Below are 72089 nucleotides of genomic sequence, written 5' to 3' on the forward strand. Positions count from 1 at the left end.
GCACGTCTGACACAGTGTAGTGTATTGAAAAGGGGGAATCATACCAGAACTGTGACCACATAAGGTCGCCTGGTACTAAAAAGGCGCATTTGTGCATTATAAAAATGCGTTCCCCCGTTACTGCGACTAAGGGAAACGGGGGTTGCAGGGGTCTCTCCCGCTCTTCTTAGTCGCGGCAATGGGCGTCAGGGGTTGGAGCGGTGTCCCCTGCTTCCTAAAAATAGGGACACGAAAGTGTAAAGAAAAGGGGGTGGGAACTGACGCCATTAAGGGAAGTAGGCGGCACACTTCCGTGTGTGCCGCCGTTATGGTAAGTGGCCGGGGGGCGGTGAGTGGGGTAGGGGGATGCAGGCCACAGTGGTCTATCTGATCACTGCACTGTGCCATAATGGTCGTCGACATTTTCATCGGCAGAATTACGGGTGGCGCAGTGATCACATAGATTCAATATCATATCTCAATAGTTATAATAACTTTGTATCACAAATGGTATATATTGAGTATGATTAGTTTTGGGCAGCTGTTCAAGGGGCTGAGTCAATTGTCATGTTTGGAGCAGTCTATCATGTGTGGAATAAGACAAATGCTCTCTTTTATTTACAGGAGGCTACATGGGGAGCTCATTGTTACTATTCATCTGTCTAAATCATTTGTATTAAAGTAATAGAGCTGCTGTGATGAGTTTGACACATTTCTTTTTGTAAAGATGTGAATTGAAATTTCTATTGCTGTTTAAAGTAAACAAATGAAATGTATTGAATTTTATGTAGTACTAATTGTTTTAAATGTAAAAATTGTACTTTGATATTGTATGAAATAATATATTTTTAGAAATGATTGTGTAAAGGTTTTTATGAACCGAAAACACAAATACATACATTTAAAAACATCAAGTTAAAATGAAGCAGATCTTTTACATTTTAACTCGAGGAGAGCAAGGTTGCAGCCTCTCAAAGTTGCATAAAAAGAAAAATAGCCGTCTATTCAGCATAGTTTTGACAGAGGATCACAATTACTTCCACCCCTGTCGCAATATTTTCATTCTTACTATCCAAGCCCTATGGATGAAACTGGCTACTCGGAATACAACCTGATGAGCAGTCGAACGTTACTGCTTCACTGGTAGAACGTACCCCAGACTCCCGAAGTGATGGTCTTAGACAATGACTTCTCAGAGCTCTCAAAAAAAACATGAAATGCACAACAGTTTTCATAGTTGAATTATATAGGCGGCACATACCTGATCACCCCTCTGATCCCAGTATTTAGTAACACTGGACAGAGGTAATGTTCTCATTCTAAATCAGACATACAGAGAACGTTCAGATACCAGGCACATGTAATCAAGATCTCAGACATAATCTGTTTTTACGCTCCTAATAATCTAAGCCCGATTTAAGATGTTTGGCAACCTCTTGTCATCCTTTCTCGTTTCCCTACGGCTACTGATTTCTTAATCCTCAGTATAACAGATTTATCAATATTTTCAGGGGTTTCCCATAGTGCACACTCATTTAATCCTGTTAGTAGTGCTTTAACATGTGGAACCCAGGGAATACTTTTCCTCCCTGCCAGACTTAATAAATGTTTGAATGCATGACAGTACTTCCCTAGGCCTTCTGTGCGCCACTCTGAGCGGGTGAAGAACTGGCGTCAGCGCCACCAATCCCCTACTGAGCCAATGCCATGTTCCAAATGCAGCGATGCTGCAGGTGAGCTCTGTGGCAGCTGCAGCAGGTTTTCAGAAACTTGTTTTCAACTCTATTCAGACACTGATGGGTGGCATATACACAGATTTCGGCTCCAGAAACAGAAGATGGGATTGCCTGTCTTTGTTATAATTCGAGTGCTGGGGAAATTGCACAGCTCCCATGTTTTAAAAAAAAGATATTCTTAGCCCCACTGCACTTTCACAAATTACAGCAGGTTTTTGCAGTTTGTGAGGACCATCCACAATTCTCGTGGAATCTAATTCCTAAGTAGTCATAAAACAGTCAGTGTCCGGCTTAATTTTATCTACATAAATATCCAGTTGCCTATACTTTGAGAACTGTGGCCTGGAAATGTTCGTTTTTGTTTTTCCAGTGTTTAATTGCAGTTCCAGCTCCTCACATGTCTCTAAAGATTTGACATTCATTGCAGTAAGTATTAAAGTGTGTGCCATTACTTCATCCTATATATACTCGTACCGACTGACAAAGGAAGTAAGAACCATGTTAAGTGCAGACACAGTTGGGGAAGTGAGGTAAATACACTTGCCCGCCTCCCGCAAGGTATGGTGAACCATTCAACAACAATTACCCCCTCAGCCCCTTCTCAGTCCCAGCCCAGTCTCTGCTTCCGTGGGCCAGCATTCTCTCTCGCGTCCCACCTCCCCCGGTGGATTGCCAGGTCGGTTGCCCTCTCACAGGGCGACCCTCACAGGTTACCGTGCACCTGGCCTACCCTTTGTCTTCCCGGCTAAGGTGCCTGCTCACCCTGCCGCCCCCTGCTCTGGGGTCTGTATCTGTACCCATACAGTCCCCCAACCACCGTTTTCTTCCTGCACTTATCAGGCATACCCTGTCTGTTGCCTTCACTCAGCACTTGCACTCGCAGGCTGCACTACCATGATTTGTTGTCTTGGTTATTTATTTATTATCATTGATATGGTTTTCTCCTTTGCTCCGCACTTTCCACTTCTACCCCCTCCCATGCACTTTCCTGTTTCTTTCTCCCATGCACTTGCACCTTCTCAATGTCACTGGGCCTAGAAAGATTGTTGTTTTAGTTCTCCCTTGTTCCACTCCCTTGCTTGTTCGCACTCTGGAACACTTGTGTATGAGCGCGATAAAAATAAAATATCAATACTCCCCACAATGTTCCAGAATCTTCTCATTCAAGTGTTGCCGTTCCTCACAGAGGGAGATTGTTGGTGGAAGTCCGTAAATCATGTAGACGGGTGTTCCAGGCCAGTCCTTTACCCTCAGATCACTCCCTCCTTCCCAGTGCCTGTACGTCCAGTCTTACCTTTAATGTAAAGTTGCTGTGCAATTCAACCAGAATTCAAGCATTGGTGACAGCATATCGAGAGCCCCCGAGGTTTCCCACAGTTTTATATTTAGAAAGAGTACAAGCAATGTGGCTGCATTGATAACGCTCTCTAGGTGAAGAGCCAGGTTTTCAAAAGTTGGCTGAAAGGTCAATAGGACTGCTCAGATCCTTCAAGCAGGCGGTAGTGCATTCCAAAGTTTTGCTGCGATGTAGAGGAAGCTGGAGCCGCCGGCTCTGGCCCGTCTAAATCTTGAAATGATGAGACGCTGAGCGTATGCAGATCTGGTCTGTCGCGTTGACTGGGCTTTTGGACATTTTTGTGCAAGGTAAATGGGGTGAAATCTGAGAGGCACTTGTGGGTGGGTGATAGTGGTTTTTAAAAACATTTTTTATTGTTACAGCTACTTTTGCCATGATACAAGGAACACGTAATTTGTGAAAATGGCAGTGTGAATTATAGCACAGTTTCAGTGAGTTGACCACGCACGCACCTATTTGAAATAAAAAAGGAGCATGTGTTTTGAGACAAAGCAAAGTGCTATTACAGGTATGAGTTTGTAATAGCTGTGGCACAGTGTAATATTTACTGAATTTGCATTAAGGGTAAACATAAGCAACTGTCTGTTTATACATTTTAGAACCCGCCCTGAGGATGGACAGTATGTCCGAAATGCATTGGCTGGGGTCTCTGCTATAATGAGAACATTTTCTAAATAAAATGATCACCACTACAACCCTCTGATCCGTCTAAAAAAATCAAACAGCTGGAGTATTTGATTCGGAAACAAATTCATAGGAAATTACAGGCTGTGACACTGACTAAATACCATACGGCACACCGCATACCGAGGGGCTTACGCATGCCGTTACGACCGACGCTTTGTAAGGACAACAAAGATTTCGTAAAGAAGTGGGAGAGCATACTGAAAAAATGTTCTTTAGACCTCATCCTATTAACTATACAGGAATTATCAAAGGATTTGATTGTGATCAACACCGACTTAGAGGAGATCCAGGTGGCACTTGTGGATACTTTCAGTAAGGAGGAAATCGCAAAAAGTTTGGAAGACATTCATTCAAAATTGGAAACCTACAAAACTGAATTAGAAACCAAGAAAATAAGGAAATTTAAGCGTGATACATATGATTATTATAATGATGAGGTGTGTTCAACTGACCGTACAAGTTCTGATTCAGATACCCAAGCAAGGCAGCCCACAGAAGACAGACCTGAACAACAACCAGAGACCTCAGCAAGACAACCGGCCACGCAGATGTCACCTCCAGTTACTGGACGCCTTCCTTTTTTAGAAAAAGCCAGAGAAAGATAAAAAGAACCAGGAGGGGGAAACGAAAGAGCGGAAGCAGCCGGCCCACAGAGCAGATACCCGAGCCGCAGAACTTAGTGATTAACTTATCCCAACATATGCTATTTTGTTCCTACTCATTCGTCAACTCTATTTGTTATCAAAATCGAGCTGTTCAGGTTAATACACAAACTGAAATTGAAAGCACATTTTGCAGGAATTGACATGGAACAAGAGCAGGCAGCCTCCAATTATTTGGAACTACGCCCTAAAAGCAGCTACATTCCTCCAACACCCCATGGGGCAATTGACATCTTCCATGAAGCGATTCTTAATGATCTTAAGAAAGTTCAATTTCAACAAACAAAATACAGCAATATGAGTAGGAAAGAACTCGTATTAATAAGAAATCTGTATGAAGACAATCAAATAACGATACACTCTGCAGACAAGGGAGGTGCTTTTGTACTAATGAATACATAAGATTACAAAATGGAATGTCTTCGCCAACTCAATGACACAGCAACATATCACAAATTGCTGAGCGATCCCACACAAGCCATTAAAAAGAGGATTGATGCCTTCTTGATGGAAGCTGAAGAGAACAAATGGATATCTGACAAAACTAACAGGGTAATTCATAGAATTTCGCACAAAAGTGGCGCATGCGGCTGGCGCACAGTGTCCCTGTGCGATACACTGCGCCAGCCATGTGCGATAAAATCCATTTAATCGCACAGCGTATTCATGGATTTTAGCCCCCAAAACCAGCCGTGGCGCAGAGTGGTGCAGCGACCCTGCAGCAGCGCCAGTTACGCCCCCAAGAACGCCCTTGCGCAAGGAAAATCCATCAAAATCCCCAATTCATCGCAATTGTCTGCTCTAACCCTGGACAAGTTTACAGGGCTGCCAAACAGCAAACGCCAAGCGGGGTCCGTGTATTACTGGGCTGCGCAGGAAGTTTCACACGCGATTGGCCCAGGGCAAGCGGGGTATGTGTATAACTGGGGAGCGCGGGAAGTTTCACACGCGATTTCAGCAGCGTACGTGTATTACTGTGGTGCGCGGGAAGTTTTACACGTGATTGGCCCTGTGCGAGCGGGGTACGTGTATTACTGGGGTGCGCGGGAAGTTTCACACGCGATTGGCCCTTGTGCGAGCGGGGTACGTGTATTACTGGGGTGCGCGGGAAGTTTCACACGCGATTGGCCCTGTGCGAGCGGGGCACATGTATTACTGGGGTGCGCGGGAAGTCTCACATGCGATTGGCCCTGTGCGAGCGGGGTACGTGTATTACTGGGGTGCGCGGGAAGTTTCACACACGATTTCAGCTGGGTACGTGTATTACTGGGGTGCGCGGGAAGTTTCACACGCGATTGTCCTGGGTACGTGTATTCCAGGGGTGCGCGGGAAGTATCAACATGCAAATTCAGCAGGGTATGTGTATTTCAGGGGTGCGCGGGAAGTTTCACACGCGATTCCATCAGGGCACGTGTATTTCAGGGGTGCGCGTGAAGTTTCACGTGCAAATTCAGCAGGGTACGTGTCTTTCAGGGGTGCGCAAGAAGTTCCACCCGCACCCCTGCTCATGACCCGCAGGCAGCCCATCCACCATGGGCATGCCCCCCAGCCAAGCCACATGTCACCTTGCACTACTGATCAACAACGCATGTCTCCCAGCACCCCCACCCCCAGCACTGTGGAGCACCTGCCAGCAGGCCCCCACTCATGTCCAACTCCCAGCACCCCCACTCCCCAGCAGTCAGGGCACCCTCTACCAGGCCCCCATGCATGTCTCCCAGCGCCACCAGCAGTGCAAGGCACCCTCCATCATGCCCCCACACATGTCTCCCAGCACCCCCAACCCCCAACATCCAGGGGCACCCTCCACCAGGCCCCCACTCATGTTCAACGCATGTCCCCCTGCACCCCCACCACCCAGCATCCAGGGGCACCCTCCACCAGGCCCCCACTCATGTCCAACTCATGTCCCCCTGCACCCCCACACCCCAGTAGTCAGGGGCACCCTCCACCAGGCCCCCACTCATGTCTCCCAGCACCCCACCCCCAGCAGTGCAGGTCACCCTCTACCCTGCCCCCACACATGTTCCCCAGAACCCCCACCCCCCAGCATCCAGGGGCACACTCCACCAGGCCCCGACACTTCTTTCCCAGCACCCCCACCCCCAGCATCCAGGGGCACCCTCCACCAGGCCCCCACACATGTCTCCCAGCACCCCCAGCAGGGCTCCCTCCACCATGCCCCCACACAAGTCTCCCAGCACCCCACCCCCCAGCACTGTGGGGCACCTGCCAGCAGGCCCCCACTCATGTCCAACTCATGTCCCCCTGCACCCCCACCCCCCAGCATTCAGGGGCACCCTCCACCAGGCACCCACACATGTCTCCCTGCACCCCCACCCCCCAGCATCCAGGGTCACCCTCCACCAGGCCCCCACTCATGTCCAACTCATGTCCCCCTGCACCCCCACCCCCCAGCACTGTGGGGCACCCTCCACCAGGCCCCCACTCATGTCTCCCAGCACCCCACCCCCCAGCAGTGCAGGGCACCCTCCACCAGGCCCCCACTCATGTCCAACTCATGTCCCCCTGCACCCCCACCCCCCAGCATACAGGGGCACCCTCCACCAGGCCCCCACACATGTCTCCCAGCACCCCCACCCTCCAGCAGTGCAGGGCACCCTCCACCAGGCCCCCACTCATGTCCAACTCATGTCCCCCTGCACCCCCACCCACCAGCAGTCAGGGGCACCCTCCACCAGGCCCCCACGCATGTCTCCCAGCACCCCCACCCCCCGGCAGTGCTGGGCACCCTCCACCATGCCCCCACACATGTCTCCCAGCACCCCCACCCCCCAGCATCTAGGGGCACCCTCCACCAGGCCCCCACACATGTCTCCCAGCACCCCCACCCCCAGCAGTGCAGGGCACCCTCCACCATGCCCCCACACATGTCTCCCAGCACCCCCACCCCCTAGCACTGTGGGGCACCTGCCAGCAAGCCCCCACTCATGTCCAACTCATGTCCCCCTGCACCCCCACCCCCCAGCATTCAGGGGCACCCTCCACCAGGCCCCCACACATGTCTCCCTGCACCCCCACCCCCCAGCACTGTGGGGCACCCTCCACCAGGCCCCCACTCATGTCCAACTCATGTCTCCCAGCACCCCCACCCCCCAGCAGTGCAGGGCACCCTCCACCAGGCCCCCACACATGTCTCCCAGCACCCCCACCCCCCAGCATCCAGGGGCACCGTCCACCAGGCCCCCACTCATGTCCCCCTGCACCCCCTCCCCCCAGCAGTCAGGGGCACCGTCCACCAGGCCCCCACTCATGTCTCCCAGCACCCCCACCCCCCAGCAGTGCAAGGCACCCTCCACCATGCCCCCACACATGTCTCCCAGCACCCCCACCCCCCAGCCTCCAGGGGCACCCTCCACCAGGCCCCGACTCATGTGCCCCAGCCAACACGTCATCACAATCTAGATCCCTGGCCCTTATGAGCTGCCTCCACATGCCAAACACCCACCCAAGTATTGCATCCACCCACTTAGAAATGGCAATTACATGATACAACCCCAATGGCAAGTATGTAAATGAACACATGTCTCTCACACACGCACAATGGGTGTCAGTGAATGTCAAAACCCATATCATGATATGCATGAAACCAATGAGATGATACTACACATTGAAGTTTGATGAAGAAAATGTATTAAAAGCAACATAAATGGAATCAAAAATAAATAAACGACAATGGAAATTAAAAACCAAAGCAGCATGTCCGTAAAATAAAGTAAAACCACAAATCATAATCCAAAGGAAAGGTGTCCAAAGTCACAGTTCAAAAAATTAAATCCAATGTAAAATCCAAACCGAAAACCATTGCTCCATGGGTAAATTCCAAATGAAAAAATAAAATCCAACACTCAACTATATACAGATAAACAATCCAGGGTCCATGATCCCAACAGAAGAAATGAAAACTATCTAATAATACTACCTAATAAACAAACTATATACAAAAATGTGGTCCATTGTCCAAAAGGTCCCAAAAAAATTAAAAAGCAATGGAAACCTAACACTAACTACATAACTATTTACAAGGGCAGCGGGCTAGTCCGACGGCTCACTGCTTGTTGTCATGGGCCAGGGCATCATCGAACTCCTGTTCAATGGTTTGGAGGCGGGCATGTTCCCTGGCCCCGAGGTCTCGCAGGGATAATGCAGTGTCCAGCTCCAACTCCCTGCGAATACCCTCGAGGCACTCAGCCTGCCTCAGCGTGCTCTGCATGGAGTTCTCCGCCCTGACCATTGGGAGCCGTTCCTCCTCTGCCCGCTGCCGCTCCGCACCTATCTGCTGGCCCAACCGCTCCCACACAGAAGACACTCCCATTCCAGGGTTCTCCTGCCCTCCGGCCGATGCCTGCACCCCTGATGTTGATGGCCCCGAGCCATGATGCCTCCAACGTCGAGCCTGCCGCTGCCTCCGACGCAACTGCCTGTGCCAGCACGACGGCATCCAGGCTGATGGAATCCACCGACGCTGTCGTGCACGTGCCCTGCCCGATGATGCCGTCACATCCTCCATCTGCTGGGGTCCAGTTGCTGGTGTGTCCACCCCTGCTGGACCTCCGACTGTGGCAGGGATGGGATCCCCACCGAGTTGGCTGCGTTGGTCGGGGCAGGTCCACAGGGGGCCCTGGTGGCATCTGGGCCGGAAGACGGCATGGAGAACGACTGGCGCATAGCCTCCACAGAGGAGGAGAGGCCATGTTGGCACAGTGTTCTTCGTGATGACGTGCGAGCTCCCCCTGGGAAGCACGCACTTCATCACGAATGACACCCGTGCGCAACGCGACACCAATCAGGACCTTCTCCATACGGCCAGGGGTCCCCTCATCCGCAGGTGGAGGGGAGTCAGATGACATGGACATCCCCCCTACCTGCGGAAGGGCCTGGGATGGGGCATCACAGTGTCAGGGACAGTGACATGCAGAGGCACCTCCACGGCGACCTGTGCTGCCTCCTGCCCCTGGCCCTGGACTGCACCACTTGCACCAACAGGGATGCCCCCACCAGGCCCCATGTGCGGCTCAGTAGCGGCCTCCTCCTCCTCTGTGGAAACCACCAACCTGGATGGCTCCACCCCGTCTTCCGCCATTGCAAGCCCCTGTGGGGGCTCACTCACCCTTTCCGCTGCAGCCGTGGGGGCATCCCCGCCGCTTTGCTCCATAGGGCCGTCTCCGCCCTCTTCTTCACTTTGTGCTGTGTAGAGGGAGACATAGAACACAAGCATCAGGGTACTGTACAATGGTCCCCTAGACAGGAAGCAATAGCAGATGAGTGGCACTGTCAAAGATCCCTTCCATCATGTCCCTCCACAACACATGGGTCAGTGTAGGCAAAACACATGCAGTAACAGGCATGGCGCATGCTATGGACATTAGCAAACATGTCCAAGGGACTCTTGAAACATACAATGTTGTTTTTGAACTCACATGCATCATGGGTCATGCCTATCACATGCACACACTTCACCGTACTTTCAGCCATCTGGACTCATACACCCCAGGCACAGTGGATGCAAGGATAACTAGGCTGCATCAGTGATTCTGAACATTGTCACAGACATGTGTCATGCATCCATGGCATTCACAAGTCACAGACACGCAGGTCAGACACACAGGTGCGGTGCGTGTGTTATGCAGGCGTTGGGGTTCATACGCCATTACTTCACAGCGGGTGGGTGTTGGCTACGCGCTCTTCTACACGCAAGGCAGACGGTGAGTGGCACCCTGCTCCCCCAGGCCCGATCGCGTGTTAAACAACCTGCGAGCCCCTGAAATACACGTACCACGCTCCCCCATGCCCGATCGCGTGTTAAAGTTCCCGCACACCCACGAAATACACGCACACACTATTATTCACACAGCAGGTGTCCGTGTTTGTCGCGTACCCCTTTGCACGTCAGTGTTTGTCGCGTACCCCTTTGCACGTCATTTAGGGGTGCGTGGGAAGTTTCACACGGGAATTCAGAAGGGTACGTGTATTTCAGGGGTTCCGGGGAGTACTACACATGAATTGGCCGTGTGGGTCCTCCCAGGTGTTCCCTCTACACCCTCCACGGCCACTGCAGGCAGCCCACACCACAGGGGACTACCCTGCACCCCTGCTCATGTCCCGCAGGCAGACTATCCACCATGGGCATGCCCCCCAGCCAAGCCACATGTCACCCTGCACTACTGATCAACAACGCATGTCTCCCAGCACCCCCACACCCCAGCACTGTGGGACACCTGCCAGCAGGCCCCCACTGATGTCCCCCTGCACCACCACCACCCTCCAGTATCCAGGGGCACCCTCCACCAGGCCCCCACTCATGTCTCCCAGCACCCCCACCCCCCAGCAGTGCTGGGCACCTGCCAGCAGGTCCCCACTCATGTCCCCCTGCACCCCCACCCTCCAGCACTGTGGGACACCTGCCAGCAGGCCCCCGCTCATGTCCCCCTGCACCCCCACCCCCCAGCAGGGCAGGGCACCTGCCAGCAGGCACCCACTCATGTCCCCCTGCACCACCACCACCCCCCAGCACTGTGGGGCACCCTTCACCAGGCCTCCACTCATGTCTCCCAGCACCCCCACCCCCCAGCAGTGCAGGGCACCTGCCAGCAGGCCCCCACTCATGTCCCCCTGCACCCCCACCCCCCAGCACTGTGGGGCACCCTCCACCAGGCCCCCACTCATGTCTCCCAGCACCCCCACCCCCCAGCAGTGCAGGGCACCTGCCAGCAGGTGCCCACACATGTCCCCCTGCACCCCTACCCCCCAGCACTGTGGAACACTGCCTACGCCACCCCAGTCCGAACACACCACCAGGTATGACATCCACCCGACAAAGAAATCACCAGCACATGATGCATCCCAAATGGCTAGTCTGCACATCAACACATATCCGTCAAACCCACACAATGACAGCATGTGAATGATAGAACACACATTGTGACATGCATGAAACCAAAGAGAGAATACCACACATTGAAGTACAAAATTATAATGTATTAAACAGAAAAGCAAGGCAATTAAATGGAACAGAAGAAAATGGAAATAATAAATGAAATCCAGCATGTCCAATAAATGAAAAGGATGCATGAAATCCAAATGAAAGGCAATCCAAAAGCAAGTCTCCAAAGTGTCAGTCTGAGAAAATAAATCCAATGTTCCAAAATAAGAAAAAACCATTGATCCATGTGAAAAAAAAATCAAAAATCCAAATCATTGTCAAACTATGTACAAGGTGAACATCCAGGGTCCATGTGCCCAATCCTTTAAATGAAACCTATAAAATAAAATACTACCTAATGAAGAACTATATACAAGAAGTTGGGGCATTGTCCAAGCGCCCCAAAACAAAACAAAACCGAAAGGAAACTTAACACTAAAGAACTATTTACAAGGGCAGCGGGCTAGTCCGACGGCTCACTTCTGGATGTTCCGGGCCAGGGCATCATCGAACTCCTGCTCAATGTCCCGGAGGCGGTCCTCCTCCATGGCCCTGAGGGTCCGCAGGGCCGATGACATGTTCTCCTCCAACTCCCTGCGGATTGCCTCGAGGCACTCGGCCCGCCTCAGGGCCCTCCGCATGGAGTTCTCCGCCCTAACCATCGTGAGCCGTGCCTCTTCCGCCCGCTGCCGCTCCGCATCTATGGCATGGCCCAACCGCTGCCACACGGAAGACACTTCCCGTCCTGGGTCCTCCTGCCCTCCGGCCGATGCCTGCCCCTCCGATGTCGAAGGCCCCGAGCCATCATGGCTCCCACCTCGTTGCTGCTGCTGCTGTGCCTGTGCCCGTGCCCTGGCTCCTGCTGCCTGCACATCCTCCACCGGCCGGGGTGCAGTCGTTGATGTGGCCCCCCCTCCTGGACGTCCGACTCCCGACTGTGGCAGGGATGTGTCCCCCACCAGCCTGGCCACACCGTCAGAGGCAGCTCCACAGGGCACCCAGATGACAAATGGGTGGAAAGATGGCACGGAGGACGACTGGCGCATAGGGTGTTCAGTTGAGGAGGGGGTCGGAACAAGCTCCAGCAAACGGAGGAATCCGGCCTGGGTGACCTGTCCCAGTAGGCCGACGCGGTCAACGAGCCATTCAAGATGACGTGCAGTCTCCTCATGAAAAGACTGCAGGTCACCTTGCAGGGCCCGTTGACGCAACACCACACCAGTCAGGACAGGCTCAACCCGTACCTGTATAGCCACGTCCGCAGGCAGAGGAAGGCCAGTTGTTGTAAGCTCATCCCCTGCCTGAAAACGGGTCTGGACGTAGGCATCCCTGCTGGTGCAAGATGATGCAGTGACAGGGTCAGGGACAGGATTGCACACAGGCACCTCTGCGGCGGACTGTGCTGCCTCCTGTCCCTGGTCCTGCACTGCACCACTAGCACCAGTGGAATCCCCACCTCCAGACCCCGTCTCTGTCGCTTGCACGGCCTCCTCCTCCACCAAACACCCCACCAACCTGGATGACTCCGTGCCATATTCCCCCGTTGGGCCCTGTGGGGTCCCAGCTGCCCCTTCTGCTGCCGAGGAGTCCAACTCCGACCTCTGCCTCTTGGACCTCACCCCGGCAGCTGTGGCCTGGGACGCGGCACCGGACTCCTCACTCCCCGACGAGATGACAACCTGGGAGGGGAGCCGGGCCTTGCGTCTCCGGCTGGCGGTGCAATCCCTGCCGCTGTGCTCCACAGCACCTTCTCCGCCCTCTTCATCAGTTGATGCTGCAGACAGGGAGAAATAAAACACAGGCATCAGGGCACTGTACAATGGACACATACACACATGACAGTTGTACATGAGTGGCATTTGGAAACCTCAGACATGGCATTACATTCGCCAACACACATGTCATTTCAACTCGCACACATGAGCCATACACAGCCATATTGCAACAGCCAGCACCATCCATACACATACAACAGCAGGAGCAGGCAAAGGTGAGCCAGACATCACATGCAACACAGGGAGTGCACTACACATGCACACACACCACCACACTTGCATGCATGTGTACACCTGTGCCAACTGTCGCAGTGTTCAGATTGGCATCCATGTCACATCTGCCAATCAGGCTTCCACATCCCGCTGTCACATGCATCCATGTTGCATCACTGTTGCACCCTTGTCAAATACACACACATGCACATGTACACAGTGCTGATACATGCAGCTGAAACCAACATCCATGTGTGACATCACGAACATGCCTACTTACATACACATTCATCCAAACATGTGTGCCCACACATCTGCATTTGGCATGCAAGCCTACACACACAAGCACCATCCATGTCTCACACATGAGAGCCCTTGCATGTGTTAGCCTCACGGCCCTGTACACACCCCCCCATACTTGGCCCCATAAAAACACATGTGCAACCTGCACACTACTGGCACACCACCACACGCACAGCTTACAATCATGATGCATGTACACTTACCGCTCGACTCCAGACGGGTCTGCCTCTCAAGGACCTGGACGTGGAGCGCTGGGGATATGTGTTCCAGGACCCTCATCTGATCGTCCGACAAGTGGCCCCGGCGCCCCTTAGCATCCCCTGCCTTCAAGAGGCGCCGGGCCTTGTTGAGGGTCCTGGACCTGAAGTCCTCCCAGCGCTTCTTGACATGATGGAATAGTCGGACTGCCACCCCCTCCGCGTTGATGGCAGTCACGATGTCCGTCCAGATCCGAGTCCGTCCTTCCTTGTCGGCGCGCAAACTTCCGAAGATTGCATCATATTGCCCCAGGACTTGCTCCACCAGGACACCAACTTCGGTGGCAGTGAAGCTGGTGCCCCTCTGGCTCTCTGGCCGGGGGTTGGCAGTGGTGCCAGATGTTGTAGTGCCCGACATGACAACCCCAGAGGCAGGAGTGGGTGGGCAACTGGGTTCTGGGGCTGGTCTGTGGAGCGATAGAATCCCAGTCCGGAGTCTTCGGTTCCAGCAGGGGTGGTCACAGCAACAGCACCCCTGGCTGATGTGCAGGCAGCAAATGGCAGGGCACGTGGGCAGTAGGCAATCAGGCAGCAGCAGATGGCAGGTGGGAGCGTGCTCGGGGCTCTGCGGGGCAGTAATTCGGCCTTCTGGGCAGGAGCGTGGTCTTCCGTGTGCTTACGTGTTGCCAGCTTGATACAAAGTGATTTGGCACGTGAAAATCAAGCACGTCTGAGTGTAATTTGAGGAAAGGGCCTTAGCGCGTAAGCGCGTCAGCACATGTACGCAAATTCATTGGCCCAAAGGCCCCCAGCGTGTAGGCGCGTCTATGACGTTACACGCACGTGCGTTTTCCATGGCGCATAGAAAAAATAAGCAGGTCGGAGTGTCATAGCGTGCAATTGGTGGAAAGGGCATCAGCGCGTATTGCCGTCTGTGACGTGCGTGCGCGGGCGTTTCCCTATGACTGCACGTCAAGAGTGTCAGCTCGTGTAATTGGAGGATAGGGCCTTAGCGCATACACGCGGAAGTGACGCTGGACGTGTGGGCATGTTTAAAAGGTACGTGTAGAACGCCATTTCCTTGTATGTGCTTTTCGTGGAGAGCGAGTGGGTGAAATCTGTACTTCTTGTCGGTTCACACGCGATTTACTTCACAGCGTTCCAAGTTCGTACTCCCTGTTACCTCTGACAGCTTTTTCTCTTTTTGTCTTTTTCCTGGGCCTGTTTCCTCAAACAGCGTTCACTTCTTCTGTTGTCCTGTCTCCTCAGACAGCGTACAATTCTTCTTTTGGCAGGGGTGTTGCCAACGCGCACATGTGCATATTTTTCATGCGATTTTTCCTGGCAGACGGTGAGTCGCGCACGCATTTAACATCTGTGCTTGCCCCGTGTGTTGCGTACCCCTTCAGAGGTCAGTCTAGGCTGCGTGTGACACGCATACGTTCATTTTTGTGTTTCTGGGTGCCACAGCGTAGTGCAGGTTTATTTTTCCACGCACATGGTCTAGGAGGGGTTGCGTGCACCTTAGTTCGCTTTTTGGGGTGCCTGTGCGTTGCGTGACCCGTCATCTTCCCCCAGGGGTCACATACAGCCTTGCTAGAGCACTAGGGTACGAATTCCATCAAGTACCCTACCCCTTTGACCCCCAATTGCCCAGGACAATAGTTTACTGCAACTCCCATACGCACAACAACATCAGTGCCATGGTTGGGAGGCGAGCACGCGGTAAGGGTGGCAAAGGTGGCCGAGCCACAAGAGGTGGCCGTGGTGGATACGGTAGGGGACGTGGCCGGGACTTGCAGGGTGCCCCAAGCCCCCCCATGTGTGGGTGACCAGTCAGGGACACCCATGCCCCCCCCGGTTGAGGGTAACGAGGCTGAGACCATCCCTGCTCAGCCCTTGTTGGACCAGCCCATTGTGGCACCAGACCTGGCACAGGGTGACTCCATGGCTGACTTCCAGGTCAGCAAGTCTAGGCCACGTGTGGCGGTGCACGTTGGTGTCACCAGGCCATGTGGATCAGGGGCAGCTATGTCATCTGCTGCCCCAAGTAGGCAGGGTGGGGTGGCTGCAGGGGCAGCTGCGGCTCCATCCACCCCAGCTCTGAGTCTCCCAGCCAGTACAGTGTCGGTTCCAGCCCATCCTGCTGACGTTCCCCCTGACTACATCACACTTCAGCTAATGCCTGCACCAAGTCCCATGGTGATTGTTCATTCCCACACTCCTAGTCCACAGTCCACCGGGGCTCCTGCCCCTAGTGTCCAGAGCGGCGTAGGACACTCAGGATCCCCACCACCTTCCAAGCGGAAGAGGAAGAGTGCTCGTCCAGTACAGGCTGATGCCCCAGACACGGCTACACAGTCCGGCCCACCAACGAAGCCCAGCTTCAATCAGGCCGAACTTGTGGAGTATGTGTCCGCACATGACAGCGAAATGGTGATTACTGCAGGATGCAAGACCACACCTGCACAACGTCAGGCACACTGGCAGACCATCGCGGACATCATAAGTGCCCTTGAATTAGTGAGGCGCACAGCTAATGATTGCTACAAGCGCTGGAATGACCTGAAGCGCAGGGCAAAGAAAAAGCTGGCCTCAAGTCATGCCGTAACTCTAGTGACTGGAGGTGGGTCTCCAGCAGAGGACATAAAACTCACTCCACATGAGTATGTTGCTGGGACCTACGTCACAGAGGAACAGATCCAAGGCGTGAGAGACCTGCCAGATTACGAGGCATTGTCCGGTGAGTGCACATGCATGTGTGTGTCATCCATGTGCATGGTGTGTGTGTGAGGGCTTCTGATTGAGTGCCAGGTGAGGGTGTGTGTGCCTGAGTGGTTTGGGTCACCCATGTGCTTCATCCAATACATTCTGCGCACCAGGATTTGGGTATTGCAGTATCCCTTCTGGCAACAGTAGACATTCAGCCCAACCTCACGCCAGTTGCCCTTGAAGTTTCATCTTGCCACAACATAGTTGCGTATTATTCTGTGTTCATTCAGGCTGATTGTTTGCATTCCACCACTTTCACTAGGCATTTCTCAGTCCTATTGTCACATGTGTGACATGGCTATGGTACATGCCATCTGTGTGATGGCATGTGTCATGTATGTGTATTGGACATGCCAATCACAGGCCAATGTGTGATGGCACTGCTAGCCAGCATGCAGCAAATGTGTTGGTCTTCCATCTTGGTGTCATCAATGTGTGCCATTTGCCTCCCCTTCATACGCAGTGACGGTGCATGAATGGGAGGGTTATAGTCATGTGGGACATGTGTCAATGAAGTACTGTTTCTGTTGCTTCTCAGCCCTAATTGTGTGCCATGGTGCTAATGCCTGTTCCCATTTCTTTTCTTTCATGTCTTTGCAGGGGATGACGCACTTGATACTGCTGGGGTTGTGGAGATGGTGCAGACCCAGGAGGGGTCTCAGGCCCGACCGGCACCAGTGAGGGATGTGGTGTGGTGGTGGGTGAGAACCCACACTTGCTGCAGACCATCATCTCAAGGGGTGTCTCTGGGTGCACCTCCCCCGAGCTCTATTCAGGTGTCGGGATGATGAGACCTATGTGCGGTCGCAGGTAAGTGTTTCTGGGAGGGATTCTGTACTGTCCAACCCACCTGCACCAGGGGTAGAACCCTCAATGGGGATGTCAGTGTTGGTAGGTCCGCCTTTGGTGGTTACGGATGCAGGGTCACACTCTGCAACATCTGATCCTGATCCTGGGCCAGCAGATCAGAGGAGGAATGCAGTCCTGCAGCCTCAGGCAGTGCTGGCACAGCAAGGCGCAGTTCGCCTTGCCCCAGACAGGTGTGGTGCCCGCTGACGCGGTGGCCGTACGCCACCTGGCAATACTGCATGGGAGCAATCCATATACGGTGTGGCAAACCAACAGGCAGCATCATCTGAGATGATGGCTCAGGCCATGGATAGGGTGCCCACTTCCATTGTCCCCCAAGAAAGGCTGATGGAACAACTACAGCAGGCAACAGACTCCATTTGCCAGTCACACAGGGAGGACATGTTGGTGCCCAACAGGGACAGGTGGGCGGCACTGGAGACTCTGCGGGAAGCCATTTCTATTGAGTCCCAGGGCCACAGGGAAGCCTTGAGGGTGGAACTCCGTCAGCTCAGGGTGACTCTTGTTGAGCTTGAGGCTTCAACTAACACGAGGACAGAACAGCAGCTGGAGCGGCTCACACATACGCTCTCAGCTGAGATTCAGGCAACTAGGGAGGAGGTCCGGGCATCCCGTGAGTTGTTGCATGGGGACCTCTGTACGATTATTCTCCAGAACCAGACCTTCCACACCCTCATGCTTGCTGCCATGGAGGACCAGACTAGGGCTTTGCGTGGGCTGCCTCCCATAGTGCCACCACCTCCTGATGCAGCTGCAGAGGGTGAGGAGAGCGACAGCAGCGAATCTCTCACAATAGGGTAGCCGTGCACGCCATGAGCCCATGGAGGTGTTTTTTTTTTGCAAGATCCACACAGGTGGGTTTTGGTGTGCACCCTGTCCTCGGACCTCCTGGGTGGCCTCTCCCACCCCCCCTGTCCCATTCATGGCCATTTTTGATTTTTGATTTTTTTGACAGTGTGTTGACTTGTGTGGCTCCCGTGGGCATACGCTGTATTGTGGCTGGGCACATGAAGGCTTGTCCTGAATTTGGGTTAGATGCTTGGGTTTGTGTGACACACACCCCTCCTGCTTCCCGTTTCCATGGGCTTGCAAAGGGTGTGCCCAAGTGACATTGACTTACGCAGTGACGTTGGACTCCCATTTGATATGTGGGCAGTCTGTAGTCAATACTGTGTATACATTCCTAGTGCATATTGTTGTTGTATTGTACACTGCATGGTGTATTGATATGTGCCTCTGCATCCATCTCATCCTCCTAATTTGCAGGTCCATTCCTCATGTCTTCACAAGGCGGTCTACTTTGGAAATGGAGTCCATGTTGTAAGCAGTGCACCTACACTTTTGCGTGGCTCTAACACTGTACAGTTGGAAGTGTTCAAAGTGCTGGCATTATCAGGTAGTGAGACTACCAATTTTTTAAATCCGTACTGTCATGTTTATGGTAGGTTGGAGGTTGTGTAGGTCATTAGTATTATTGGTAAATATTTGGTAATGTGTGTTGTTGGTCCTGCATTACTGTGAGGATTTCATGTGTGGCCAGTTTCCATTAGGGACACTGTAGTTTGTGACACTTGTGTCATGTTGTGGGGATTAATTTGTTTGCTCTCACATAGCATGACATGCCATGGTGTGTTGTGTGGCGGTGGCGGGGAGGGGTTGGGTGACATGGCACTGTTCTCATGTTGTATTTAGCAAGTGGGTATTCATTTTTGCTGCATAGAAGTGTGTCTTTTGATGACACTGCATTGGTGGTGTTTGTGTAGGTAGGGATGCACACATTGTGACACTTACAGGTAAAAAATCTCAGGCTGCTATGGTTCTGACAGTTGACTGTCCCTTAATTCATCAGAATTGTCAGATTGAGTCATCATTGATTGTCAGATGGTATGTGCCAGGGCTGTGTGCACTCCACAGGGTTGTGATTTATATGTGAAGTAATTAGCCACCAGCTGCGTACGGGTTGCCTCACCCCATGCCCTTTCCCCTCCCATGCGCAGCGGGTGTGCATGTGGTTGGGGATGTGGGGGGCACCACCATGTCCACAGCCAGGCCCCGGCGTGTTGCAACATTGTGCAGGACACATGCTGCCACTATGATCCTGCACGCTACTGGGGGAGGGATAACAGCTGCCCGCCAGAACGGTCAAGGGAGCGAAAGCGTGACTTGAGCACTCTGAATGTGCGCTCCACTATGCCCCGGGTTGCAATATGGGCTGTGTTGTATCTTACCTCGGGAGGCGTGATGGGGTTCCGAATTGGCGTCATCATGTGGGTGCTCAGAGGGTAGGCACTGTCCCTTGGGGAGGTGGTGATGGGGATCATTAGTGGGGTAGTGACATTACTCTGTATCTGTCATGCATGCGTGTGCTGTGGCATTTATACTCACCAAGCAGCCATGCATCGCCATGTCGCCCAGCTTCCATGTCCCGGTTTAGGGTTGACATCCTGTAAATGAAGCTGTTGTGGGTGGACCCTGGTTAGTTGGCATATACTGAGGTGATGATTCCCTTGGCATCACATACTACCTGGACGTTGATGGAATGCCAGTGCTTGCGGTTTCGATAGATGTGTTCAGATGCCCTGGCGGGACGTAGAGCCACATGGGTGCAATCAATGGCACCTAGCACTTTGGGGAATTGGGCCACCCTGTAGAAATCCTGGCTGACAGCCTGCCTTTCTGCAGGTGTTCTGGGCAGGTATATGTGCCTGCGGACTGATGGGCGTGCAGTGATGATGGCCAACACCTGGTGTAGGCACCGTGACTGCGTGGCCTGTGACACCCCCCCCCCCCACTATGGCACATGCCCGCTGAAATGATCCGGTAGCCAAGAAGTGCAGTACATTGAGGACCTTCTTCAGGGGGCTCAGTGCTTGGGAGCACAGGGTGGGTGATGTGAGGTCATCCTCCCACTCACTGACCAGGTCGAGTATTATGTGAGGTGGAAACCTGTACCTCCCATACACCTGATCATCAGGCGTACCAAAAATGCTGGTTCTGGGTGTGAAGATTCTGGCCCTGACTATCCTCCTCCTCCTCCTGCGGTATCCCACGGCCACTGCTGCTAGGAACGGTATATTCATCCTGGCGTCTGAGCATGTTTGTTGTTTGCGCACACTTTTATGCTGCGCGGGACGTGCGCCTGCTTCATGCTGGCGTGCGTGTTTCTGGATTGGACCTTTTTTTTTGGCGCGTTGTAGGTGACCGTGTAAATCTTCCCGCCCACGCCAGGAATACACGTAACACGCTCTCCCAGGCCTAGTTGCGAGTGAATATTCCCGCCCACCCCAGGAATACACGTAACATGCTCTCCCAGGCCCAGTCGCGTGTGGAAGTTCACGCGAACCCGTATTACACGTACCCTGCTGATATCGCGTGTGGAAATTAACACAAACCCTGCTGATATCGCGTGTGGAAGTTCACGCGAACCCCGTAATACACGTACCCTGCTGATATTGCGTGTGGAAGTTCACGCGGACCCATAATATACGTACCCTGATGAAATCGCATGTAAGACTACCCGCGCACCCCTGAAATACACATACCCAGGCAAATCGCACTGCTGGGGGGTGGGGGTGCAGGGGGACATGAGTTGGACATGAGTGGGGGCCTGGTGGAGGGTGCCCCTGACTGCTGGGGGGTGGGGGTGCAGGGGAACATGAGTTGGACATGAGTGGGGGCCTGGTGGGGGGTGCCCCTGGATGCTGAGGGGTGGGGGTGCTGGTAGACATGAGTGGGGGCCTGGTGGAGGGTGCCCCTGGATGCTGGGAGGTGGGGGTCCAGGGGGGCCTGGTGGAGGGTACCCCTGGATGCTGGGGGGTGGGGGTGCTGAGAGACATGAGTGGGGGCCTGTTGGAGGGTGCCCTTGACTGCTTGGGTGTGGGGGTCCAGGGGGACATGAGTTGGACATGAGTGGGGCCTGGTGGAGGATGCCCGTGACTGCTGGGGGGTGGGGGTGCAGGGGGACATGAGTTGAACATGAGTGGGGGCCTGGTGGAGGGTGCCCCTGGATGCCGGGGTGGGGGTGCTGGGAGACATGAGTGGGAGCCTGGTGGAGGGTGCCCCTGGATGCTGGGGGGTGGGGGTGCAGGGGGACATGAGTTGGACATGAGTGGGGGCCTGGTGGAGGGTGCCCCTGACTGCTGGGGGGTGGGGGTAGAGGGGGACATGAGTTGGACATGAGTGGGGCCTGGTGGAGGGTGATCCTGGATGCTGGGGGGTGGGGGTGCAGGGAGACATGAGTGGGGGCATGGTGGAGGGTGCCCCTGGATGCTGGGGGTGGGGGTGCTGGGAGACATGAGTGGGGGCCTGGTGGAGGGTTCCCCTGGATGCTGGGGGTGGGGGTGCTGGGAGACATGAGTGGGGGTCTGATGGAGGGTGCCCCTGACTGCTGGGGGGTGGGAGACATGATTGGGGGCCTGGTGGAGGGTGCCCCTGACTGCTGGGGGGTGGGGGTGCAGGGGGACATGAGTTGGACATGAGTGGGGTCTGGTGGAGGGTGCCCCTGGAAGCTGGGGGGGTGAGGGTGCAGGGGGACATGAATTGGACATGAGTGGGGCCTGGTGGAGGGTGACCCTGGATGCTGGGTGGTGGGGGTGCAGGGAGACATGAGTGAGGGCCTGGTGGAGGGTGCCCCTGGATGCTGGGGGGTGGGGGTGCTGGGAGACATGAGTGGGGGCCTGGTGGAGGGTGCCCCTGGATGCTGGGGGGTGGGGGTGCTGGGAGACATGAGTGGGGGCCTGGTGGAGGGTGCCCCTGACTGCTGAGGGGTGGGAGACATGAGTGGGGGCCTGGTGGAGGGTGCCCCTGGATGCTGGGGGGTGGGGGTGCAGGAGGACATGAGTTGGACATCAGTGGGGCCTGGTGGAGGGTGCCCCTGACTGCTGGGGGGTGGGGGTGTAGGGGGACATGAGTTGGACATGAGTGGGGGCCTGGTGGAGGGTGCCCCTGGATGCTGGGGGGTGGGGGTGCTGGGAGACATGAGTGGGGGCCTGGTGGAGGGTGCCCCTGACTGCTGGGGGGTGGGAGACATGAGTGGGGGCCTGGTCGAGGGTGCCCCTGGATGCTGGGGGTTGGGGGTGCTGGGAGACATGAGTGGGGCCTGGTGGAGGGTGCCCCTGACTGCTGGGGGGTGGGGGTGCTGGGAGACATGAGTGGGGGCCTGGTGGAGGGTGCCCCTGGATGCTGGGGGGTGGGGGTGCTGGGAGACATGCGTTGGTGGGCAGTAGTGCAAGGTGACATGTGGGTTGGCTGGGGGGCATGGCCAAGGTTGATGGGCTGCCTGCGGGACATGTGCAGGGGTGCAGGGTAGTCCCCTGTGGTGTGGGCCGTCTGCAGGGGCCGTGGAGGGTGTAGAGGGAACAGCTGGGAAGACCCACATGGCCAATTCACGTGTAGGACTCCTCGGCACCCCCGAAATACACGTAGGCTGCTGGATTCGCATGTAGAATTCGCCACGCACCCGGAGTACACGTACCCTGCTGGAATCGCGTGTGGAACTTCACGCGCACACCGAAATACACGTACCCTGCAAATTTGCGTGTGAAACTTCCCACGCACCTTGGAATACACGTACCCTGCTGAAATAGTGTGTGAAACTTCACGCGCACCCCGAAATAAACGTACCACGGACAATCGCGTGTGGAACTTCCTGCGCACCCCGAAATACACGCACACGTTATTTTTCACACAGCGGGTGTCCGTGTTTGTCGGTACACCTTTGCACCTCATTTGTCCTAGCGGGTCACAGTATGGATCATTCATCATAGCTGTATATAGGTGCTTTTTGTAAGCGCACATTTTGGCACACATTTATTTCAGGCACAGGGACGCTACCGCCTGCTTTCTTGTGGCGGACTTGTTTGGCCCTGTGCTCGTCTTTGACCGTGCGCTGATTTGCCCTATTCGATTCCATGAACACGAGTTGTAGGCGAGTGTGTGGGCATTCTGCGCACTTGCCTCCTGTACTTCCCCCGTGACGCCCATATTTTCACGCGTTGTTCCCCATTCCGTGTGTTACGCCCCGTGTTCCGCCTACTTTTGTTATGTGCGCCGCGCTATGTGCGATTTCGCTGTGGCCATGGCGCACGCCGTTGGATGACCTATGCGCCGGCGTGCACCGCGCACTTTTTCAGCGCACATCCAATATTATTCTCGCGCACGGACTTCCATGAATCGATGTGCGCTGGTTTCCCTGCGATTTTCGCACTTGCACTGCGATTCGCACGTTTTGGCACCTTTGCGCCGGCGCACATTAATTCCATGAATCGGCCTGTCAGACTTTTCTTACAGAACAGTACCCAAATGTTCCTCATTTCTATCTACTTCCTAAGATCCATAAAACATTACATAACCCTCCTGGCAGACCCATAGTGGCAGCAACAAATGGATTATTACAACCACTGGGAACTTACATTGACAACATTTTACAGCCAATCATACAAAAATGTCCCACATACATCAAGGATACTACCGATCTTTCTGAACAGAATACATCAAATTACGATTGAACCACAAGATATCTTAGTTACCATCGACGTGTGTAGCTTATACACGTCTATACCACATGATCTGGGACGCCAAGCAGTGGAATGGATACTGTTAAGAGAAGAGAACATTGGAGCATCAGCTGAATTTGTAGTAATGTCATTGCAAATGATTGCGGAAAACTCTTACTTTAAACATGGGAAGACATTCTACTCTCAGATAAGTGGAACTGCCATGGGGGCGACCATGGCGCCAGCATAAGCCAACGTCTTCATGCTGAAATTTGAAGAAGACCACCTTTGTAAACACCCGGTATGGCACAGATACATTAAGCATTGGGGCAGGTACATCGACAATATTTGTATGATCTGGAGTGGGACACGAGAGAATTTGACCTTCTTTTTTGGCATATCTCAACTGCATTGACTCAAGAATTCAGTTAACTTTTGAAATTGGTAACCCAGGTCTACATTTCTTGGATGTACAAGTAACACCAACAGCTTCAAATCTTGTCACTAATGTTTATCATAAACCCACTGACAGAAACAATCTCCTACACAGGTTGAGCTTTCATCCTCCCTCAACTATAAAGAGCTTACCATACAGTCAACTTTTACATGTCAAATGGATCATTAACACAACCAGTAATTGGGAGATTGAAGTTCAAATTCAGAGGTTACCATGATGACGAATTACACAAAGCAAAATTTAATACAAGGAACACGTAATTTGTGAAAATGGCAGTGTGAATTATAGCGCAGTTTCAGTGAGTTGACCACGCACGCACCTATTTGAAATAAAAAAGGAGTATGTTTTTTGAGACATAGCAAAGTGCTAATACAGGTATGAGTTTGTAATAGCTGTGGCACAGTGTAATATTTACCGAATTTGCATTAAGGGTTAACATAACCAACTGTCTGTTTATACATTTTAGAACCCGCTCTGAGGATGGACAGTATGGCCGAAATGCATTGGCTGGGGTCTCTGCTATAATGAGAACATTTTCAAAATAAAATAATCAACCAAAGAAGATATATGAAGAGTTGAAGAGTATTATTTGGACACAACTTCACAGGTTGAATAAACAATTAACAAAAGAAACAAGTGGTTGAAGTTTCACGAAGTAGTATTTACTACGCATAAGGCGTCTCCAAAAAGCCCAGTGAGAGATTCGCTGAGCATTTTTGCCCTAGTGTTTTAAAAGTGGTACGTTCTCAAGTGAGTGCCTCTTCTAGCAGCAGAGATGTGATCTTGTCTGGAAATGTTGAGGGCGGCACTGACTGCATTCTTTTGAATGACTTGAAGTTTGTGGATATTCCAGATAGAGATGCCTGCAGATATTGCATTGCAGTAGTCTAGTCTGCAGCCAATGATGGCTCGGGCGATGGTGGGGCAACTGTGAGCAGATAGGAAATGCCTGCATGCATTGATGAGTTTGGTGTGGGCAGCGGAAGATGCAATTGCATTGACCTGACTAGTTAGAGCGAGGGAGGCATCAAGGTAAACTCCCAGTGTCTTCACTGTCGGGGATGCAGGGATTGTGATGCTGTCAATGGTGAAGGAGTAATATAGTTGGCTACGTTTTTTTAGCACCGCTGGAGCTCCTAAGTAACCAAGGAGACCATCCATGCCTTGATTGTGTGATAGACAGCGAGTAAGGTAGAGCAGTCATCTGCATAGTCGCCTGCGAGGGGGGGGAGGATTTGAGTGTTGTCAGTGTAGTTTGTGTTGGAGATTCCGTGAGAGTTTAGATGTTGATGCTGTAGAGGGCAGGGGAGACGCAAGAGCCTTGTGGGATGCTCCAGGAGATAGGTAAGGGTGGGGTGCTTGCATTTTTGGCAAAAACTCTGATGGTACTGTGAGCCAGGAAGGATGTGATCCAGCTGGTTGCTTTAGGTGAGAAATTAGCCGCTGAGGTGAGGTACTGGCAGAGGATCTTGTGATCTACCAGATCAAAAGCTGCTGACAGGTCTAGGAGTAGTAAGAGTGCAGGCTTTCCTGCATCTTTGACCTCATCTTGCTGGTTCTTTGTTTCCAGCAGAGCCGATTCCATACCATGGCCAGGACAGAACCTTGTTTGGCGGGTACCTAGGATGCAGTTGGTCTCCAAGTATTGATGGATTTGGAGATAAGCTGCTCGATCCAGAATCTTTGAGGAAGGGGACAGTAGTGTGATGAGCCAGTAGTTAGGTACAGTGGGGGTCCAAAGACGTTTCTTTGAGTAGCGGTAGAACCAAAGCTTCCTTGAGGCTAAAGGGAACTTGGCATTAGGAAAAAGGTGGCATTGATGAATGTTGTGATAGATGGTGTCAGGGCTTCCAAGCAGTCCTTGATGATAGTAGCTGGGCAAGCATCACCTTTGCCTCTTGAATATTTCAGGCCTTTCAAGATGGCAGTGACTTTGGATTCGGAGATAGGGTTGAAGTGAAATGGCACTAGGTCTTGCAGGGTGGTATGCAGCGATTTAATGAAGGGGGTGCAGGGTGGTATGCCGCAATTTAATGAAGGGGGTTATGTGTTAGTGCTGTTGGTGACCTGCTTTAGTTGGGTTTATTTTATGAAGAGTAGAGATTTTGTCTACGAGGGCGTTCTGGTTGGTAGTAGACCATGCCTCATCTTCATTGAGGTTAAGTGGAGGGGGGGGGGCTTCCAGTTCTTTAAGGATAGTAAAGAGATCCCGAGTGTTCGACTTGCCATTAGCGATTCTAGTGTTATAAGTCGTGGTTTTAGCAAGTAGGATAGCCTGTTTGTATTCTTTGTCAGCGGCGGAGAAGTGGGATTTAAGGGTGTCTGATGGCATTCTCCTCCATTTAGTCTCAGCTTCTCATTTTTTAGAACGGAGCACTTGGAAGTCTTGGGTCAACCACAAATTCCGGTGGGTGGTGGATTTAGTTGTGCGTGATGGAAGGGGGGGGCATAGTGTCAAGTGTTAGTCATTGTTTCCAAGTATCAGTCAGCTAGAGTGACAGGATTGATGCTAGGTAGTCATTAATTTCGGATCACTCATTATTTTTATTATGAAGATGTTTCTGGAGCATGAGAAACAGCAGCTGCTCAGCAGACCACAGAAGGAGCAAGCAGAGAAAATGGAGCAGTCTTGGGAGTGGCTTACCCAATTAGTGGAGCAGCAATGCACCACCAGGGACCTGATGGCAGAGCTGGAGAGGAAGTGCCAGCAGGAGGATGCACTTTACTCATCACGGATGCCTTCCTTGTTCTCTGCTGGAGCACTGATGTCAGGTGAGTGTCATCAGTAATCATTAGCTGATTTTTTCGGGGACACCCCGGCTCTCTTTTGGCTGATCCAAAACATCTGTTTCAAGTACCTCTTAGCTAGGGTACCTCGGCTCTCTTTTGGCTGATCCAAAACATCTATTTCAAGTACCTCTTAGCTAGGGTACCTCGGCTCTCTTTTGGCTGACTCTAAAACATCTGTTTCAAGTACCTCTTTTTAGGGTACCTCGGCTCTCTTTTGGCTGACTCTAAAATATCTGTTTCAGGTACCTCTATTCTGGGGCGCTTTGTCTTTCTTTTGGCTGACTCCAAAACATCTGATGTTTCCGGCACCTCTATTCTGGGGTGCCCCGGCATAACAGCACTTTGGAAGACACAAACAAAACATTTCACCAATAGAAGTAGGACACCTGGAATGGACAACCTTGCCATATTGCACAAATAGCCAACCTTTGTGCTCACAAGATGTTTCAGAATAATGGGATGGAGTTAGTCAATCTGGAAAATAAACCAATTAGTGAGTGAAACCAGATACATCAGCATCTTAAAAAAGCAGTTTCCAAAACCTTTCACGAATAGAAGTACTATCCAGTGCTATTCGATTCAAGGGACTGCACGCTCTGATTTGAACATATTTGACAATTGTCACATAAGAAGCCAACTGTGCTCACATGATGTTTCAACTCTGAATGCTAGAATCGAGGAAATCAAGCTGGAGAATTAAATACCAATGATAATAACGATTCCTTGCAGACAGATTGAGAGACAACTGGCTTATGTCCTGTACTTCAGATTGTATTCTCTTGTAGCCTTTTTGGCTATCGCAATCAAATCATTGCTTGGCTTCAATCTGTGGCAAGGGTGTGAGGTTTCATTGGTATGTAATGTTACTCGTATAATGGACAATAGTGTTCTACCCAGATCTAAGCTGCTTCTAAGATCAGTTTTGTTCTTTCGTATCATGGAGAACACCCCGTCTTCCTAAGCATTTGAATGAGGCAAAACTAAAATCAGGTGTGCACCTTGAGGGGCATTTTCCCTTCCGGATGTCTATTCCTTACCAACACAGTGTCTCCTACAACAATTTCCTTTTCCTGGAGATTCCTTCTCTCGCTTTCCTTCTCGTTCTTGGCTCTTTGCTCCTGTCGGACACGTTAGTCGTCAATTATTCCCGGTGCCCTTCCTTCCACCTCTGGTATTAGCCCTCTGGGGCAGCGGTTAAACAAAGCTTCAGCCAGTGCGACCCTTGTGGATTGGTGTGGGGTCGTCCGATATTCTCTCAGGAACTCGAAGAGGTTCTGGCATAGCTGCCCTCCCCCATTTATTGAAATTCGGAATATTTTGTTGAGTGTTCGCATGAACCTTTCGGCTTCCCCGTTTGCTCTCGGCCAGAGCGCGGTCACCCTACGATGTATGATGCCTCTTTCTTCCAGGTATTTGGCAAATTGTTGTCCTTTAAACGGCGGGCCATTGTCTGAGCACAGTTCCAGAGGGAATCTGTGAGTGGCAAAGATCTTCTCTAGTACCAGAATTGTGTGATCACTCGCCATTGACTCCACCAGCTCAACTTCTGGGTATCTGGACCACTGATCCACCACGGCCAAGAAGTACATCCCCCTTCCCGTGGACCCAAAGTCGGCATGTACGGTTCCCCATGGCTGCTCACTTCTGTCCATTGATCGTATTGGGGGACCTCTTTCTGCTGTGCTGGCTGCTTGGCAGGGCACACAAGTGCGAACAAACACATCTACTCGCCTCTCCAGGTCAGGGAACCACACCTTTGGTCTCAGGCGTGCTTTGGGTTTCACTGTCCCTTGGTGTCCTTTGTGCGCTCGCTCCAACACCCTGGCTACTAGGGACCGCGGGATGACAATCTGCATACCCCATAGCAATAGTCCATCTTCCGCCACAGAGAGCTCATTGCGTGCCTTCCACATTGCCTGCAGATCTTTCTGGGCACCCGCATCCCGTCTAGCGTTGTTGGCTGGCATGTCCTTCCAATCGCTGCTGCTCATTGCTGCTCGAATGACCTGAAACATCTCATCGCTGTCCGACGCTTCCACAATTTCTTGATGGGACGGCGCCTCGGCATGGCGGTCTCCACAATGTTGCGGACCATTTTGATGCAATCCATCACCTCTATGTCTTCTCGATCACGGCTAGCCGCGGGATGGCGGGATAGATAATCTGCCGGATTGTGTGTACCAGGCCGGTATTGTAGTTTTACTCTGTATTCGATCAGCGACAACATTCACCGTTCGATTCGGGGGGAGTTTTCGACGATGCCCCGGCCAATATGGGAATGAGTGGCTTGTGGTCTGTGATGACCACCACGGGTTTACCAAGGATGTACAGCTGGACGTGTTTGCACCACTATAGTATGGCCAGTGCCTCCCTTTCAATTTGTGAGTACCTCCTCTCCATCTCTGAGAGAACCTTGCTTGCGTACGCTATGGGGCCATATATATTTGTGTCTCTGTTTGTAGCAGTACCGCGCCCAGTCCCACCAGACTGGCGTCCACTACAATCTCCAACTCTCTTTCTGGGTTGAAGTTAGCCATGGTTTCTTGGCCAGACAGCGCTGTCTTGATGTCTGTAAATGCTTTCTGTTCCCTGGCAGTCCATGTCATGCCACATCATTCTTCGTCAGCGCCCTCAGTGGCTCCGATAGTGACGCCAAATCACGAATGAACCTGCCACAATAGTTCACCATGCCCAAAAAACTTCTAATTTCGGATGGTGACTCTGGGGGCGCCACTTCACGAATGTCCTCAATGCACCTTTTCCGGTTCCGGGGATATGCCCCCTGTGTGTAAGACAAAACCGAAGAACTCAATACGATCTTTGAAGAATTCACACTTCTTCTTGTGCAGTGTGAGGCCCAGGCTTTTTAGTCTGTCCAGAGCTCATTTTAGTCTTTTCAAGTGTTCGGCTTCAGAGGATGCAAAGACCAGGATATTGTCAGAGCAACTGAATACTTGAGATGGAGCGAGTTGTCTCGTAGTGTAGACGAAGAAGTCTTCCAAATAATGTACCTGTCTGATTGTTAGAATTCACAACCAGAATGGTCTATTAATGGAAAGACAGGAGACCGATGACACTGGCGTCGTAGAACTGGACACAAGGTAGGCAGGAGTACACACCACTGGCGTCGTAGAACTGGACACAAGGTAGGCTGAAGTACACACCCCCAGCTGAAGACAAGGCAATAGTCAATATTGTGTAACCAGGAAAACACAACACAATGTACCCAATAAAATGATAAGCAGCCAAGGGAATTCACAGAGAGGGGAACCAGGAATTAGGAATTGGCTAAGGCGGATGCATGAAAGAGTCAAATTAGCAGAATAACTGTCTTACCATACTGGACTCCTGTCCGATGGAAAAAAGTTCCAGAGCAACTGACATGCGTGGCAAGTTCCTTTGATGGCAAAACGTACACCCAGAAGTCTCTAGTCCGTGTACTTAGTCCCCAAATACAAAGTTATTTCCAGGCACTGTGCAAAGTTCCGTGAAGCAAGGTGAGCAAGGTAAGGAAGACGAAATCCAAAGACAATCCTATGAGCTTTCCAGGTCAGGCAACGTGCAGGCGGCAAGGTACTCAAACGTGTCCAAAGATAAACCCAAAGTTGGTCCGTGATCAGGCAGGAGGCAGGTAACGAAGAGTTGAGTCGAAATCCAAAGGCAAACAGCAGCGGTCCGTGGTCAGGCAGGGTGCAGGCGACAAAAGCAGAATCAGAATCCAGATATGCAAAACTATTAGCGGTCCGTGGTCATATCGAGGAAGGCAAGAAGGAAGGTTTACAAAAACACAAACAGCAAGGTTCGTAACGCCACCGAAGGTTGTTCAGAAGCGCCGGCAACTTCAGTGGGAAGGGCTTAAGAAAGATGAATCATGGGACTGCATTGCGTGCTGCAGTCAGCGCAGGGCGGGCCAACCTGCGGTGTAGAGGACGCCAGCGTTGCCAAGCGACCTTCCAGGCGCCAGGCTGCGTTCCAGGTAAGCAGAAAGTTTTATTCATGCGGCCCGCATCCTTGTGAAAAACCATGCGATTACGGGCGTGCCTACACTTGTATTTCGTTACTATCCACACTTTCCATGCTACCGTACCAGGACGGCAGGGAAACCTGACAGATATCATCGCTCATGTTAATGAACCCTTTTAGTCCTGCCAGGGCTCCCCGAATGACATTTTAGACTCCAAAGCTCAGCCTTTTGAATTGGTATAATCCTTCATGTGTGGTGAAAGTGGTAATGTAGCGAGATTCCTGATGTAGTTCCAGTTGATGATATCCTGACCTCAGATCTAACTTGGAAAATATATTAGCCCCTTGCAGCTCACCAATGATGTAGTCCAGAGTCGGCGTGAGGTGCCTTTCTCTTTTAATGGCAGCATTTGCAGACGCATATCAATGCAAATGCGTACTGCACCGGGTTGCTTAGGCTTGGGCGCCACTACAATCGGGGACACCCATGGAGTCGGGCCTTCTACCCGTTCTATGATGTCCATATCAATCAACGACTGCAGTTCTTTCTCTACTTGCTCCCTCAGATGAAATGGTATCCTCCTGTGCTTCAGGGCTGTAGGCCTTACCGACCCATCGATATGCAGTCTGATCGGGTCTCGCTTCAGTTTACCTACTCCATGGAATAGGCTTTCGTAACGTTTCAGGAGGCGGTCGATATCAGATTGGTACACCGACATGGTGAAGTGGACAATGTCCAATGCCTCTGAGGCAGCACAGCTCAGGAGGGAATGGGAGCGTACATCGGTGACAAAGAATCTGACCTTGATTGTGTTTGGTCCATGGTGACAGGTACCACGAAGATGCCCTGAATTGGCAGAGGTGTATTCCCCCCAAAAGTGTAGATCCTTGCTTTGGAAGTTTCAAGTTCTGGAGGACCTGTTAGGGCCTCATAGTGATCTGCCGCCAGGACACACACCGAAGCCCCAGTGTCAGTCAAAACCAGCGTCAGGCCAGGTTCTCGGAGGACCTGTCTCCTCTATTTTCCGGAGCTGCACCCTTGAATAAATTGATTCTGCACCATTCCTTCGTCATTCTCCCACCTGCAGGTGCTTGGCAAATGTCTTAGTCTCGCACAGAATTGGGCTAGGGACTCATCTCCCAGCTGCTTCTCTGCGCACATGACGAATCTCTCGTAGTCCATATTTGCCATGGGCAGAAAATGGTGCTGAAGGGCCAGTTTCACAGCCGCATAGGTAGTGACCTGTAGGTTCAGCGACTTGAATATTCGGTGTACTTCCGTCCCAGCTGAGTACAATAATGTAGCCACTTTTGCATCGTCCTCTGTCTCCCCTTTGGCTCTGAAGAGCACTTCGAGCTTTTTCACCCAAAGTAATCATTTTGGTCCGAGTTTGGAAGTGGGGCACGAAGTGTCGAACTCTGGCATGGCTGCCAAGGCACCTTGTTGTCTGCGTGGTACTGGCGCAGGGGCAACAGCTGCATCATCCTGTTCCCCCATTTCGGCAGACCGCACGAGCACCTCACGTTAGCACAAGAGGCCGCAAGTCAGTCAAGTCCCAACTATGCCAGGGGTCCCCACTCACTTGCTGTGATGACTTGTTCAACCCCTTCAAGGGGCGTGCTCCTCCTCGGTAGCTTTGCCTCCCCAGCAGTATAAGATGTCACCACTGACCTCTTGTATCACTGTCCTGAGGCAAGGTGTCTTGTAGGTCCTTTTTGGTCTTCTCTTTTGACAGGAGGAATGGCAGCCTGCTGGGTCACCCAGCACACGTGAGGTGTTCCAAAAATGATTAAATTGTAGAACAAGATCAGCGCACAAGCACCCTTTCGGGCCGCAACCGTCGTGATCAAAGACTTAAGATGGCCACCAACTTGCTGCGTCAGATTCGTGGCTGCGTAGCGTGTCGGAATGCTTCTTCTGACTACTGAACGTCTTCAGAAGACCTTGCCCGCACACACGCAGCACATCCTCGTCGCCAGTGTTGACATTCATCGGTGCCCCAGGCCGCCTCATACGTACAAGCACGCACACACTGCAATAATACACATACACGTCTTACCTGTATGAGGTCCCAGCGGCAACTGCCGTCACTGGTCCTCGTTTATTAACAAACCGCATGTGCGAGCCGGAACGAGGCTCGCGCATGCGCACAACAACATTGCGCTACGTAACAATTGTGTGTGTGAGGCATCTGTCACATTTCTTAAAAATGTGGATTTATAGGTCTACAAAGTAGTCAACTGACTCAAAGGAAACCATTTTCCTACCAGCCTTGCGTGCTTCAGGAGGGCCTCATTAAGCAGCAGTTTATGCAAAGCATAGGATGCTACTGCTTCATAGAACATCCAACAGGCTGCAAAAAAAACGTGCTTGTCTCTGCGTGACATGACCGCCTTCCAGAAGTTCAGACGGAGAAGAATGTGGTTATGACCCAATGAACAAGCAGTCCTCTTGGTGTTGACTCAGCTGCCTTAATTATTAATCTATTCATCTCCACTGGGTGTAGCACCTGCTGCAGGCTTTGAGTTCCAGGGCGTTGGTGGGCACGACACGGACATTGGGACATATGTTGCCACATGATGCAAGGTCCTCACACTGGGCGAACTAGGCAGTGTGGGCTCTGTGAAGTCTCCATTGGCCTCCACCGGGTGTAGCACGGTATGCTCCGGGGTTAAAGTACCAGGGTCCTTACCGAGCACAACCAGATAGCCGTGCATCTCTGGAAGTCCCAATGGGCGTCAATTAGACATCTTTTTCGAGTTGGGTCGATAAGGAGGTCAGAGACTTTGACCATGAGGTCCTCCCTCTATCACCTAGGGTACACAGATTACAAGAAAGCTTATTCAGCTTCCTGCAGATTACTGTAGACAGGGTGTGAGAGACCTGTCTCCGCTGCACTTAGTTCTCGCTGCCCAACCCGGTATCTGTGACGAAACAACTGCATCTCCCCAAGCCGGCCAATGTGCCCCACCAATGTTCCAGCAGAGATTGGCCGGCTGGGAGCGCTCGTCCAAGAAGCAAACTTTTTTCCCAGGGCCTCACGATCCTTCTGACTTTTTGGGTTTCAAGCAGGTGTCGTCAGAAAAGTTACCGCAGGGATAACTGGCTTGTGGAGGCCAAGCTTTCATTGTGGCATAGCTTTTTGATCCTTCGATGTCGTCTCTTCCTATCATTGCGAAGCAGAATCCACCAAGCATTGGATTGTTCACCAACTAATGGGGAACGTGAGCTGAGTTTAGTCTGTTGATGTGCTGTTGCAAAAGTCATCCTGCTCAGTACAAGAGGAACTGCGGATTGGCATTTGGTGTATGTGCTTGGCTGAGGAGCCAATGGGGTGAAGCTACCATCTGTGGGATTATGACTGAATGCCTCTAATTCAGGATCCCCCCTAAACTGTAACAATACCGCAGCGCTGTGGAGCCTTGATTGACCTAAGTTAACTGATTTCTGGGCCGGGGCACAGAGCCCCTCCCCTTGGGACTCCAATGTGGATGGAAAGGTGCCTCCTCTCTCGGAGGCTAGGTCACCACATGTTTGTGGGGAACTTAGTATTAATCATTCGTAGATTACCTGATTCTGTTTCATGGTTTTGTAAGAAGCAGAGCAGCTACCTCACTGCGATCTATTGAAAGTCATCCTCTTAACAAAGCTTTTGTCAAGGTGCCACAGCGGATCCACAAGGGACTCCATCCCTCCTCCTGCTGTGCCACGGGGCGCACAGGAAACTCCTCCACATCCTGGGTCCACCCGCAGTGCTATTGCATGTGGAGTGCCCTTCCCCCTATCAGATCAGACGGCCTTTGCCTAGCCGGTAGCCGGTGACAGGCATAGTGGCCCGACCCATCCCTTGGTAGGCAAGGAAGAGAGGGGGCAGCTTAAGGCCCTGCCCCAGTGTGTGGGGGTAGTGCCTTAAGCCCACGCCGCTGGAGGTGGCATCATGGCAGGCAATGCCGTCGGCCATCTGGTCTGAGTTGGGACTGGACCGGCTGGCTCCTACATCTGTCTCCAGTCGGGTTCCATAAGCCCCCACATTGTGGGGGCATAACATTCAGTGTGGAAGTGTTTCCCTGCCGGGCAGGCATGGGTCACGGGAGCCGGTCAGGCTCCTCCGTGCTCTACCAAGGGTGCTGGGACCTGCCTTGCATGTGTGCATACCATCCACAAGCCCATCAGCGGTCCTGGAGAGTCCCGGCGTGGTCCCCCCCCGGTGGGAAATATCTCTAAGGCATTGAGGCTAGAGCCACACGCATGCACCTCTAACGCTACTGTGAATTATCACTGAAGGCGCATGCATCACTGGTATCAAATAAACACTTTTGTTAGGCAGAATCCTGTGCAGTGCCCTTAGGGACCACTACACACGATTAGGACTACAAGTGGTAATACAAGTTCACCTTTGGTACAAGCCTGTACTACACTGTTAAAGTGGTAGCAGTAGCGGAGCAGCCAGACTTATCTCAAGAGCAAATGTGCAGTAGATTACATAAAGGACCACAATTTACTGTAACTCAAGCAAACAATGACTCAAGGTTTTTGGTTGAAAAGTAAGGTTGAAAAGTAAAAGTACATTTATTTTAAACCATCTGTTCACAAAACACTTCACTTCTATTAAATTAAAACCACACGTAAAATACACTACACACAACCAATTCTCTTTGTGCAGAACAACTCAAGGTAAGTACCTTATGATTTGACGACCAGTGTTATGAAACAAATGGCATTACCGGGAATACATATGCGAAAAAACATTTTTACAGTAATGACATTTCGGTCTTACTAAAGATAAGCATACTCGCTGGAAGAAACGTTACCGGAGTTAAAACACACTTAGCACCTGAGTTAACAAAAGAGAGTTGGGGGCAAAAATCAGAGGCAATACTTTTGTCAAGGCAGACAGAATCAGAGAACACTTTCTGACAAGAAGATAAAGTCAATAGGCCTGCACCAGTGTCAAGTGGAACCGGGTTCCTGTTGTCGAGGATCACACAGTCAGATAGTTCAAGATTCAAGGTTGCCAGGAGTACTTGGAAATTGTCACAAGAGGAAGCAAACGTTATAAGAGGGAAGGAAGATAAGGACAAGACTTTGGTGAGGAAAAAAGGGGTTCACCCTAGTTCCACGAGGTCGGAAACAATACCTTATTCAAGTGAAGAAGAGCTAGTGCCACGGCAGTTGTTCCTGGTAGTTCCTGCAGACTCACGGTTCCTGTGACTTCAGTCGTGGGGACAAGAAGGAGGACGTCTGGAGCAATCTGCACTACCCAGGGATGAGGCCAGCAGCAGCAAAAGCAACAGTGAATAAAAGATGCACTCCTTTAAAATAGGAGAGGCTCTTCAGGTGGCTATCTGGACCACTACAGCTGTGTGCAGCGATTTCGACCAAGAAGAGGGTCCCCTGCCTGTGGAAGGTGAGCTGGTTAATCCCACCAAGCTCAAAGGAAGAAGACTCCGGACTGGATCTTCTCTTGTCATCGAAGGGTAGATAGCTCAGGACTGAAGCAGGGCTCCACCAGGACTTGGTAGTTGCAGCAGCCGTCTTCTTCTCCGCTTCTCTTCGGTTCCTTGCAGTTCCAGTGGCGACTCTGACTTCAAGCCCAAGAGTCCTGCCTTTTATGCGAAAATCCCCCATTCACACAGCCTGGCTGTCAATCACCCAGCCAATCGTGACAAAGTGCGACTTGGGTTTCCAAGGATACCCTGTGCAGGGGGTGACTACACCCCTCCCTCACATTCAGCCCACCTAGACACACAGGCACCAAAAGGAGGGCTTCTGGAATGAAGCCCGCCAAAAGACGGTGAACAAAGAAGGCAAAGTAAAACACAAAAAGTACTTTAACAAAAAGAAATGGCAAATAAACCCGACCGGAGCCAAAAGAAAGAGCATTTGGTCAAGCGGGTTTATGTTCGAGGCTAAATCAATAGCCTGGAACAGTACCATGTTTATATAGTATAATCGCGGTAGAAAAGTTAGGGTAGATACCACTGCCACCAGCCAAGTCTAAATGTTAAAAGAGCAAAACAAAGCTCAGAGAGGCACAGACGAAAAGGGATAGGAGTTAACCCTTTCCAGTACTCCATGTAAGATGGGGTGTACTGGGTCTGTAGTTTTAAATGGCTATGTAAAGTAAATGGCAACTTTACCTGTTTTCTGGGGGACACTAGTCAGCCCCAGAAAATGGAGTCAGGGGGAAGTCTCCAAGACAACCCTGTGTTACTGCAATGAAGGTGCTGTGTAACACGCATAAAAGTGGGGCTCATGGAGTGTTGTCCTCCAGAGCCCACTATCACACAAACAGTAAGAATACACATGGAAAAACACATGTAAAAGTCGGAAAAAGGCTCACACTCTTACCAAGTGGAAAAAGTAAACTCCAGAAATCCAGCAAAGCTGCTGAGGGACTCACTAGGCGAGGGAAATTGGCCATAGAATGAGAATTCTTCCTAACAACTTTGTCTTGACTCAACAGTGATTTAATGTATTTTGGAACACTCTACATCTTCCTTTTGGCCCCATTTCTTGTGTGCATGGGGTGCCCAGGTGTGCGGCACTGGGTGCGCCTTGGCAGCTTGCTGGCCTCTGATCCCTTAGTAGGGGTGCCAGACACCGTACTTGCAGTCTCACTGCCATGGATATGCTACTTTGTCATGTTTATGGCCCTGGCCATGGTCTGTTCTGGCTGACGAGCGTGTTTGACTGAAGTACACGGCTGTCCAGGCGGTCAAGGGAAGGGACAATGTGCTTGGAGGCTCCAAGAACCACCTTGCGCATCGCCTGCAAATCTTCTGAACATTCCTGGGCAATCTGGGCGATGGTATAAATTTGTGCCCCACGGGATGTTTGAGGGTCTCTTCCCTCATTGCCGGCCGCCTGGCATGCTAGTTCAACGTTGTAGTGCCCATGGTCAGTCATGTCCTCGGAGCGGTCATAACGGTGGTCACGGCGTGATAACCTGGGATAGAATGAATGGGTGATGTGTTAGATGCGGTGCAGTATTGTGTTCACCTTCCTTGCAGTGGAAGGTGTCCGACTCGAGTCAATGGAGTCACTCTAGTATAGTTACAATTGTGGCTGGTGTGCCCTGCCTGGTTGAAGCATTTCCTGTAGCCTTTTTCTTGCTTGCTGGTGCAGGTGTGCTGGATGTACTGGCACCATCGAAGGGCTCCTGTGTGCCTGTTGGGAGACGTGGTTCTCCCTGCCAGCTGACTCTGGCCTCCGGCGTATTCACACCCTTCAGGCACTCTACATTAACGATGCTTCTGGCAATCTTTCCCACACAGGGGGTCAGTTTCAGCAGCTTAACAGTACCTCCACCTATGGTGGTTGTCTCCAAACAAGGGTGTATGGACAGAATTGCGCAGACTCGTGCCTTGAGGTCCTGCCACCTCCTCTTCATGTCATCGCGGTCGGTGGGACATGACCAACATCCCTCACCTTGTCCATGATCTCGGGCCAGATGGCGTGCTTGCAGTGCGGGCTGCTCTTGCGGTTTTGTGACCCCCTACACCACCGCTTTATGGGCCACAACCTCCTCTGCTAGGACCGTCAGCTCCTGGTCTGAGAATTTCGTTTTCTACTGCGCTTTTCTGTTGCCTTTCACCTGCCTCTGCCTCGTGGCATGATAATGCCTTTCTCTGGGGGTGGACGATATGCCTTTTATAGATGGCCGACGATGTACTTTCAGTTCCGTCGCTGACACAATTTCCGAGGGAGGTACTTCCGAATGCATAAATGGAGCTCGGAAACGGAAATTCCTGGACCTATTTCCGACTCAAGATTCTGCAGATATTGCAAGACAACACAGCAATAAGTAATGGTAAAAAGCAGCATACTCGTAATGAGGCTCTATGCATGTCCCATTTGTTTGTACGAGTGCATTACGGCCACAGAGGTAACTGCAAGTAATTTATTTAGAGCTCCTGTGGGTTCCACGTAAGTCAGCACGTGTAAATGCTCTTAACGCATCCCGGCCAGAGCTGCAGAGCAGCCATTGCACTCTTCCTGGCCTCAGTGTAATGTCTCCCGCCTGTGCCATCTACAAGTTGCACGGCGGTGGTCAAGGAGCTCTCCAAGCAGACCCCATTACTCCATGTGAGTAGATGCATTCCAGCTGCCAACCCTGAATTCCATGGCGTTCGTGGTTTAGTCCCGGTCCTCAGGCATGTGTCAAGGTGCATCCCAAGAGGCCCCTTTTCCTCCACAGGGGTAGATTGATTTATATCATCCGGCCCTGAGTTCCATGGCATTCATAGGTTAGTCCTGGTCCTCGGGTAAGTGTCACCCATGTGTGGTCAAGTCCAAAACGGGATGCATGTGTCAAGGTGTGCACCGGGTGGGCCCCTTTGCTCCACGTGGCTAGAACCGCTGATAGAGGCCGAACCTGAGTTCCTTGGCATTCGTTGGTTATCCCCGGTCTTCGTTCCAATGCCACCTGTGTGTTGTCAAGTCCCTAAGAGGATGCATTTGCCAAGAGGCACTCTGCATATTCCCCGTTACGCCACAGGTGTGCAGGCTCTGCCAGTGGATGGCCCAGGGTACTGCAGTGATTATGAGTTTGTCTCGGTGTAGATAAATCCCCAAGCTCAGCAGGGCCTTTTCCGAGGGTGTAAAGGGGATTGATGTCCTCTCCCATTGGAATGATGCATGCAAGGACCAGACGGACGTGCATCTCTGGACGTCCCCATGTGCGTCATTTTGACATTTTTCTCCAGTTGGGTCGATAAGGACCTCAGACACTTTGGCCACAGGGCCCCCCTCTGTCACCATGGGTGCACACATTACAAGACATCTTGGTGACCTTGCACCGGGTTACTGTAGACAGTGTTTTTGAATACCTCTCTGTGCTCCACATGATTATCTGGTCACCAGGACACATCTCCATTGCTGCCTGTGGCTGTCCCATGGCCAATGTCACCCCTGTGTTCTACCTTTCAAGCAGGTACACATGGCGATATAAGCTCTGTGAAGTCTCAATTGGCCTCCACCAGGTGTAGCACCACCTGCAGTAGGCTTTGAGTTCCAGGGTATTTGTGGGCATAACCAAGTGATTGGATCGAATTGCGCCCACCGTGCTGTGAGGTACCCTAGCGGGGCGCACCTGACAAATATGGGCTGGTGAAGTCTCTGTTGTCCTCCACTGAGTGTAGTGCTGCCTGCTACAGGCTTAGAGTTTCAGGGCGTTTGTGGGCCTGACCCGGGCATCAGGTCAAGTATCATTGTGGGCCCAGCTGTCTACAAGAGGGGGTGCACTTTGTAATATGCACTCCACAATGTCTCTATTGTCATACACTGTGTCGAGGCACAGCCAGAGGTGGGGCCCAAGTTCCACAGTGAACATGTACAGTGGCCACAGACGAAGGCCATGGGTAGTGGGCCATAAGGAAACCTACAGGTGGAACATGTACAGTGGCCACGGCGGAGGGCCATGGCTAGTGGGGCTTAAGGAAACCTATAGGTGGAACATGGACAGTGGCCACGGCCGAACACTAGCCACGGTTACATACTCGGGGAAAGGCAGGAAAGGAAGCTGGTCCTACCTTATGCAAAGAGTTGGCGGAGCACTGCCTGTCCAACTGCAGACTCTTTGTTGGCATCTTCTGCTAGGCAGTAGTGTTTAGCGAACGTGTGCAGTGTGCTCCAGGTAGCCACTCTCCATATGTCCTTCAGGGGAACCCCTGCGTGAAACGCTACTGATGCCGCTCTCCCTCTGGTAGAGTGTGCTGAAGGCGGCATGGAGAGGGGGTTGCCCTTCGATTGATGACCCATCTTGCCAGACTTTGTTTGGAGATATGCTGTCCTTTTGTGCGACCAGAAAAGGCAATGAACATCCTGTTAGATTTAGCGGAACTCCTTAGTCTTCTGCAAGTAGAATTTCAAAACTCTAGTCACATCTAGAGAATGCAAAGCTCTTTCCCCCTCCGAGGTATGGTTCCGGACGAAAGATGTAGAACAATGCGCTCTGTGAGTGTCATTTCCGATAAGACCTTGGGAAGAAATGTTGGGTGTGTTTTCAAAATGACGCGGTCTTGCTGAAACAAAGTAAAAGGAGGTTCTGAAGACAAGGCTTGCAATTCACTGATCCTCCTGGCCGATGTCATGGCTATCAAAAATGCTGTTTTCCAAGATAAGAATTTTCTGTCACATCTGTGAAAGGGTTTGAAAGGGGGTTCCATGAGGGCCGTTAGTACTGTTTATAGGCTCCAGGTAGGAACTGATGAGGACGTAGGATGGTAAGTATGCATCACCCCCTTCAGGAAGATCTTGACAGCGGAAGAGAGAGTAATGACTGCGCTTCTGGAGTCGTCGTGTATGCCGATATGGCCGACAGGTGAACTTCGATGGAGGACAGGGAGAGACCTGCCTTAGCCAAATGCAATAAGTAAGATAGTATTTGTTCTACCGAAGCTGTAAGAGGGTTAATTGTAGATGTTTCACACCACTTAGAGAAGCAGGTCCATTTCCGCACATAGGTGATTCTCGTCGAGGGGGCTTTAGAGACCCTGATTATGTCCCAGCAATCTGCCGGAAGTCTCAAATTCATGTGTTTGCGTTGCTCAGGAACCAGGCCTTGAGGGAGAGGCTCGCTGGGTCGTGGTGGAGGACTTTGTGGTTCTGCTGAGTCAATAGGTATTGATGTGCCTGGAGGCGAATTGAAGGCCATCGGGATAGATGCTGCACATTCGGGTACCAGATCTGTAGCGCCCAGTCCGGTGCTATTAGGATCATGGAGCAGTCCTGCTCCTTCATTCTGTGCAGAATTCTGGCTATGAGTGGAATGGGGGGAAACGCATAAAGGAATTTACCCATCCAGTCCACCGAGAATGCATCTCCTGCTGACTGATGTTCCGGGTACCTTGAGGCGAATGCATGATATTTTCTGTTGATTATGGTGGCAAAAGGGTCGATCTGTGGATGGCCCCATACAGAGAGAATCCGTTGGACTTCCTTTTCGTCTAGCTCCCATTCGTGGGATGACGCGTACTCCCTGCTCCGTTTGTCCGCTAAGACATTGTCCACTCCCAGGAGGTGTTCCGCCCTGATCTGGACTTTGGTTCTGTGGTGTATTCCACCATCTAAGTGCCTTGCGTACTGCCATCGTTATCTGGACTACATCTTCCCATGAACCTATGGCTTGTTTCCATAGGTGGTCCAGACCCCCTCCTGGATTGGTCTCATGCGAAGTCTGCAACTTGGAATGAGAAATATACATTAGCACATCATGCCCAGGAGGGATTTGAAAGAGCGTACTGTGGTTGTCCCTTTTTCTAGGAACGATGATGTCCAGCGGAGGATGTCTGTTACTGTGTCCGCCGATGGTCTTACCCTGGGAAAGGTGGTGTCAAACTCGGCCCCCAGGAAGAGCACCGTCTTGCTGGGTACTGGGCAGGATTTTATGTTTATCGAAAAACCTAACCCTTTTAGGAGTTTTATCGTTTTTCGATACTGCCAAGTGAGCTTGACTGTAGGAGCTTGCCCTTTATCAACCAGTCATCCAAAGGTCTGTCCTCTTGCGAGGAGTCTGCCAAGATAGCTCCTGTGTTGTCTACTAAACCATCTGAGAGACAAACTTCTAAGAGAAGGGCCTCTTCAGTGGAAAGGAGTTCCTCTCCCTCTCCTAAGAGTAAGAAAAAGTCTGAATCCACTTCTTCCATGCCTACCTTGGGCTCTGGAGACCACAAGACACATCATCCTGAAGAAAAAACCACCTCCAAAGGTAAGGAGTCGTTTTCAAAAAACCAGGGGGGGGGGCAGTCGTCCACAGAGAAGTCGTCCACGAGCGGGCGCAAGGTTAGAGACTCACCGACGACCAAGTCAGCTGGCACACTGTGCATCAGATAGCTCAGTGGGTGTAGCAGCCTTTAATCAGTCTAGAGCCAATGTAGACAGTGAAATCCAAGCACTTATGTTTATTTAATGAAAGGGTAGAGGACGCTGATACTTTCCTCTGGATGATCAACCATCAATAAAGGGTAACATAAAGGATACAAGTAACCGGAGAGTAGTTGGCAAATCTAATAAGGTATTTCTTAATCATATACGACCTTGTGGGAGTTTGAAAATGATATGCGCCAAGGAAATATATTCTGAAATGTCACTATTAATGTTTATGAATATTGTAGGCAAAGTAATAATTGATGCCTATCCATATAATATATAGACATTTGACCAACACACAAACAATAAATTAGGGGAACAAAAAGCGCAAGCGCAATTCCAACAGGAAGATCATCCTATGCAAAGTCCAAAAAATCTGATCTACTTTTCACAGACACAACTGTCCTGATGAACTTTAAATTAACGTATTCATTATTATTGAGATTTTATACTCTGCTGAAACACCACCATAGGGCTCTCCAAGCGCCTACCCCTGTCCGACATTAAGGGTGCATTGTGTCCCCAAAACATTTTACTCTTCTGTCTAATTCTTAGGAGAGGAGTATGTGTGATGTAAGTTTACATGTCCTGAATTTCAACGCCATATGATAATCATACCAAGAAACCTCAGTTTACAGTATGAAGGCACTAGAATCTGACGTTCAACCAAAAGGAAGACCGGGAGGAATGGAGATTGCACAAGATCAGACAGTGCTGCCGTACTACAGGGTTGGGGGTAAAGTGGAGGATTTACATCTGGTAACATGCTGGAGGTAAGTCATATGTTAGATACGGGCTCAAGGCAAGTGTGATTAATGATTTCTTTAATGAGTAGACAAATCAAAGGCAGCAGGCACCCCCTTGAGAGCCAGGCTCCAACTGGCCAACAATGGAATCAACAGTAAATAAAAACACTCTAAATGGAATCACAATGACATCACAATGCTGCTAACCTGCTGAGTGTTAACTTAATACATATATGACAGTATAATTAATGTCATAGTAATTACCTCAACACATCTCCTCCCTTTAATTTGTAACAGGTTTAACCCAGGTAATAATCATTCAACCTGACAGGTTTATTCCTGACCCTGTTTGCATTCAGACCACCATCGTGATTAACAACTCTGTTATTATAGGGTTCACACTCTTGTTCTTTTTCCTCTTCATGCTCAAGTCCATCCTGTTCTTCTCTCTCTCTACACTCAACATCATTGTCACCTTTATTGCACTTAGCAAGTCTGGACATTGACCAACATTCTCCACCCTCCATGATGACAACATTCCCCCTTATTACTGCAATGTTCTTGGGTCCAATGAATTTACTGGTAATACATTTTGGAGATACATTGGGATTTTTTATGTAAACCCAGTCCCCTACAGACCATGACATTTCCCTGAAGCTCCTTTTTGTATCAAATCGCTCTTTGTACTCATCCTGAGCCTGTTCAATAAGATTCATGATTTTCTCTCTGTTAACATGTACACTCCTCGCTAGATTCAACCAGCCCGGACACAACTTTGTCCCAGGTTGTCTTCCTTTAAGAGACATGAAAGGTGAAATGCCGGTAACAGAGTGTGGGGTCGTACAGTAGTTCCAGACCATCTCCCTGAGCACAGTCCTCCACTTCAAACCTGAAACCATGGCTAACTGCAAACCTCCTTTTAGAAATCTATTGGCTCTCTCAACAAGACCATTTGCCCTAGGTTGGTAAAGTGCTGTCCTGTAGTGTTTGATACCAAATCTATTGAAAAATTCCACCATCCTGTCTGAACAAAATTGGACACCATTGTCCGAAACAAGCTCCGAGGGAAATCCCTCCCTGTAAAACACCTCCTCAAAGAAAGTAATCATTTGCGAAGTGGTTGCTTCCCTAATGGGTTTCCACTCAACCCATTTTGAGTGATAGTCTACCAACACAATCAAGTATTTGAACTCTTCTCCTAGTTCTTGAATGGGACCCATTAAATCCACTGCTAGTTTCCTCCATGGCTCTGCTGGGACACTCACCGGCCTTAAAGGGGTCTCTTTCACAATCTTACTTTTATTACTTTTCCCACATTCCTTACAACCCCTCACACACCTCTCTACCTCACCATCTACTCCTGGCCACCAAAAGGATTGCCTGATATGTCTCTTGGTACCCCCATCCCAAGATGGCCTTGGTGAGCTATGTCCACCAACTTGGACCTGATATTATAAGGAGGTACTATCCTCATTCCTCTTCTGAGCTGAGACCCATCCCCTGACAAGTTCAATTCCTCTTTAATACAATAAAACACATCAAACTTCCTCTCTATGAGATCTTTTCTAGGCCAACCTGCTTTGACCCAGATTTTGACTTGCCCCAGAACTTCATCCACTTTATCAGCAGATAGCCATTCCTCTTTGCTTATGGCATTGTGTTCTATTTCGCAAATACTCACAGTGCTCTCCACATTCACATCTTTGAAATTCTCATTCTGTGTAGGCAGTCTGGAAAGACAATCAGCGACAACATTTTCACCTCCAGGTATATACACCATCTTAAAATCATATGCCAGCAAGTCAACCATCCACCGAGATATCCTGGGTGAACCTTTAGCCCACTCTGCACTGCCCAGCAACTGGACCAAGGGTTTGTGGTCTGTCTTTATAATGAACAACTGGCCCCATAGAAAGAACTTGAAATGGGCTACAGCCCATGATACAGCTAAAGCTTCTCTCTCCACCACGGAGTAGTTGTTTTCCACCCCCCTCAGTGGTCGGGAGGCAAAAGCTATAACATTTTCAATATTCCCATCATACTGGAAAAGAGCAGCCCCAAGACCTAACATGCTCGCGTCCACAGCCAACACAGTTTTCCTTCCAGAAACAAACCCTCCCAAGGAAGGTGCTTTGACAATACTATGCTTAATCTTAGTAAAGGCATTCTGGCAGTCTTCCGACCACACATATCTGGTGCCCTTTTTTAACAAATCTCTCAATGGAGACGATATGGCTGAGAACCCATCAACAAACTTATGATAGTACTCCGCCAACCCCATGAAAGAGCGTAATTGCTCCTTATCCAGAGGTTGGGGAGCACTCACAATGTTATCCACTAAGGACTTTCTAGGAGATATGCCATTGCTGGAGATCTTGTGCTCCAAATAATCTACTTCCGTCACAGCAATTTTGCATTTCCCCCTTTGTACTGTCAGACCCGCATCCCTGAGTCTGACCAACACTGATCTAAGAATATTATCATGTTCAGGACCATCCCTGGCAAATATGAGAATGTCATCCTGGAATACGGTTACGTTCTCAAGACCTTCAAGTACCGTTTCCATTACCCTTTGGAATACCGAAGCCGCCGAGGCTAACCCAAATGGCATTCGGTTGTACTTAAACACACCCTCAGGAGTAATAAATGCAGTTAAATGTTGACACTCTTTAGACAATGGGACTTGATGATACGCAGAAGAAAGATCAATGATGGAAAACAGTTTGGGCTCTCCCAATGTGGACAAAACTTCTGAAATAATTGGCAAAGGATGTCTCTCCACCACTATATTCTTATTGAGACTACGCAGGTCGACGCACAATCTCATTTTACCATTGGCCTTTGTAACCAGAACAATGGGAGACAGCCATTCAGTAGCTACTACGGGTTCAATAACACCCTTGCCAACAAGGCTATTAAGCTCTTGTTTAAGTTGTGCCCTCATCTTCAATGGTACCTGACGTACCTTGTGTACAACAGGCTGGGCATTGTTCTTTAGTCTGATGTGATGTTCAAATTCTTTGAGCCTCCAAAGACTCTCAGAAAACACTTGTGGAAATTCCTTGGTCCAGGAATCCCCCACTTCAGCAATAGAGACAGGAATTGGTGCACTAGCCTGTACTCTTATGCCCAGCTTCCTCTGCTCCTCCCAACCTAATAAGGAGGCTCCTTTCTCTGCTACGAGAAATGTGGCATGACAGTCTCTCTCCTTGTACGTTACATTCGCGGGGAATTCACCCAGGATATTTATATCAGAGTCTGCATATCCACACACCCTGATATTAGTAGGGCGAATGACGGCATTACTCTTCCCCAAAACATTTATCATTGTGTCCTGGGATATGATAGACCATGGAGAACAGGAATCAACTTTCATTGTGAGCTCGACTCCATCAACTCTGAACTTATCCACAGGACCTTTGGTCATACTGGACAACTCTGAAATCTCAAATATGTGTTTTGGGGTCATTTCTTGTACCACGGATACTTCATGAACATTGTACCCCTTCCTAGTGCCATCTTCATCATGACTCATAACCTTGAGTTCTACATTATTAACAGAGTTACTTCTGCAGACGTTCGCAAAGTGACCCTTATTCTTGCACTTGAAGCAGTCCGCATATTTGGCAGGGCATGAAGGGTAATTTACGCCATGTCTGGAACTGCCACAACGAGGACACGTGCTTCTTGTACTCCAACCCCCTCTCTTGAATGTGGAATAGCCACCTCTCGTCTTCTGATCCACAACACATATCGAAGTCTGAGTAAGATTTGACTTGTCAATTCTGAGTTCTTTGACATATTCAGAGGTCTGTTCAATACTTCTTGCCAATTCTACCGCCTCCTCTAACTTCATGTCTTTTGCGAGAAGTTTCTCCTGAACTCTCACATTGTTCGTGCACCTAACCAGCTGGTCTCTGATTAGAGAATCAGTTAACTGTTCAAACTCGAAAGTGTAACTCATGGATCTGAGGCAAGCAATGTAGGATTCGACGGATTCCGACTTCTATTGAACCCTCTGAAAAAATGTATGTCTTTCAAAACTCACGTTTTTCTTTGGTTCAGAATGATCTCGAAGTTGCTTAAGAGCAAACAAATATTCATCCATGTCACCGGCTTCAAGAACTCGGTTCCTAGAAAGTCCATCAAAAATCCTGCGTCCTTCTATGCCAAGGTTGTGAAGGAGTAGAGCTCTTTTGCGCGCAGCCGGAAACCTATCTCCACCCAAGTAGTTCTCAAACATGTCCTTCCACCTATCCCATACGATTGGAGTCTGGCCCGGTTCACTCAGGAAAGGAAGGGGAGGTGGAATGGATGTGGTCATGTTTCGCTCTGTAGTAGGAGGACACACTGATGGTGAAGTTGGACTTTGCAGTTAGCAGCTGTCTTGGCAGGAGCAAGAACACAGAAAATATTGTGGCATCCAGGAAAACTGTGAAAAACCTTGTCACAGAGCACGCACACAGATGGATCTGAAAACAGAAGTCAGTGCATATATAATAAAATGTGTTTCCTTGTTAGCCAATGTGAGGCGTATTTGCAGAGTAACTAGCTTCCTTTCCCTCTAAAACACTGTTGACACAACAATGCCAGGCACTTCAGTGCAGAATAACGTTCCACAATAGCTTTTGCTGCGAAAACCAGGTTGTCAGGCAGCAATTACATCACAGAGGGAGATCCGGGGTTTAAACAATCCAACAAACCAGTCCCACGTTCGGTCTGCCGCTCCCAGGCACAACAAAAGCGTTGCCTGGATACTGACGTCACAATGGGAGGACCGGGGCTCTAGGAGACTGACACGTCAGCTGAGCGTGTCTTCCAGCACGCACGAGCAACGAAAGCTCGCTCTGGGTCCGTGCTGCAGCTCGCGCGCAACGCCCTTCCTCAACCCAGGGCTCGCACAAGGCTCCCAAACAGCGGCCCCGCTGTACGGACGCCCGTCGTGAAGGTCCCCCACTTGCCTGAGGGATTGTGGGACTGCGGTTCCTCCAGCTCCTTCTCCTGCCCGCCTCTCCCCTGCTGCACTCTTCGGAGAACGAGGGTCTGGATGGCTTAACACGAACGGAGGCCAGGAATCCCAGCAGCCTCACGCAGGTGCCGTGAAAGTCCTCGTCGCCAATGTTAGATACGGGCTCAAGGCAAGTGTGATTAATGATTTCTTTAATGAGTAGACAAATCAAAGGCAGCAGGCACCGCCTTGAGAGGCAGGCTCCAACTGGCCAACAATGGAATCAACAGTAAATAAAAACACTCTAAATGGAATCACAATGACATCACAATGCTGCTAACCTGCTGAGTGTTAACTTAATACATATATGACAGTATAATTAATGTCATAGTAATTACCTCAACATCATACTCTGATTTACCTGCAATACTCACTGGATTTAAAGCATTTTGTTACCACTCTTTGTAAAACTGTTGAACATCCTCATGGAATTCTATAGCTCCAAAAATAGAGATTTACACTGCCAGGTCACCATTCACAATCCCCTGGTAATGCCTTACGACAGAGTCGCGGTAACAATAAGTGAGGTAAGCAGTAGTTCAACACATGTCCCATGCGATTGCCACCAAGCTCGTGATTAGGCCCTATATTCCATTTTGACATATACAAACACTTTTAGAATATTAAGATAAGCAAAATGGTTTTGTATCAAAAGTTCTGTTTCCATTACGTCATTTCAGTTGATAAAATGTTTAAAAAGTGATTTCAAAACTGTTGTAAATGTAAAGTGTAATTAACTGCATTTATCACTAGGTGGCAGGGTATGTCTTTCTGCACAAGGTGATTAACATGTCGTTTTGTAACCAGTGATGTAACAAGGGAAGTTTAAAGGTGTGGTACTTCCTGCTGGTGAATGGAATAGGGTGGGAGAGAGTTTGGCTGTTTAAGCTTTTTAATCTGATTCATTCCCTAAGCATCCACCAGACTGTTCTGTTTTTTACTTTGATAGATCATTGAAAAGGTCACTTAAAAACGGGTTCTCCCTTTTAGAAACATTCACAGCACATTACTGCAGGTCTACTCAGCAACTTGTGAGCACTGATAAAAGATATAGGGCCTCATTACACGGACGGCGGTAAGGGTTAACGGTCACCGTTAATGGCAACGGTGACCGTTAACCCTTACCGCCGTACTACGAGGTCCCTTAGCGGGTTGGTGCTCCAACGCCTGCTTTTTGCAGGCGTTAAAAACCAACCCGCTAAGGGACCTCGGAGCTAATTACGGCACCGCAAAATTGCGGTGCCGTAATTAGCGCCTTCCCCATTCCCATAGAGCCCTATGGGGCAGAAATGGGAATGGGGAAGGGCAATGGCGGAAGGGGGATTTACCGCCCCACCGACCTTGGGATGGGGCGGTAAATCCCCTTACCGCCAAGGCGGTGCCGGTAATTTACCAGCATGGTCCAGGGTGCTAATAGCACCCTGGATCACCGCCTTCCGTGTAATGAGGCCCATAGTCATAAGTGTGACAGTATTTTCTTGTAAGTGATCCTTCTGCCATGTATTTTAGTACTCATATATTTTTAGTTTTTCATAGCGCTTTTTTAATCGTCTATGTCCTTCTCTTCCCATATCTTTCATTTACTGGATAGGAAGGGTGGAGTGTGGTATTTGCATACAATATGTTTTACAGCACTGCCTTGAACTGTTTTATTATCTGGAATGGGGCATACATTTTGCTTTGAATGATCAGAGTTGTAGCTGCAAGTACAGTACGCGCTTGTCACCATTTGAGGGATTTTTCTGCTGGCCCTGGACACACATTTATGTTTTATTTCTGCCATTTGTTTGCCTTTCTTGTTGTATCTGTAATTTACAAAAAGAGAATCAGTTTAATAGTATTTCATTTATAGAGGTTTCTGGTGCTAAATATAAAATGTTCCCTTTTCTACTCCCCAATCATGTTTAGTGTTCTCATTCACCATGTAGAGAGAAACCTCCTGATCCTCGGCTTCTCTCCCAGTGACAGCCTTTCTGTCTGAGTGACGGACTGCCTGCTGTTTTGCTTTTCTGTAATCACCCTGTTCATTCGATCTGTTTAGTAAAATATATGAAACGTTCGGAATCTGTGATGCATCTTGAAGTAACAAATTTATTTGTAATTTCCCTTTTTGTTATTTTGCTTGAGCTTTATGTTGTGGTCATAGAGGTACCCCAGGCCGCCCCACACAGCACACACGCACACTGTAGAGAAACTCACTGACACGTCTGCTCGTTATGGGTTCCCAGCGGCAACTGCCGCCTCGGTCCTCGTTTATTAGCATTGCGCATGCGTGAGCCGGATCGAGGCTTGCGCATGCGTGCAAACATCTTTACTATGTAACATCCCTCGTTTTCTTTAAACAAGAAAACACTGAACAATATAACATGAAAACAACTCAACATGAGTTAACTAGCACTGTGTCTCCCACAACGATGTCCTTCTCCTGGAGGTTCCTGCGCTCGCTCGCACTCCCATTTCTAGCGTTCCGCTCCTGCCGGACGCGTTTCTCATCAATCACCCCCGGTGCTCTTCCTTCCACCTCCGGAATAAGCCCTCGCGGGCAACGTTTGAATAAGGCCTCGGCTGGTGGGACACCTGTGGACTGGTGTGGAGTTGTCCTGTATTCGCGCAGAAACTCGAATAGGTTCTGCCGTAACACCCCTCCCCCATTTAGGGAGATGCCGAAGATCTTGTTCAGAGTTCGCATGAACCTTTCTGCTTCTCCATTGGCCCTTGGTCAGCGCAGTGTTACTTTCCGGTGCCTAATCCCTCTTTCATCCAGGTACTTTGCAAATTGGTTACCTTGAAACGGTGGTCCATTGTCCGAACACAGTTCTAGCGGGAACCCATGTGTGGCAAATATCTTTTCCAGGGCCAAAATGGTGTGGTCGCAGGCTGTCGATTCCACCAGGTCCATGTCTGCGTATCTGGACCATTGGTCGACTACAGCTAAGAAGTACATGTCTCTTCCTGTGGACCCGAAGTCCGCATGAACAGTACCCCATGGCTGCTCACTCCTTTCCATTTATCTAATCGGGGGTGCTCTCCCCGCAGGGCTCGCCGCTTGACATGGGACACAACCTCGTACAAACTCGTCCACTCTGCCCTCCAGATCTGGGAACCATACTTTGGACCCAGGTGTGCTTTTGTTTTTGCTGCCCTGTGATGTCCTGTGTGCGCCAGTTCCAGTACCCTGACTACAAGAGATCTTGGGATGACTATTTGTCGGCCCCGTAAAATGAGTCCATCCTCAGACACCAAGAGCTCCTTTTGGGCTTTCCATAGGGCTTGCATGTCTCTCTGAGCTCCTGTCTCCCGTCTGGAGTTGTTGACGAGCACTTCTTTCCACTCCCCACTTCCATTGGCGATCATATGACCCGGAACACCTCATCGTTGTCTGACGCCAATATGATTTCTTGATGAGCCAATGCTACCGGCATGGCAACCTCTACGATGCTGTGTACCATTTCCAGGCTCTCCACTACCTCCACCTGGTCCAGTTCGCGACTTCTGCTGGGGTGTCGGTTTAGGTAGTCGGCAGGATTATGTGTGCCAGGCCTGTACTGCAACTTTACCCCGTACTCAATCAACGATAGCATCTATCGTTCGATACGCGGGGCGGTTTTGATGAGGCCCCCGCCATGATTGGCATTAGTGGTTTATGGTCAGTGATAACTACCACCGGTTTTCCTAGAATGTACAGTCGGAAGTGTCAGCACCCGCACAATATCGCCAGCGCTTCCCTCTCAATTGAGAGTACCTCCTTTCGGTTTCGGAGAGGGCTTTGCTGTCGAAAGCAATGGGATGCATGTGTCCCTTGTGCATTGGCTTACAACAGTACTGCACCCAAGCCTACCGGGCTAGCGTCCACCACAATTTCAGACTCCTTTTCTGGGTTGAAGTACGCCATTGTTTCCTGGTCTGACAGCGCTGCCTTAATGTCTGTAAACGCTTTGTGCTCCCTCGCAGTCCATGTCCATGACCATGCCACATCGTTTTTCCTTAGCGCCCTTAGAGGCTCAGATAACGATGCCAAATCCCTAATGAATCTGCTGCAATAATTACCCATGCCCAAGAAACTTGGAACCTCCGCAGGTGATTCCGGGGCAGCCGCTTCGCGAATGTCACGCACCTTTTCAGGATCTGGAGAAATGCCCCCGGCGTGGAAGACGAAACCAAAAAATTTGATGCGGTCCTTGAAGAATTCACACTTTGTTTTGTGGAGTGTGAGACCCAGGGTGTTTAGCCTATCCAGTGCCCGTTCCAGCCGCTTCATGTGATCAGCCTCAATCCGGCTAAGGCTCCCCTAATGATGTTTTGGAACGCCGCTGACGACACTCCAAAGCTCAACCTCTTGAACTGGGTACAACCCTTCATGTGTGGTGAAGGTGGTGAAGGTTGTAATGTAGCGTGACTCTGGATGCAGTTCTAGTTGGTGGTAACCTGAACGCAAGTCCAATTTGGAGAAAACCTTCGCCCCTTGCAGCTCACCTATGATGTTGTCTAATGTCGGCGTGTGGTGTCGTTCTCTTTTCATGGCGGCGTTAGGTAAGCGCATGTCAACGCAAATGCGTACTGCTCCAGGCTTCTTATGCTTCGGTGCTACCACAATCGGGGATACCCACGGGGGTAGGGTCCTCCACCCTCTCTATAATGTCGAAACTCAGTGACACGTCTGCTCGTTATGGGGTCCCGGCGGCAACTGCCGTCTCGGTCCTCGTTTATTAGCATTGCGCATGTGTGAGCCTGAATGAGGCTCGCGCATGCGTGCAAACATATTTACTATGTAACACTTTAGTTCCATACTTTGGGTGTTATTCAGTTCGTGTTGCAGTGAAAGTACAGCTATGTGCATTTTGCAATCTGTAGAATATTTGCTGTAAGGGCTCCCAGATGTACCATGATGGGATCTGTCATATTGGGAACTTACTAATATCAATCTTTTTTACAGCACTGCATCAGTTTTAAATTCTGTTTTATTCTCATGTAAGCTGAACAAGATAGTTGTTTCTGTTACCAGTGACCCAATGCTCTCCTGGCTACAAAGAACCGGTCAGGACAGAAGGACAACACTGTAACACCACCCTGACCCTGAACCATTCAAAGCCTTAACCGACCAGGGTCTCACTAGATCACCTGAGAATAAATATCACCCACCCAGTCCCACACCTGAAGATTAGGTTCAGACGCACCCACCAATCCAAACTAAACTCAATAGGATACAGGTGGATCAGCGCATCACCACGAAAACAAGTCGGCCCTCGAAGAACCAGTAACATCTGAATCCACAAGTTTACAACTCTAACGGAATCATAAGTACCTGAACCAGAATACAGACCCCACTAATCCAACCCTCAATCTTCTGCATACTTAGACCCACACAAAACCACACAAGCATCTCTCTCCCAGCAATCTGCACGCACTTTACAACACTGCATCAACAACACATAAACTTCACCCACAGCACTCGAGGCCTTCATCCGATCCGATACTAGCACCAAAGCCCAGCACTCGGTGTATACCGAGCTGAAGCTACCAACAGCACACCACTTCTCCCACTCTTCTTCTCCCCTCCTCCTGACTAACCCTACCCACCCTTCCTGTTTACAGATCCGCCAGCGCGCCCGGGGACCAATTCCATTGGTGTCGGTGCGCTATACAAGTACCGCTAACATAACATAACATAACATTTCTTATATGAAAGCTTTGAACGTTTTGATGTCAGAAAATGTGTGCGTGGGTATTTTTTTATTCCGCCACAGACAGAGTTTTTGACATGCAGTGTATTCCTTCTCTTGCAGGCACAGTGTCTCATTACGTGTTTGGTGGTGTGGTAAACAACGTGGTGGTAATTCCATTGCCTGAATTACTGCTGTTTTTACCACACCGCTGAATCTGGAGTGGAATCCTCCACCTTTCCTCTAAAAATCGGCAGAATGACTGCAGTGGAATTACCGTTCGTGGTAAGCTGCCAAAATCCCCACGGAGTACTGTGGGCTCCAAAAATGGGGATTTACACAGCCTTACCAACACTTCTAATCCTACAGTAAATCTGCGGGACCAAGTGACAGTAACGGTAATCGAGTTTGATGTTACTTCAGTGGATTTATTGCCGAAATACAGCCAGACTTAAAAGTAAAGAGGCCCAGTTCTTCGTAAATCAGTAGAATATCCAAACTGCATTAATGTGTTCTGGACATTATTATCCCACCCGCCAATTGTGTTATGCTTACTTCTCCAGTCTCCTAGTTCTATGTCCGAATTCCCATTAAAGTTATCCTTCACAACCCAGCAAAAGAGGCAAAAGAGCACTGATCACAAAATATGCATGGAGATACCTGCCGCAGGAAACATGGTAGCGCGGGTGGAACTTCTCAGACATGTCCCAGCTTCTATTCTGCGTATTAACTTCACGGAGCTATGCATTGCATTGTTATGAAACCACAGAGCTACCGGTTGGCTTCTTTGTTTTTTCCTTCCTTTCCCATGTCTGCTTCTCAGAGAAAGTTCTTACAGCACGTTTTTAGGTGTTTAAGTATCCTCTTCTCTTCTCATTTATTATTGAATTTATTCTTCACATCATTTAATCCCTTATAATGTCTCTTTTTATCCTTAGAAATGACTATATCATAAGTCTTTCTTTTGTGCATAATTTTTCCATTATAACTTCTGGATCGATCAAATGTATATTGCTTAGCAGCCCTAGAGATGTTTTTGCATTTTTGTGAGTTTATGTAACCATTTTTGACATATGTTAGAACTATTTCTTCAAAAAACCACAAATCTATTTATATCATTTATAGACCAGTACATGGTATTGCCCGCCCTGCTTAATCCAAGGGACCTCATCATGACCTCTTTTTCTTTATTTTTAATTTGCCAGGCAAATTCAAATTTCTGTACGACGTGATCACTAACTACGGTAGGCATAAGACTCATTGGGCTCATAGTCAGACAATAATATATAATCAATCCAGGAGGATTTTTTCCCACTAAACCAAGTATAGTGCACAAAATTAATCTTATGGTCGCTTGCATACAATTGATTGAGACAATTTGTGTTGATAAATGCTAACCATGGATCAAATTCATTCACATCCTCCACAGCGGGTAGTAGCATCCTTGCAGCATGTTTATTCAAACACACTCTATTGAAGTTCAAATCAACATTTCTCTTAATTTTAACTCTCGTGTAATTGGAATCCCCCACCACCAAAAAGAGCCTGAGTGTTTTAAGATCCACAACAGTCCAGTAACTTCTACAGTTCTTCTAAGATCTCAGTTGTGTGGGCATTATTAGGAGGATTGTATACGTTTATAATGAGAATATCCTTATAATTTGTCCCTTCTTTATATGACAATATAGCTGTCAAAAGATGTTGACATTTACTTATTGGACAATACTCATATGAAACCAGCTGGTTTTTAGCCCCCATAATTAGGCCCCCAAAAGGTTGCCCCCTATTGTTCTTTAAGGCCTGCCTATATATAGCAGTAGAAACATCTAGTCCAAAATCATTAAGTAATCCCTTATCTTGTAATAGGAAAATATCCGCCCCAAAGAGGATTGCAGTCCCCACTTCCTTTGAAACAAATGATTGGAATCCTCTGGTATTCCAAGATATTACACTTAGTTTAATATCCAGCCCTGTATCTTGGCAATCTAATTCATCACAGTTCACAACCTGTGTCTCCAAAACATCGTCATTTTGTGCATTCTGCCTATTCTGCCTATTCATACTAAGGCCAGCTACAATGTTCTGAACCAGAATGTCAATCTGACATTTAACCAAAAGGAAGACCAGGAGGAATGGAGAATGCACAAGATCAGACAGCGCTGCCGTACTACAGGGTTGGGGGTAAAGTGGAGGATGTACATCTGGCAACATGCTGGAGGTAAGTCATACTCCAATTTACCTGCAATACTCACTGGATTTAAAGCATTTTGTTACCACTCTTTGTAAAACTGTTGAAAATCCTCATGGAATTCTATAGCTCCAAAAATAGAGATTTACACTGCCAGGTCACCACTCACAATCCCCTGGTAATGCCTTAGGACAGAGTCGCTGTAACAGTAATGGCCTCATTACGACCCAGGCGCTAATGGGTTAACGGCGCCTTAAAAGGCTTCGGCGTCGTTAACCTATTAGCGCCTAATTACGAGGTCCCTTTGCGGGACCCGACCTTAACGGCTGGTTTTACCAGCCATTAAAGAAGGGACCCGCAAAGGGACCTTGGTGCTAAGTACTAATTTGCAGCACCGTACTTAGCGCCTTCCCCATTCCCATTGAGCCCTATGGGGCAAAAATGGGAATGGGGAAGGGCCATGGCGGCATGGGGAATTATTTTCATTTTGACATATACAAACACTTTTAGAATATTAAGATAAGCAAAACGGTTTTGTATCAAAAGTTCTCTTTCCATTACGTCATTTCATTTGATAAAATATTTAAAAAGTGATTTCAAAACTGTTGTAAATGTAAAGTGTAATTAACTGCATTTGCCACTAGGTGGCAGGGTATGTCTTTCTGCACAAGGTGATTAACATGCCGTTTTGTAACCAGGGAAATGATGTAATAAGGGAAGTTTAAAGGTGTGGTACTTCCTGCTGGTGAATGGAATAGGGTGGGAGAGAGTTTGGCTGTTTAAGGTTTTTAATCTGATTCATTCCCTAAGCAACCACCAGACTGTTCTGTGTTTTACTTTGATAGATCATTGAAAAGGTCACTTAAAAACAGGTTCTCCCTTTTAGACACATTCACAGCACCTTACTGCAAGTTTATTCAGTAACTTGTGAGCATTGATAAAAGATGTAGTCATAGGTGTGACAGTATTTTCTTGTAAGTGAACCTTCTGCCATGTATTTTAGTACTCATATATTTTTACTTTTTCATAGCGCTTTTTTAATCATCTATGTCCTTCTCTTCCCATATCTTTCATTTACTGGATAGGAAGGGTGGAGTGTGGTATTTGCATACAATATGGTTTACAGCACTGCCTTGAGCTGTTTTATTATCTGGAATGGGGCATACATTTTGCTCTGAATGATCAGAGTTGTAGCTGCAAGTCCAGTACGTGCTTGTCACCATTTGAGGGATTTTCCTGCTGGCCCTGGACACACATTTATGTTTTATTTCTGCTATTTGTTTGCCTTTCTTGTTGTCATCTGTAATTTACAAAAAGAGAATTAGTTTAATAGTATTTCATTTCTAGAGGTTTCTGGTGCTAAATATAAAATGTTCCTTTTTCTAATCACCAATCATGTTTAGTGTTCTCAGTCACCATGTAGAGAGAAACCTCCTGATCCTCTGCTTCTCGCCCAGTGACAACCTTTCTGTCTGAGTGATGGCCTGCCTGCTGTTTTGCTTTTCTGTAATCACCCTGTACATTCGATCTGTTTAGTAAAATATATAAAAAGTTTGGAATCTGTGATGCATCTTGAAATAACACATTTATTTATAAATTCCCTTTTTGGAATTTTGCTTGAGCTTTATGTTGTGATCATAGAGGTACCCCAGGCCACCCCACAAAGCACACACGCACACAGTAGAGAAACTCACTGACAGGTCTGCTCGTTATGGGGTCCCGGCGGCAACTGCTGTCTCGGTCCTCGTTTATTAGCATTGTGCATGCGTGAGCCGGAACGAGGCATGCGTGCAAACACCTTTACTACGTAACATCCCTCCTTTTCTTTAAACAAGAAAACACTGAACAATATAACATGACAACAACTCAAGATGAGTTAACCAGCATTGCTTTGTCCCGCTCTAACCGTCGGGGTCCATGACATAGTCTCGAAATCAAGCAGGGGATTGTCGTCCCTCTCTGCTCGGATACCTCCCGCTACTCACTGAGGTCGGCAGTGGTACCTCTCCTGATGGCGGGCCCTCTTCCTTATCTGCGGTTCCCATCGGCGATGGTCTCTCTGGAGCGGACTGCTTGGGAGTCTCTGACGGGCTCACCTCAAGCTTCTTGAAATATGATATGTTTCTTGTCACCGTCCCTCGTCCGTTGGCGGCCGTCACCATAGACCCTCTCACATGGGTTACCCCGAGGGGTTGTGGTTCATAGGTGAGGGCCATCTTCCCTTTGGGTTGTCTGTTCCTTACTAGCACTGTGTCTCCCACAACAATGTCCTCCTCCTGGAGTTTCCTGCGCTCGCTCTCTCTCCCATTTCTAGCGGTCCGCTCCTGCCGGACATGTTCGTCATCAATCACCCCCGGTTCTCTTCCTTCCACCTCCGGAATAAGCCCTCGCTGGGAAGCTTTTGAATAAGGCCTCGGCTGGTGAGACACCTGTGGACTGGTGTGGAGTTGTCCTGTATTCGCGCAGAAACTCGAATAGGTTCTGCCGTAACTCCCCTCCCCCATTTAGGGAGATGCGGAAGATCTTGTTCAGGGTTCACATGAACCTTTCTGTTTCTCCATTGGCCCTTGGCCAGAGCGGTGTTACTTTCCGGTGCCTAATCCCTCTTTCATCCAGGTACTTTGCAAATTGGTTGCCTTGAAACGGCGAGCCATTGTCCGAACACAGTTCTAGCGAGAACACATGTGTTGCAAATATCTTTTCTAGGGCCAAAATGTAGTGGTTGCAGGCTGTCGATTCCACCAGTTCCACTTCTGGGTATCTGGACCATTGGTCAACTACAGCCAGGAAGTACATGCCTCTTCCTGTGGACCCGAAGTCCGCATGAACAGTACCCCATTGCTGCTCACTCCTTTCCAATCTGGGGCTCTCTCTCTGCAGGGCTCGCCGCTTGACATGGGACACAACCTCGTACAAACTCGTCCCTCTGCTCTCCAGATCAGGGATCCATACTTTGGGCCTCAGGTGTGATTTGTTTTTGCTGCCCCTTGATGCCATGTGTGCGCCAGTTCCAGTACCCTGACTACGAGAGATCTTGGGATGACTATTTGTCGGCCCCATAAAATGAGTCCATCCTCAGACACCGAGAGCTCATGTACCATTTCCAGGCTCTCCACTACCTCCACCTGGTCCGGATCGCGACTTGTGCTGGGGTGTCAGTTTAGGTAGTCGGCAGGATTATGTGTGCCAGGCCTGTACTGCAACTTTACTCCGTACTCAATCATCGATAGGATCCATCGTTAGATACGCGGGGGCGGTTTTGATGAGGCCCCCGCCATGATTGGTATTAGTGGTTTATGGTCAGTGATAACTACCACCGGTTTTCCTAGAATGTACAGTCGGAAGTGTCAGCACCCGCAAAATATCGCCAGCGCTTCCCTCTCAATTGAGAGTACCTCCTTTCGGTTTCGGAGAGGGCTTTGCTGTCGTAAGCAATGGGATGCATGTGTCCTTGTGCATTGGCTTGCAACAGTACTGCATCCAAGCCTACCGGGCTAGCGTCAACCACAATTTCAGACTCCTTTTCTGGGTTGAAGTACGCCATTGTTTCCTGGTCTGACAGCGATGCCTTAATGTCTGTAAACGCTTTGTGCTCCCTCGCAGTCCATGTCCATGCCACATCGTTTTTCCTTAGCGCCCTTAGAGGCTCAGATAACGATGCCAAATCCCTAATGAATCTGCTGCAATAATTAACCATGCCCAAGAAACTTCGAACCTCCGCAGGTGATTCCGGGGCAGCCGCTGCGTGAATGTCACGCACCTTTTTAGGATCTGGAGAAATGCCCCGAGCGTGCAAGACGAAACCAAAGAATTCGATGCGGTCCTTGAAGAAATCACACTTTGTTTTGTGTAGTGTGAGACCCAGGGTGTTTAGCCTATCCAGTGCCCGTTCCAGCCGCTTCATATGATCAGCCTCAGTCCGGCTAAGGCTCCCCTGATGATGTTTTGGAACACCTCAGCCGCTGACGACACTCCAAAGCTCAACCTCTTGAACTGGTACAACCCTTCATGTGTGGTGAAGGTTGTAATGTAGAGTGACTCTGGATGCAGTTCTAGGTGGTGGTAACCTGAACGCAAGTCCAATTTGGAGAAAACCTTCGCCCCTTGTAGCTCACCTATGATGTTGTCTAACGTCGGCGTGAGGTGTCGTTCTCTTTTTATGGCGGCGTTAGGTAGGCACATGTCAATGCAAATGCGTACTGCTCCGGGCTTCTTACGCTTCGGTGCTACCACAATCGGGGATACCCACGGGGTAGGGCCCTCCACCCTCTCTATGATGTCGATGTCTAGCAACATCTGGAGTTCCTTTTCAACTTGGGCTCTTAGATGAAATACTTTTCTTCTGTGTTTCAAAGTGGTGGGCCTCACTGTCTCATCGATGTGTAGATGTACTGCGTTCAGCTTCCCTACCCCTCGGAAGAGATTCTCATACTTTATTAGGAGGCGTTCAACATCGGAGTGGTATACCGACATGGTGAAGTGTACAATGTCCAGTGACTCTGAGGCAGCGCAACTCAAAAGGGAGTGGGAACTTACATCGGTCACAAAGAATCTGGCCTTGATCATATTTTGTCCATGGGTGACCGGTGCCACAAAGACCCCTTTTATGGGCAAGGGCGTGCTACCCCCAAAGGTGTAGATCCTCGCTCTGGATGTTTCGAGCTCGGGCGGGCCAGGGAGGGCCTCATAATGTTCTGTCACTAGGACGGATACAGACGCTCCAGTATCGATCAAGACTGGCGTTCGGGTACCACCAATGCCTGCTATGCATATAGGCTGTCTCCTCTTCCTAGCTCCTGTAGCTATTTTGGAGATAAAGAATACCTCCTCATCATCTTCTTCCTCCTCCGCTATGTCAAGTTCTTGTATGCCTTGTTCTATAGCTGCTACACTCCTGGACCTCCTGAGGTTACCCCCGCACACTCTTGCTGGTCCTCTGGAAGTGACCACCGGAGCCGCTGCCCTGCACACCCAGGCATAATGTCCTGGCGTGCTGCGCCTGCCGCACACTCTCGCTTTGGATGGGCATTCACCTACATGTTGTAAATCATACCCACAGTATTGACATGATGGCAGAGTACTGTGGACGGGAGGGCTGTCAGTCCGCTTTTGGCCCCACCGTGACTTGGGAGGAGTAGTCCTTCCCACTGTGAAAGCTTCCTCGCTCTTTCCTGGGCGGACAGCCGCATCCATCCTTGCTCCCCTGCTTTCTGCGAGCTGGTAGGCGCAACCAGTGTCCAAAATCTACACTAATGTCATTCCTGGCTCCCGAAGAACTTACCTCCTCAATTTACCAGAGCTGCACCCTTGGGTGATTTGGTTGTGGACTATGTCCTCCTCATTCTCCCATCGACATCTGTTCGCCAGTTTTCTTAATCTTGCGCAGAATTATTCCAGTGATTCATCACTTTGCTGCTTTTCTGTGCACATTATGAATCTGTCATAGTCCATGTTCGCCATGGGCAGGAAATGATTCTGCAGAGCTAGTCTGACAGCTGCGTAGGTGATGGCTTGCAGGTTTTATGACTCGAAAATGCAGTGTACTTCTGTCCCTCCTGAATATAACAGAGTTGCTACATCTGCATCGTCCTCAGTCTCACCAGTAGCCCTGAAAAACATTTCGAGTTTTTTGACCCAAAGTAACCATTTAGGCCCAAGTCTGGATGGGGTCCGTGAAGTGTCAAATTCTGGCATGGGCGCTAGCTTGCCCTGCTGTCAACGTGGTATCTGTGCCGGGGCAATGGCTGCTCCGTCCTGTTCACCCATCCTTGCAGGCCGCACAGGCACCCCACTCTATAGTGTGAGGCCGCAAACCTGGTATTTCTTATAATGGTGGCCACCGTACTCACTTGGTTTGATGACTGAGTTGGCACTTCGACTCCTTCCAGTACACCTTTTTCGGAAATTCAGTGACACCACAGCTGCCTAGAGTATCCACTGTCCTTAGTGACTCTTCTCCAGGGTAGATGGGTCTTGTGCTGCAATATTCCCTGCACACCACTCTGTCACCCTGGCCTGTGGGCTGCCATTCCTCCTTGTAGAATCTCCCCAGCCACGTGGACCAGTCTGTGCAGGAAGGTGTGTGACAAAACACCTTCACAATAACAAGATCACGATCACGGCCACCATGTGGCTGGTAGCCGTGAAGGTTCCAAAAATTCTTCAAATGAAGCACACGGACAGCGCACGAGCACCCTCTCGGGCCGCAACTGTCGCATGTGTTATTCTAAAATGGCCGCCAACTTGCCGGAGCTGCGTTGTATGAGGAGACGCTTCCTCTGACATATGCCACGTGTAAAGGATCTCGCACACATACACAGCACTTCCTCCTCGTCGCCAATGTTGTGGTCATAGAGGTACCCCAGGCCGCCCCGCACAGCACGCACACAGTAGAGAAACTCACTGACACGTATGCTCGTTATGGGGTCTCGGCGGCAACTGCCGTCTCGGTCCTCGTTTATTAGCATTACGCATGCGTGAGCCTGAATGAGGCTCGCGCATGCGTGCAAACATATTTACTATGTAACACTTTAGTTCCATACTTTGGGTGTTATTCAGTTTGTGTTGCAGTGAAGGTACAGCTATCTGCATTCTGCAATCTGTAGAATATTTGCTGTAAGGGCTCCCAGATGTACCATGATGGGATCTGTCATATTGGGAACTTACTAATATCAATCTTTTTTACAGCACTGCATCAGTTTTAAATCCTGTTTTATTCTCATGTAAGCTGAACAAGATAGTTGTTTCTGTTACCAGTGGCCCAATGCTCTCCTGGCTACAAAGAACCGGTCAGGACAGAAGGACAACACTGTAACACAACCCCGACCCTGAACCATTCAAAGCCTTAACCAACCAGGGTCACACTAGATCACCTGAGAACAAATATCACTCACCCATTCCCACACCTGAAGATTAGGTTCAGACGCACCCACCAATCCAAACTATACTCAATAGGATACAGGTGGATCAGAGCATCACCACCAAAACAAGTCTGCCCTCGAAGAACCAGCAACATCTGAATCCACAGGTTTACAACTCTAACGGAATCATAAGTACCTCAACCAGGATACAGACCCCACTAATCCAACCCTCAATCTTCTGCATACTTAGACCCACACAAAACCACACAAGCATCTCTCTCCCAGCAATCCGCACAAACTTTACAACACTGCATCAACAACACATAAACTTCACCCACAGCACTCGAGGCCTTCATCCGATCCGATACTAGCACCAAAGCCCAGCACTCGGTGTATACCGAGCTGAAGCTGCCAACAGCACACCACGTCTCCCACTCTCCTTCTCCCCTCCTCCCGACTATGTGTTTGGTGGTGTGGTAAACAACGTGGTGGTAATTCCATGCCTGAATTACTGCTGTTTTTACCACATCGCTGAATCTGGAGTGGAATCCTCCACCTTTCCTCTAAAAATCGGCAGATCGACTGCAGTGGAATTACTGTTCCTGGCAAGCCTGCCAAAATCCCCACGGAGTACTATGGGCTCCAAAAATGGGGATTTATACAGCCTTACCAACACTTCTAATCCTGCAGTAAATCTGCGGGACCAAGTGACAGTAACGGTAATCAAGTTTTATGTTATTTCAGTGAATTTATTGCCGAAATACAGCCAGACTTAAAAGTAAAGAGGCCCAGTTCTTCGTAAATCAGTAGAACCTCCAAACTGCATTAATGTGTTCTGGACATTATTATCCCACCCGCCAATTGTGTTATGCTCACTTCCCAAGTCTCCTAGTTATATGTCTGAATTCCCATTGAAGTTATCCTTCACAACCCAGCAAAAGAGTGAAAAGAGTACTGATCACAAAATATGCATGGAGATACCTGCCGCAGGAAACATGGTAGCGCTGGTGGAACTTCTCAGACATGTCCCAGCTTCTATTCTGCGTATTAACTTCACGGAGCTATGCATTGCATTGTTATGAAACCACAGAGCGCGTTCAGAGGAGTGATTCAGCTGAGTGGTGCTGTCTCGCTGTGGTGCTGCTCCCTGGCGCCTTTCTACAGGAGTCCGTGTGCCTTTCCTGGAACTTTGCTGCCTTCGTGCTGTCTTGGCCCGCCTCTCCTGGCTCCGCCTCCCAGTCGCAGCTGACTCCTTATCTTCATCACGCGTGCGCGTTCAGCGGAGTGGTTCAGCTGAGTGGTGCTGTCTCGCTGTGGTGCTGCTCCCTGGCGCCTTTCTACAGGAGTCCGTGTGCCTTTGCTGGAACTTTGCTGCCTTCGTGCTGCCTTGGGTAGGCGTGCCGCTTCGAGCGGCTCCTTTGCAAGTTTTGCAAGACTTTATTTGGCGTATTGCCAAGGACTGATATTGTGTTTTCTTTGGTTGTTTCCAGCCCGCCTCTCCTGGATCCGCCTCCCAGTCGCAGCTGACTCCTTATCTTCATCACGCGTGCGCGTTCAGCGCGCGCGTTCAGAGGAGTGGTTCAGCTGAGTGGTGCTGTCTCGCTGTCTAGCTTTTGAGCTTTCAGCGAGGCATTATTTTGGGAGTTCTTGTTTTGTTTGTTTTACGAATTGCTTCTGCTGCCATTTGTGGATAGCGAGGTTTTGTGTGTTTTCTCTGCTTGCCGAGTGGGCTACAGATTAAACCACTATGCAGGCTAGACTCCCAACATTGACTATGGGGATGCCCCCAGCTCTCCAACCTGGGGGCTCAAATCCTTCTCGCAATGTTTTATTAGATAATGCACAACTATCAAAAAAAAAAAAAAACAGCCAGCACTATCACGCTGCTCAACGCCGGTTTTGAGCCATGGTCGTAATGGCAGCAAAGTTTGTTTTAGAGGTCCATCATTGCCTGATATTCGGCCCTTTTGTAAAGACACAACTTTGGTCCCTTTGATTGATAATTTGCGCGTTCCCTTATCTTCACAAGCCACATGTGCGCCTTGCTTAACTTCAAAGGATAGATTACCTCTACCCTATACTAAAGTGGCTACTGAAGCGCGGGGCCAAACTCCTGTTTCTCTAAATCCTACGACTTGTGGTAGTCTTGTGTCCTGTATTTCCTTGTCCGATAGCATGTTACTCCACAACTTACCGCTTTCATCTGCGGCAGTGACTGAAGCCGTGTCGGCTGCCTGGTTTATAGTCATAATGTCGAAAAAAAAATGTCGACAAGCAAAAAAGTCGAAAAAAAAATGTCGAAAACAGTAATGTCGACATCCCATACATATAATGGAGAAAGTCAATTTTTCGAAAAAAAAATGTCGACAAAAAAAATTATCGATTAACATAGACAATAACCCAAAGTAATTATTGGGGGGGGGTCCCCCCCCCAACCCCCCAACCTCAACCTACATCACGAACCATCCCAGCAACCCCTCCCCTTCCCTTCGTCCTTCATCACCCACTTGTCTGTTACACTAGATAAAGATAGGTTACGAAATGGTTAACACAGTAGATGATATTCCTGAGTAAAGCACCTTGATTTGGTAGCAGGAAACCAGTAACGGCTGTGGAAAACCGTCATTACCTGACAGAACATCTCTTGAGAGGGTACTTCGGGCAATTGATTACACTTCATTCATACTTATAACAGGAGAAAAGGTAAGACACACTACCATTATAAAAAATAAAGTGTACTATAAAACACATAGTATAAAATACCACAAAAAACTAATTTTATGTATCGTTTCAGGTGATAAAATGGAAAACAAAGTAGAATTTATAGAAAGCCAAAAAGGAGGAAAGCAGTTAATTTGGAATGGTTACATATTCTATAAGGAGCTTCAGCGAAAAGAGAGGATTTACTGGCGCTGCACAGAATATGCAAAAAATAAATGTACAGCACGCGCAGTAACAGTCGGAACAGAGGTAAAGGGAAAAGCTGAACACAATCATATGCCTGATCAGACGAATATAATAATCAGGAAAACCTTAACGGAACTAAAAAGAAAAGCAATTGAACATGAGAGGGAAGCTAGTGGATCTGTACTCAGAGAAGTTTGTGGCCAATTACCAACACATGTAACAGCGCAATTACCGGCTGAAAAATTAATGCAGCGCACTATTAACCGAGCCAAACATACTAATGAAAACCTACCCCCTCCACCTACATCCTTTGAAAATATAACTATTCCGGACATTTTTAAAGTTACTGCACGAGGAGAAAATTTTTACTGTGACTCAATTGGAATAAACAATGACAAAATCTTGGTGTTCGCTACCGCAAAAAACTTTCAACATCTGAGTCAAAGCAAAAATTGGCAGCGTGACACCACTTTTAAGGTATGCCCTCACCCGTTTTTTCAATTTTACACCGTACATGGAACAATCAATGACAAAATAATACCACTAATTTACTTTTTGATGCCAAAAAAAACAGAGGACGCATACAAAATCATATACAATAAAATTGAGGAAACAACACCAGATTCAAAACCAGAGACAATAATCATGGATTATGAAACAGCTCAAATCAAGGGATTTTCTAGCATGTACAGAGAAACTAAAATAAAAGGATGTTTTTTTCATTTCACACAAAGTGTTTGGAGAAAAATACAAAAATTAGGTTTGGGATCAAAATATACGGAGGACAGTTACTTTCAAATTAACGTTAAGAAACTTTTTGCTTTGGCTTTTGTACCGGAAAATCATGTTATTACTTATTACGAACATTTAATTGAAAGTCAATACTATAAAAATCATGAGGATGAATGTACAAATTTACTGGACTACTTCGAAAATACCTGGATAGGCCAATTAACTAGGAGTGGCAACAGACGCAGACCGAAATACCCAATTGATTTGTGGAACTGCTACCAGTCTACCATGGACAACAAACCAAGAACAAATAACGCGTTAGAAGGCTGGCATAGCCGCATAAATAAAAATTTCAACACCCTACATCCAAATTTATGGCATTTCTTACGAGACTTAAAATTAGAGGAACAGCACCAGGAATTGCGAATTTCACAAACAATTTCATTGACAAATCAAGCGCCAAAAACAAAAAAATACAGAGATTATGACAATAAATTAATGCAACTAGTACACGCATTCAGCATAGAGAACAAGGACAGTTACTTAGATTCTATTGCATTTAACTTAAAATGTTAAGAAAAACACTTACAGTTTATGGTCCTCAGGAATCCGTGTTGAAACAGGTGAAAACTCCGAAAAAAAAAACCCATAAATCCTGGTGCAAAACGAAATTGCATTGAACATGAAAAAGTGCCGATTCCAGGCTAAAATCCACAGCTTGAGTAAAAAAAACTGTCCAAAGTCCACGTAAAGTATCCGTAATCCGCATTAATCCACGATCCAAATATCTGTCCAGGTAAACTCGATACTCCAGGAAAAAACGACTACCAAAAAAACCATAATCCAAAAAAAATGGAAACATCCAGGAATGCAAAGTCCAACATCCAGAAGGCAAAATCCAAGGAATCCAAGTAGACCCGGTCCATCCGATGAAAAACCAGAAGAAAATGGTGAAAAACCAAAAAAAAAAACAATCCGAGGACCGAACGGACGGAGACGCGACCGCGGTAGAAACTAATCGATAGTGAGCTTTAAAAATGGTGCTCACGTTTACGTTGTACTACGTATCGTGCGTAGGAAACCAAAACAAAAATATGTTAGTAATGATAAACATACATTTTTAACGCGCTAGCGCCATCAACTGGTTATTTAGTATATTACATGTTGAACTAAATTATAAACAAATGTTGCATTTATTTATTTATTTATCTGAAAAAAATGCATTGTTACATTTATTTATTTATTTATTTATTTAAAAAAATACGTTGCACAGTTATGTTTGAATTAAATATTACCTATAATTAATTTTTACTATTTAATAAACATGAAACTAAATTACCTTATGAGTTGCTTATTTTATTAATTATTACATGTATTGAATGAATGTATTCATGTATTTATTTATGTGTCGAAAAATGAATGTCGAAAAAAATAATGTCGACATTTTTGTATGTCGATATTATAGATTTTCGACAATAATTTGTCGACATTTTGACTGTCGACATTATTGATGTCGACATTATGACTGCACACCCGGCTGCCTATGTGCCCGCTGAAGCTGCAGTTATTACTTTGGATTTGAATCCATCAGGCTTTTCCCAACATCTTTTGCCTGAGAAATCCTCTCTAAACTTGTCACGCTCTCCAGTCATGTTTTCAGACATTGATCTCAACTGTTCTGAAATTGAAGCTTCATACCTTGCACCGACACCACGACGTAGTGTAGCACCACTAGGTCCTTCTGGCAAAGTGGATGCGGAAGCTATGACCAACAATATGGTCAATCTTACTTTATCTGCCATGCATGTCTCACTACAAACGTTATCCAAACTTTTTGACTCAGTGATTAACAATATGTGTGATCACACTCAAAAGTTGGATAAGATTTTAGCCTGGCAAGAGCATGCTACTTCACTGTTACAGCAAACACATTCTCCTGTACCTGGGCTAATTGATGCAAGTGATCGCCCTCTGGCTCTTACAGCATCATTAGGTATTCAAACCTCGTTTGAGGTACAATTGGTAACAGGTGCTAACCAAGTCCATCCTTCGCTGGCATCCCTTTCTTTATTACCTGCAGTGCCACTAATTGAAGGCATTATTTTAGATAACACAGCCACGGCGCCTGCTCTCTCAACCATTTCAGTTGCCCCTCCACCCAATACTGGAATTCTAGCTCCCCCAAGTGTTCCTTACACTATTTTCACTCCAATTGCCTCGTGTGCTGGCCCCTCAACCCTTGCAAAGTCTCAGTGTAAAAAATCCCAAAACCTTCCAGCCACAAAAACAGATAACTCTTCAAAAACGAAAAATTTCTTTCGTCAACTTCATCTTCCCAAATAAAGTGCTCTCATTGCCTCCTCTGCTGTGGCAAAGAAATATCACCAAATGTCTATAGTATGCACTCCAGCATCCAATGCTGAGGGTTCCTCCTTCATTCCTCCTCATGCTCCGCTTGACACTTTGGTAGAAATGGTAACTGAAATGGGCAATACTCCCCAACCCTCCACAGTGCCTTCCAAAGGGCCTTCCACAGGCATTAGTTAGACTATGCTTACATGTCTGGCAATGTTCACCTTGGACAAAAACCATCTCTTCCTACTCAGTCATCTTTAACTAAATGCCCTTTGACCACAACCCACCTGCCATCACCAACAACGGCCTCCATAACGGCTCCTGCCGCCGGCTTACTTGTTCGCCCTTCCAAAGGGCCTTCCACAGGCGTTAGTGACACTATCTTGCCTGTGGACTTCCATCTGCAGAAAATTCGTTATGCTGTTGATGCTTACATGTCTGGCCATGCTCATCTTGGCCAAAAATTATTTCTTCCTATTCAGTCTTCCTTAACTAAATGCCCTTTGAGCACAACCCACCTGCCACCACCAACAATGGCCTTCATAACGGCTCCTGCCACCGGTTCTCTTGCTCGCCCTCCCATGATAGATGCCGAGCCCCTGCCTCCCCCAGACTTACAAGCACCCGCTGGCTTTTCCAGACGTTCACTGTTAGCGGAAATTGCCCCGGAATTACTTGAATTACTGCAAGCTGTCTGTCAAAAGGAGTCCAAACCATCTGCCATAAATGCACCAGTTTCTTTGGCGTTGAGTAAAGGATCCTCGGTCTCTAGGCCTCCCCCTAAGCGTCCAGCCAATTTTTGCCTACAATTAAAATGTAGGCCACCTCCGTGTCCTCAATATGTCTTAAATCGCGGTTCAATCTTGAGCATTTTTTCTGATGTTCCTGCTCTAGAAGACATTAACTCACTCGACATAGCTTTAGTTTACTTTTTTGACAAGCATAACATGTACTCGGTTTGGTTATGGATGCAATCACGAGTCATTCAGAATGCAATATGGGCAGCACGGAGACAACTATGTGATCTGGGCTTTGAGATTTCTTTGGAAGCGGCTGATGACTCCTCTTCTCTCCAACAGCAGCTGTCAAGTAGGTCAGCTTTCCATCGTAACCATAGACCCCACTCTCAGGAGCCGCGAGGTCCACGTTCTGCTTTTGATCCACTTGTCCAGCACTAACTAGTCCAAGTTGTGGAGCCTAGTCATTTCACTGTTATTAGCTGGAACACAAGGGGGCATTTGCAGTTACTGAACAATGATTCCAGCTTTTTGTCAAAATATAAATTAATTTTATTGCAGGAAACTTGGCTTACTGTTGATCCTATTTGGGATGCCCATGATGTACTCACCATAGTGGCTCATCAAGGTCATAGTGGCCGTCCCTTTGGTGGGTTATTGACCGCAATCCAAGCTGATAGTAACTCTAGTCTCTTTCCCTGGGCGTCTCCTAATGCCTTCATTCAAATGTCGAGATTGATATTGTCATCAACATCATATGCCATTATTAACATCTATTGGAATCTGGTGGGGATCACGGACGAATGCTTCCTTAAAGCCCTGAATGATATGCTGTCTCTAACCTTATTGGATGGTTCTGTTCACAAATTCTTAATTGCGGGAGATTTTAATCTAGACTGCGTTCATTCCAACAGCAGAACCAATTCTTCTCGAATAAAAAAATGGGAACAATTTGCCAAACACCATGGTCTCAATAGGCTTAATGGAGCTTTTTCTTCCGATATCCCTCCAGTTTCAACCTGGTCTAGGGGCTCTTCTGCATCTATTATTGATTATATGTACACAAATGTCATCTTATTTTCTGATGTGTTGGACTTTGAAATTGTGCACTCAGATTTGAGTGATCATAAGCAAGTAACTGCTGTTTTGCAACATTGTGGTAATTCCATTTTGCGCAGAGATAATACTGCTAAGTGTCAATTTAAGGTCAATAACGCGGGTAATAGACTCTGATGGACGGAGCAAGCCCTAGTCTCCTTTCATGGTTGTTTATCAGTGTCAAATTCCACTACTTTAAGTGTCTGCTACTCTGATATGCTTCATCTTTTTCAGCCTCTTGCGTCCAGTTCTCTATCTAAGCGCACATATTCTACTCCTTCTTTACATGTTTTTGATAGAGAAACTAGAGACCGCAAGCGCCTCATTCATCAGCAGAAAAGAGCAGCATTGAAACTCCCCATTAACACTCAGCATAAGCATCTCTCTAATCTCAAAACTAAATACAAAAATTGGGTTAGAGCAAGGCGTGCCAAACTTTATCATCTTGATAGCCAACTTTTATTAGCTGCAGTTCAGAGCAAAAATATTGCTAGAGTGTGGTCCCATCTTAACCAAGCTACAACTGGATCGCAAGTTGTTACACAAGCCAATGAAGTCTCTGAATTTGCTTGGATTGCCTATTTTTCTGATTTATACAAAGTGCCTGATGGCAGTAGCGCCCTAGCCTCCACTCATGCCCTGAATACCTTTCACATTTTAATGTTCATCAAAAAAGCTAGTTGATCAGGTGCCTGTGGTCCGGATGGCTTGTCTAACAACATGCTCAA

The sequence above is a fragment of the Ambystoma mexicanum genome, chromosome 4p (genome assembly GCF_040938575.1).
Source record: "Ambystoma mexicanum isolate Mex_15411 chromosome 4p, UKY_AmexF1_1, whole genome shotgun sequence".
Lineage (NCBI taxonomy): Eukaryota > Metazoa > Chordata > Amphibia > Caudata > Ambystomatidae > Ambystoma > Ambystoma mexicanum.